Source organism: Chenopodium quinoa, unplaced genomic scaffold, assembly GCF_001683475.1.
Source record: "Chenopodium quinoa cultivar QQ74 unplaced genomic scaffold, ASM168347v1, whole genome shotgun sequence".
NCBI classification, from domain to species: domain Eukaryota; kingdom Viridiplantae; phylum Streptophyta; class Magnoliopsida; order Caryophyllales; family Amaranthaceae; genus Chenopodium; species Chenopodium quinoa.
Window position 1 is genome coordinate 10,162,409 of NW_018742738.1, and position 72,089 is coordinate 10,234,497.

At 39.1% G+C, this 72,089-nt stretch overlaps 1 protein-coding gene across 1 annotated transcript; it reads right to left on the reverse strand.

Annotated features, from left to right (window-relative positions):
• Positions 1-35,660: 35,660 nt before the first annotated feature.
• LOC110724226 (NADH dehydrogenase [ubiquinone] 1 beta subcomplex subunit 10-B-like) lies at positions 35,661-43,287 on the reverse strand. Its single transcript, XM_021903634.1, has 3 exons — positions 42,896-43,287; positions 42,739-42,799; positions 35,661-35,890 (listed from the first exon to the last, which is right to left on the reverse strand). The coding sequence occupies exons 1-2, from the start codon at positions 43,182-43,184 to the stop codon at positions 42,768-42,770; spliced, it is 321 nt and encodes a 106-aa protein (XP_021759326.1). The 5' UTR covers positions 43,185-43,287; the 3' UTR covers positions 35,661-35,890; positions 42,739-42,767.
• Between the last annotated feature and the right edge of the window lie 28,802 nt (positions 43,288-72,089).

Below are 72,089 nucleotides of genomic sequence, written 5' to 3' on the forward strand. Positions count from 1 at the left end.
TTCGCTTGAAATTAACTTCAGTTGTTTGTGACAACTCTCCACAATCTAGGGAATGCCGTCGAAGATATCCTCGCCTGAAGCTATCCTCATTTGTTGCGATAATTTTCCAAAGGAAATTACCGAAGATCTCCGCCTATCGATCTCTAAAAGCTCGCTTGAACTTTGCTTCCGCTATGCCTGTTCGTCGGCGCTTTGCTACTTTTGAACCAGTATGTCGACAATCCTCTTTTATTTGGGAATAGTTGCCAACACAACTCTTGTATGATGTGTGACAATTCGATTTAGGGAAAGTTGTCAATGCCACGTAACAATCCATCCGTGGAAATGTTGCCACGATGAAGCGACAATCCGTATCTCGGAAAATTTGCCAAAAATCCAATTTTGGCAAAATGTTGCCAATGCTTCGTAACAATCTGTCATAAGAATTTTGCTACGATTGACAATCCACATCTTGGAATATAACTCTTGAAAGCAATCCACCTTGGAAATTTGCCAACGCTATGCGACAATCCTTTTAGGAAAATATTGCCACTATTGACAATCCGCGTCTTGGAACATTTGCAAAAAAAAAGAGTCGACCGACAATCCACTTCGGGAAAATTTTCCGCTTACTGAAATGAATGACAATCCATGTTGAGGAACTTTGCCGAAATTTATGATGAGTAGAGACCTACGACAATCCTTAGGGAAATTTTGCCATAGGGAATTAGGTGTATGACAATCCAATCTCGGAAAACTTGCCAGCGATGACGATCCAAACTTGGAAAAAATTGCCAAATAGAGAAGGAGCACGACAATCCACGCTTGGAAACTTTGCCAGAGATGACAATCCAATCTTGGAAAAATTTTCGTTGAAGAAGATGCACGACAATCCATTTTTGGAAATATTGTCAGTTGGGGATGACAATCCAATTTTTGGAAAAATTGTCGTTTAAGAAGAATGCGCGACAATCCTTTTTTGGAAATATTGTCGTTTAAGTGCTTGCTTTTAAACCCATTGTAATGAGCCAGTGTTTTAGGCGCTTAAGCTAAGTGAGACGATCTTTCGTCAGGTCGATTACTTAGATTGTAATCAAACCGACTACTTAATCATGTCAAATTGCTTATAGAGGCTAACTGGTGTACCAAGGTACCCGAAATTGTTGTATGAGGTCGAAATCACCTTTCTGAGAGGCTTCGAGCTCTGTCGCTGCTGAAATATCTCTAGCGCCAAGAATTGACTCTGCCGCCAGATGCTGAGATCTAGCGCCAAGCGCTAAAAACTATTTCCATACGCTAGATGTTGTCGTCTGGCGCTGGAGTAGGGTCTTCCCTATTCTGCTGCACCTGTATTTATTTTTTACTGTAGAACTTTGCCAATTTCTTTAACTATCTTAGGGTTGACCTAAGGTTTAGCATTGCTTGACTCATTGACTTGTCGTGACTCAAGGTATAAACTTGACTCACTGTGATCGACTCGAGGTTGACTCGACTCAAGGTGTTTGACACATGTGTTAGACTCAAATCAAAGTGATATGACACGACATGACTCAATGTGTACATGACTCGTGTGTGCATTGTAATGTGATCGTGCGACTCGAAAAACCGTCATTTTTGTGGAGGGTACTCCCGAAAAAGAAAGACGCAAAAAAGAAAGAAGCGAAGTTTTTGAAGGTGCATGATGAATGAACTTAGTCAAATGTCATTTGATACTATCTCTCAAGGTGCAAGTATTAACCCATCCTAGGCTATCTCAATGGTTGAATCAATGATGAAAGTATTTAGGTAACTTAGGCACAGAGGCTAAGCACTTCATACTTCGTGATGCAATGATGGTTATGAGTGATGAGTGATGTTGATATGACAAGGCATGCTTCAACGTTGTGTTAAGATTCCATGACAAAAGGGTTCCTAAGGGAAGGTATATTTGGTCATGTATTTGTGCAGTGTGTGATAGTGACGCTAAAGTTAGGCCGGAAGGGCTAAGTGTGTGGAAAAATATTATTTGTTAAAAGAGTCGAATGATGGTGACTCTTAGGTTAGGTAAGCTAATGATTTAGGGATCAAGCCCCCAAGTCTAGCTCTACATGGATAGGGATGAGCATAGGAGATCCCTTGAAATGATCGTGGTGTAAGTGTGTGAATTTGAATATGAATGCATTTTTATTACGGCCGCACCTCAATGTGAGGTTGCCTACGTATCCATTAGGAATCAGACCGAACGTACCTCTAGCCGAACCTCACACAAGTGTGTATACCTCAAAAAGTTCTTTTAAGGGTTGTAACGTGGTTAGGCTAAAGGTTAAAGAAGAAGGGGATAAAGAGGTTCAAGACCCTAGATAAGCCCCCAAGGTGTGCAACCTTGCTATTTAATATTTGTATTTTCATGCTTGAGGTTTTCTACTCTTTTTTGCTCTTTCTTTTGCTTTAGCATTTATTTCATTTTTATAAGTGTGGGCAATCCCAATCATGCGGTCTATCACTCACTTGGCATTCATGTTTCTCAGGCACGGTATCGAGCACTCGATAAGAGACGCAATCTGAGACATATTCATATGAAAGACATGTTCATGTCAAAGACATTGGAACACTTGCCCTTTTGTACACTTTTATTATTATTTTTTGCTTATTTTTTTTTGCTATTTTAATCTTTTGAAGTCACTCAAGATTTTGAGATTGCATAATTTACAGACCATCCCATCCCAAGGTCAGGTAGATGTGGGTTGAAAAAAGAAAGATCTATCGTTAAACGAGGCTCAAAGTGGTTTATGAAGAAAGGATTGTATATTTGAAAGGTGAAAGGCAATATGATATGGCTACAAGGGGTGCCTCAAATCATTGGTATACCTTGTGCTTAATTCGACATGGATTTTTTTTTTAAATGCAATGCAATGCGATGATCATATGCAAGGAAATAAATGCTCATTTTATGAAAGGAAAATAAATAGAGAATCTACAAAAGTAATCTAAGGGAAAAGAAAGGTGCCTATGCTAGATTTATTGGGGAAAGGAAAAAAATGAAAAAAGAAATAGAAAAAGAGGTCTTGAAATCTTGTCGTTGAAGCTCGCCTCTTGTCTTGTGTCATTCGCTTCATCATCACCCAGTCTTCTCGCTAGCTAGAGGCAATGGGATCTTGTTTGCTTCTATGAGATCTTGAATGAGATTTTGAAACCTGTAGCATTCATCAGTGGTATGACCGTTTCCTCGATGGTACTTGCAATAAGAGTTCGGATTCCATCTCGAAGATCGATTTTCTGGCGTTGGATCCTCGATAGGGCCAATAGGTTTAATTAATCCTCGCTCATAGAGACGATCGAAAGCAGCATCGTAGGTCATTCCAATGGGTGTGAATTCTCTCCTGGGTTTCCTTTTAGATCCTTGATTGTCCATGGCTAAGACACCATTATGGTCAAAGGTACTAACATTATTACTAGAGTGGGCGATTTCGGAAGAAGAAGGATTTTCGTTCTTCTTTCCTTTCCAGCCACGGTGGTTGCTATTGTTAGTAGCTTTTTTTTTTGCGAGGTCATCTTCGATTTCAATTCCGATGTCATAAACGGCCTTGAAAGTATTCAGATTGTGTTGATATTTTAAATGCTTCGAATACTTCTCTTGGAGATTCTTGATAAACATCCTCACAGATTCTTTTTCAGTGGGCACCTCAATCATCTTAGCGGATGATATGTCCATTTTATATAGTGTTTTACCCCCGTCCCTTGGTCGTTATTAGTAGTGTTTTTGGCTCTTTCGGGCCACTTTTATCACTAATTTGTGTGTTTTAGTGTTTTCGTAGTTTTAGTTGTATTTTACAGGAAATTGCACTCTTGGAGCATTTTCCCGGGCTTTATGGATCAACTACGGAAGCTAGAAGGACGCGACCACTTTTGGAGCCCAGGATCGGTGAGAGCCGGTGATTAAGGGCTCGGTAATTGGGATCCCGAGGCATTTGGACCAAGTATTCGAGACCCGAGAGGAAATCCGGATTGGGCCGAGAAATCTAGCTCAATCGAAGTCCAAGCCTCAAGGAGAAGCAACCGCCCGATCGGGCTACCTCTAGCACGATCGGGCGCGCGTTTTTAGAAGACCTGATGATGTTTAGTTTTAATTCTTGTTTTAGAAAACGTTTAAATACGATTTTGTACGGAATTAGTAGATTACCTTCTTTCTTAGACTTTCTCTCTCTACTTAGTATTGTTCTCTCTCGTAAATTCTCTCTCAACTTTTGTTCTTAATTCTTCCTTTAATTCCAGATTTATTTTTGGTAACAATTTCTTCCCTTTTAATTTCAGTTATTTTATTTGTTTTCTTGATTATGCTTTTATTTATTTACTTGATTAGTTTAGTCATGATGATTTGTGAGTAGTTTAATTTATAGGGTTTATGGAGATCTAATAAATGATATGAAGGGGTAATTTTGTGATTGTCAATTATCAACGCTTGGTTGATTTCCTATTGATTGTTTTAATGTTATGCAATTAGGTTTGGCCAGATTTAATTGTATGAGTCTAGCAATATTAATTCGAGATTCGACAGATGAGAATTGATATTTAGGCTTAGTTTCAATAGGCGGATTAATTTATAAATGGTTAAGTCGAGATTCGACAAATGAGATTTAATACCGGTAAATTAACTCTGTGGTTATAATACGTAGCGAAAGCCCTTTATAATCTGATTAACCAATGCTTGATGATTGCTTATTATGATTTGCCCTGGAATATTGTTTATTAGTGAACCTATGCCCTAGGCCTTTTAATATTTGATTTTCTCCCTACTTTATTTCCTTCGACCTTATTCTCTGTAGTTTAGATTTTATTCATAAAAATATTGGTTACTTAGATAATTTAGATTATATTAATTAATTAGAAGTAAAAAGACTTGTTTCCCTGTGGAGTTCGACCCTACTTCCCTATCTACCTTAGTTAGAGGATTTAGGTAATTATTTTTGATTAGGGGATACGACTTTACCCTGTCAAAATTTGGCGCCGTTGCCGGGGAAACGGTTTTATTTTTGTTTTCTGATTATATTTTTGTAGTCTAGATTATCCCCTTTTTTCCTCATAGAACGTTAGTTATTTGAGGCAATTCTCATATTTGCTTCTAGTTTTTGTTTATGCCCAGGTGTTCCAGATCAGGTTACATCCCATTCGATCCTGAGATCGAACGTTCCTTCCATAGACAGAAAAATCTCTACAAGAAAATCCTGACGGATTCTGGTGATAATAATAATAATCACCGCGATCCTCCCTCTGATTCTAGTGACACAGATATTCCTTCATATTCAGGATTAGAGATGACGGCCCAGAAGAAACTCAGTGACTACTCGCAACCGAAGCTCACAAATTTCCTGCACCTTACTCCCACTCTGGCTCTAGATGGAGTTCAATTTGAGATCAAGCCCCAATTTATCACTATGATAGAGAGGAAGCAGTTCAGCGGAGCTAAGGGTGAAGATCCTAATCTTCACATCGCAGATTTGCCAATATTGTAACACCATTAGACAAGCCGGGGTCACGCAAGACAAAATCAGGGAGATTCTTTTTCCCTTTTCATTATGTGGCAAAGAAAAATTATGGTTTAATGGTTTGAATAGAACTGCACTTGGTATTACTGACTGGGAAACTCTTGCTTTGAATTTCTATAATAAATATTATCCTGCAGAGAGAACAGCGGTGCTAAGGAGTGCTATTCAGAACTTCGCTCAAGAGGCCGACGAAACGTTGTATGAGGCTTGGGAGAGGTTCAAGGATCTACATAGAGAGTGCCCCCACCACAATCTAGCACAATGGCAATTGATCCAAGCATTCTATAATGGACTTGGAAATTCTTCTAGATCAATGCTAGATTCGGCAGCTAGTGGGAGGTTTATGAATTTAAATGTGGATGATGCAGGACAAGTTATCGAAGACATGGAAATACACAATTCCCGATATGGGAATCCGAGAGGGTTTGAAAATAAAGGAAAACATAATGTCGATTCCGTATCCTTTTTGCAAGCTCAATTAACATCTATTTGTCAAAAATTAGATAATCTTACTGCTGCTCCTAACTCTGTAGCTAATGTTTCTGCTGTTTCTAACCATGAAGCTTTTTGTGAAAATTGTGGAATTATAGGTCATTGGGAGCAAGATTGTAGGAGCTCTATGGAACAAGTTAATGCCTTTCAAACCTATAGGCAGAATAACCCCTATTCCAATTCTTACAATGCCGGTTAAAAAAAACATCCATATCTTTCGTACCGGAGCACCAATGTACAAAATCCTCCACCTCCACAACAACCACAACAGAAAACCCCACCACAGCAAAAATATTATCATCCTTATTCCGGCCAGAAAAGCCAAGCATCACCCTCATCATCTTCCGACCCTGCCATGACAGAAACTAGAGCAATGCTTGCCAATATGCAAAAGCACGTGGAGAGTAGGGATGCGCAAATTGATTCTATCCTAGCCCATAATAAAATCATGGACAATCAAATTGCACAACTTTCATCTACCTACAATCCCGTCAGCAGGGAGCTCTACCAGCACAACCTATCCATCCTACAGATCATGCTAATGCAATCACTCTAAGGAGTAGTTCACATTATGATGGACCTCCTATGCCAAAGGAAGATAGACCAGTTCCTGATCTAGATTCCCCTGTACCAAACGGTAATCCTGCTAGCCCTGCAGGGCTACAAATAGATACTAACCCTACTAATGTTTCTGTGCAGGGTAAATCGCAGGATAAGGGAGGAGATGTGCAGAGCCCAGTTATCAAGCTTCCATTCCCTAATAGACAACTGAAGAGTAAGCTTGATAAACAATTCGGTAAGTTCTTAGAGGTGGTGAAAAACCTGCAGGTAACAGTTCCTTTTACTCACTTAATCACTCAAGTTCCTGCTTATGCTAAATTTATGAAAGACATTCTGACTAGGAAAAGGGCCTTTAATGAAGTAGAAACTGTAGCTTTCACAAAGGAGTGTAGCTCTTTATTGCAAAACAAATCCCCTCCTAAATTAAAGGACCCCGGTAGTTTTTTATCCCTTGTCACATTGGGAATGTTTTTATTGATAAAGCTTTGTGCGATTTGGGTGCTAGTGTCAGGGTCATGCCATCGTCTGTCTGCGCTAAAGTTAATATGGGAGAATTAAAAGTTACTAATATAACTTTGCAAATGGCAGATCATTCGGTAAAATACCCCTTAGGTATTTTAGAGGACGTACCTGTCAAAGTTGGTAAATTTTTTATTCCTATTGATTTTTTTGTTTTAGACATGGCAGAGGACACACAAATACCTATTATATTAGGTAGGCCTTTCCTCCATACTGCAGAAGCGATTATTGATGTTAAAAATGGTAAACTAACCCTTTCTGTAGGTGACGACAATGTTACTTTTAATTTAGGGAAGGTTTTGAAAGGGCCTATGTTAGAGGAAAATTGTTGCTACATTGATATAATTGATATAATGGATGATATTTGTGATGATAGCTTGCCACAGGTTCTTGCGAAGGATCCCTTAGAGGAAGTTTTCTGCGGGAATTTATCTAGCGACAATGCAAGCATTTGGGGTAATGAGGTACAGGATATCGAAAAGGCTCTTTCCTTAAAAGAGTTAAGCCCCAAGGAAACAATGAAGGTAGTAAATTTAGCTCAGGAATAAAAACCTGCAGAGGTCAAGAAACCTGAGCTAAAACCTCTCCCTTCTCATTTAAAATATGTTTTTCTAGATGAATAGGAACTACACCCCGTGATCATCAGTACTGCACTCACTATCCTACAATCTTCCCAACTTCTAGGGGTTCTCAAAACCCATAAGAAGGCTATAGGGTACAGTATTGATGATCTCAAGGGTATTAGCCCTGACTTTTGTATGCACAGGATACATCTAGAGGATAACTATAAGCCCTGCATTCAACCCCAAAGAAGATTAAATCCTAACATGCAGGAAGTAGTCAAGAACGAGGTTATGAAATTACTTGATGCAGGTATCATCTATCCTATTTCTGACTCCAAGTGGGTAAGTCATGTGCAGGTAGTGCCAAAGAAAGGTGGGATGACTGTGATAACAAATGAAAAAAATGAATTAATTCCCATTAGAACTGTAGCAGGGTGGCGTATGTGCATAGACTATCGTAGATTAAATATCGCTACTAAAAAGGATCACTTCTCTCTTCCCTTTATAGATCAAATGCTTGAGAGGTTAGCCAATCACAGATTCTTTTTCTATTTGGATGGGTATTCGGGATTTTTCCAAATTCCGATTCACCCTGAAGATCAGGAAAAGACTACTTTTACATGCCCTTATGGCACTTTTGCATATCGTAGAATGCCCTTTGGTTTATGTAATGCACCCGCTACCTTTCAACGTTGCATGATGAGCATTTTTTCTGATTTCATAGAGTCTATTATGGAGGTCTTTATGGATGATTTTAGCGTATATGGTTCTTCATTTGATTCATGTTTAATTAATCTCGCTAAAATTTTGAAAAGATGCGAAGAGTGCAACTTAGTCCTTAATTGGGAAAAATGTCACTTTATGGTGACAGAGGGAGTAGTCCTAGGTCATATTGTATCTGATAAGGGCATACAAGTAGACAAGGCTAAAATATCAGTGATTGAGCAATTACCTCCCCCAGTTAATGTTAAGGGAGTTAGAAGTTTCTTGGGTCATGCGGGGTTTTATCGCCTCTTTATCAAAGATTTTTCTAAAATTGCTAAACCACTGACACATCTCTTGCTCAAGGATGCCCCATTTATTTTTACTGACGAGTGTCTTGAGGCTTTTACCAGGATTAAGCAGGCTTTGATATCGGCACCCATCATATGTGCTCCCAATTGGAACCTTCCTTTCGAGATCATGTGTGATGCAAGTGACTTTTCGTTGGGAGCCGTGCTCGGACAAAGGAAGGACAAAGTTTTGCATGCTATTTATTATGCTAGCAAAACCTTGGATGAAGCCCAAGTCAAATATGCTACTACGGAAAAGGAGTTTCTTACTGTCATTTATGCTTTAGAAAAATTTATATCATATCTTGTTGGTTCTAAAGTTATTGTTTTTACTGACCATGCAGCATTGAAATATTTGATAGCTAAGGCGGAATCAAAGCCAAGGCTACTCCGGTGGGTTCTCTTGCTCCAAGATTTCAACATCAAAATAAAAGATAAAAAGGGAGCAGAGAACGTAGTGGCAGACCACTTGTCACGTATCAGGTATGATGAGGGTAAGGATTCTCTACCTATAGATGATTCTTTCCCTGATGACAATCTATATGCAGTTGTAGAGCAACACCCATGGTATGCAGACTTTGCTAATTATTTAGTGGGTGGTACTCTACCCCTTGACTTGTCCTACCAACAAAGAAAGAAATTCCTTTCTGATGTTAAGCATTATTTTTGGAATGATCCTTTTTTGTTTGGTGAGTGTGCAGATGGATTATTTCGCAGGTGTGTTCCCAAATGGGAAGTCCACGGTGTGCTTACCAGTTGCCACACTTGAACATATGGAGGATATCATGGCCCCACTAAAACGGTGGCCAAGATTAATGAGTCAGGTTTTTATTGACCTACAATGTATAAAGATGCTAACATGTTTGTGCAGGCTTGTGACTCTTGCCAGAGGACTGGCAACATCTCGCGGAGGCATGAGATGCCCCAAACAGGAATTTTAGAAGTTGAGATTTTTGACGTTTGGGGTGTTGATTACATGGGACCGTTCCCTTCTTCAAAAGGGAACCGTTATATTCTTGTCGCCGTAGATTATGTATCCAAGTGGGTTGAAGCCATCGCCACTCCTACCAATGACGCCAAGGTCGTCCACAAACTTTTTAAGAAGAGAATCTTTCCAAGATTTGGTGTACATAGAGCTATAATAACGGAGGATCTCACTTTCATGAATGGAAGTTGGACACCCTCCTCAAAAAGTATGGTGTCTACCATAGGACAGGTTTAGCCTAACACCCCCAAACTAGTGGCCAAGTCGAGGTTTCCAACCGCGAGATCAAGGCCATTCTAGAGAAGGTGGTGTCAAAATCAAGGAAAGATTGGAGTGACAAGAACTGCATTCAAGACCCCTATAGGTACTACTCCGTATAGACTCGTGTCCGGAAAAACATGTCATCTCCTGGTTAAATTGGAATATAAGGCATATTGGGCTATTAAGGAGCTCAATCTAGATGTCAAACTAGCGGGGGAAAAGAGGTTACTTCAACTTAATCAACTCGATGAGTTTAAGTTGACGGCCTATGATAGTGCTCGAATCTACAAAGAGAAGATGAAGAAGTGGCACGACAAGATGATCCTTCCGAGAGAATTCAAAGAGGGTGATAAAGTGTTACTATTCAACTCAAGACTTAAACTTTTCCCAGGAAAGATAAGGTCAAGGTGGTCGGGTACTTTTATCGTAAAAAGGGCCAACAAATTCGGTTCTGTGGAAGTTTTCGACGAACATGGTAACGAGTTCAAAGTTAATGGCCAAAGACTCAAGCAATATCATGAGGGGGCTACAATCGGTGCGGTTGATATACTTCACCTAAGTAGTTCCGATTCACTCTGAGTTTCACTGTGGTAAGAGGGTCGTGCGGGACCTAGATAAACCAGCGCTTTGCGGGAGGCAACCCGTATTTCTTGCTTTCTAAACTAGTTTTATTTTTATTTTTACTTTAGAGAGGCGAGGAGAGTGAAATTTTACCGTTTATAAGTGTTTTTGTACAGGTATAGGTTTAAGAGGTCAAAAGACTTAGAAGAATTTGAAGACAAAGAAAAGCAAAGGAAACGACTGGGCACGGGCCCGATCGGGCGAAGCTCGCCCGATCGGGCGCGCAAGGGAGGTTAAAATTCATGCCTTTTCTCGCCCGATCGGGCGTGGCTGCCCGATCGGGCACGAGAAGAGAGCTGGAATCGAGCTTTATTTCGCCCGATCGGGCGCGCAAGTTCAGTCACAAACTCGAGCAAATTTCGCCCGATCGGGCGAGGTTGCACGATCGGGCGCAAATCGAGTAAAGGAAAAGATATGTCAGGCGAAGCTCGCTCGATCGGACAAGCCATAGGGCAAATTTTTCGTTCGTGTTCGTGCCCGATCGGGCGGAGCTCGCCCGATCGGGCGCGCATCTTCAATTCTGGAATTCTAAATGATCCGCCCGATCGGGCGAGGCTTGCCTGATCGGGCGCGCCTATTTTTGGCCGTCCCCTTATATTTTTCTTCTTCTTTCTTTTCTCATTTCCTTCATACTTCATCTTCTTCTCCTTTACTTTCTCTCTCTAAAACCTCCATTTTTACACCTTCAAACTCACTTATCTTTCAAGATCTTCTCCAATCCTTCCACAAAAACTCAAATTTTTTTACATATTTCTAATCCATTCATCTTTCTCTACAATCTAGACCCAATTTCTACTATTTTCTCTCAATTTTCTCTAAACCCTAAGAGAGAGAAACCACTCAATTCCTATTCTTTCTACCATCAATGGCTTTCAAGAGGTCAAGAACAGTGAGGGGGGAAGGCTCAAGGAACCAAGAGGCAAGAATTGACCCGGATTTGCAAATTTCAGGATGGGAGAGGGTGGTCATCACCACCCAAGAGCAAAAACAGAGGATGCTTAACCTCATCACGAGGCAGGTAATTCCCACTCGTTTCATTCATCACCCTACCCTTATTAGACTAGGGATTGATAAGCATGTAGAAAAATTATTCAAAGGAGTTGGCATGAGCGGTTTCTTTAACATGCATTACGATACTTATGATTATTTAACCTTAGAATTCGTTTCTAGCTTTAATGTCGTAAAATCAAATGCTTTAATTTCTCATGTTCAATTTCGTTTATTCAATAATGATATTAGATTGACTTTGAAAGAATTCGGTAAAATTTTTGAGTTGATAGGCCTCTTGAACCACCCCAAGACAACATTGTCGTTGTCTACCAATCCCTTACGGGGGATCCTAACTTGAACCTCCAACATGCCAAAGGTACTTGGATACAACATCCCATGCCAAAGATTTGGCAACGGTTTGTTGGCCTTACCATTTTTGGAAGGCATGAACCCACCAATGTTAGGCGGGATGAGCTTAAATTACTAGGGTCATACATGATCCCTAGGAGTGAAAATCTCAATATAGTCCACAAAATGGCCAACCACTTCCAACGGGTGGCCAACACGGCCGAGGCGGGTAGGTCTAGGGTACCCATTTATTTTGGTGGCCTAGTTACACATATAGCGGTCAAACACCTTAGCTTTGTCCCTAACGATGATGGTAAGGTAGCCGGCCCAACTCTTATGGACCTACCCTATCTAGGTAGCCTTAATTGGATTAATGTCATAGGAGGGGATACTTGGTGGGTGATTCAACAGGAATCGGGTAGGAGGGATAATAATGCTTTCACTTTACCCCACCCCACCTTGACCAAATTTGAGAAGGGGAAGCCTTCTTACACTTTTGAGCTTAACGGTCAAGGTGAGGTGCAACCACCTCACCCTTCACCTCAACCCCATCACTCTCCCATTGACCACTCACCTCCTCACCATTCACCACATTATCCACCACCTCAACCCTTTACATACGATATCCCCACTTCCTCTACCAACTACAACATAGACCCCAACGCCCCTTATAACTTCTCGGCTTTTAGGAGCCAATTGGATAGGATTGAGACCGGGAAAGGGAGAGTTGAGGGTTTGGTTAGGGATTTGGATGCTAGAGTAGGGTCTCTAGATAGAAGGGTAGGTTATGTGGAGAGGAACCTAGGGAGGGGTTTATACCCCATGTATGATGACTACGCCCGTCGGGGGGCTATTCCCCCCGATTCACTTGTCCCTGATTGGTTCCAATATCCGCAGGGTGGATATACGAACCCAAGTGCCTTTGGTACCTATGTCGACTACTCATCGGTCCATGGTTATGGGACCGATGTACCTTTTGGTGGGCTTGGGGGGAATGTGGACCCTAACTACTTTGCAGGTTGTTCATGGTATGCAGGTGGTGGCTCTAGCCATGGAGGAGCCGGTTCTAGCCATGGCGGGGGCTATTCGAGGATGGATGAGGATGAGAAGTAGGCTACTCTCCCAAGTCAATGAGGGCATTGCTTGATTTGGCTTGGGGGGGTGTTCTTTCACTTGGTAATTCTCTTCCTTTTCTCTTTTTATTTGCTTTCTAGTATAGTTTTTATTGCTTTCTTAGTGTAGTGTTTATTGCTTTCTTATATATGAAAAATACAAAAAAAATCAAAAATAAAAAAAATTCAAAAATACGTTCCAATGAATTATGAATCATACTTCCCTGTGCCCCATACTTAAGAAAAAAATTGTTTTGATTCTTGGTCATGATTTTAAGTTTAATTGCTTGGATTCCTAAACATGAGTCAATCTTGCCCAACTACTTGTGAATATAGTGCTTGACTAGTTGATTTGGTTAGGAAATGTGTGATAGTTCCATAATTCCTGGTATGTCAATGAATTTGAGTACTGATTTGCAACTATGAGTAGTGTTTCGTGACTTATTATTATGCACATGAGGAGGACGAAGGCGTTCATTCTTTTAGGTGGCCTTCAGAGTATTAGATACATTTGTTCCCTTCTTGTTACCCATGTTGTTGCTTGTGCCCTTTTATTGTTTATTTAGCCACATTACACGCCTATATGAGCCCCATTGGTTACTAGTCCCAAGCTTGGCTTGGGGGAGCTATTAGTTGGTGAGGTGAGGGAGTTGTGGTGTGCACATTATTTGCACAATGAGGGAATAAAAGAAGAGTGATTGTTCTTTGATTTTTGATTGGAAAATATTGATGTTGTGATTCAAAGTTGAAATTTCCAATATGAGTTAAAGAAAAAAAAGAGCAAAAGAAAAAATTTAATGCTCAAATGTTCTATTTGAAGGTTGTTCAAGAAAAAAAAAAAAGAAAAAAAATTCAAGTTTGAAAAAAAAAGAATGAGTTCAAAGTTTGTATTTCACTCAAAGTTCTACATTATCATATTTTTATGAGTGATTATTGTAAGTGTTGGGATTGTTTATGATGATTGGAGTATATTTGGTTGATGTTAGAGTTGGTTATGTTGGAGATGTATGATCATTATTTATTTTGATCATGGGTTTTATTAGGATTTGGCTCCCTTAATGCATAGCTTTTCTCTCACATAATCCCAAATTTATCCTACCTTTACCCTAGCCTTACATTACAAGCTTAAAAGACCTTCCGACCTTGTGCATAGAAGTTATGTAAATGTGAAAGTGTTGTTTACCAATGCAAGTTATGACTTGGCATAATTCGAGTCGACTAGTAGGTTGAGCGTTCAATGTTTTTATACACACGAGAGTGTGACTAGGAGGGCATTGTTCACATTAAAGGGGTTGGGTTGGAGAGCGATCGAGGACATCCTTTACTCGCCACATAAATAAGAGTTGAGTGTGTGAGCACTAGTCTTGAATTCTATATGCTCTTGTGGTTTGCTCTACTTGAAAATTGTTGGGGAGGAAGGGTGATTAGATGAATAAGATTGATTGATGTTGAAGCATGTTAATTAGATTTGCCTTGAATCGTTGTTTTTTTATTTGATGATTGGGGTGAAGTATGTTTTATATGTTCATTGATGAGCTCTTTGCTTAGGGACAAGCAAAGGTTTGGCTTAGGGGAGTTTGATATGTCCATTTTATATAGTGTTTTACCCTCGTTCCTTGGTCGTTATTAATAGTGTTTTTGGCTCTTTCAGGCCACTCTTATTACTAATTTGTGTGTTCTAGTGTTTTCGTAGTTTTAGCTGTATTTTACAGGAAATTGCACTCTTGGAGCATTTTCCCGGGCTTTATGGATCAACTACGGAAGCTAGAAGGACGCGACCACTTTTGGAGCCCAGGATCGGTGAGAGCCGGTGATTAAGGGCTCGGTAATTGGGATCCCAAGGTATTTGGACCAAGTATTCGAGACCCGAGAGGAAATCCGGATTGGGCCGAGAAATCTAGCTCAATCGAAGTCCAAGCCTCAAGGAGAAGGAACCGTCCGATCGGGCTACCTCTAGCACGATCGGGCGCGCGTTTTTATAACACCTGATGATGTTTAGTTTTAATTCTTGTTTTAGAAAACGTTTAAATACGATTTTGTAAGGAATTAGTAGATTACCTTCTTTCTTAGACTTGCTCTCTCTACTTAGTATTTTTCTCTCTCTTAAATTCTCTCTCAACTTTTGTTCTTAATTCTTCCTTTAATTCCAGATTTATTTTTGGTAACAATTTCTTCCCTTTTAATTTCAGTTATTTTATTTGTTTTCTTGATTATGCTTTTATTTGTTTACTTGATTAGCTTAGTCATGATGATTTGTGAGTAGTTTAATTTCTAGGGTTTATGGGGATCTAATAAATGATATGAAGGGGTAATTTTGTGATTGTCAATTATCAACGCTTGGTTGATTTCCTATTGATTGTTTTAATGCTATACAATTAGGTTTGGCCAGATTTAATTGTATGATTCTAGCAATATTAATTCGAGATTCGACAGATGAGAATTGATATTTAGGCTTAGTTTCAATAGGCGGATTAATTTATAAATGGTTAAGTCGAGATTCGACAGATGAGATTTAATACCAGTAAATTAACTCTGTGGTTATAATACGTAGCGAAAGCCCTTTATAATCTGATTAACCAATGCTTGATGATTGCTTATTATGATTTGCCCTGGAATATTTTTTATTAGTGAACCTATGCCCTAGGCCTTTTAATATTTGATTTTCTCCCTACTTTATTTCCTTCGACCTTATTCTCCGTAGTTTAGATTTTATTCATAAAAATATTGGTTACTTAGATAATTTAGATTATATTAATTAATTAGAAGTAAAAAGACCTGTTTCCCTGTGGAGTTCGACCCTACTTCCCTATCTACCTTAGTTAGAGGATTTAGGTAATTATTTTTTATTAGGGGATACGACTTTACCCTGTCAGCGGACGTTTCCCTCCACTTATTGAAGAAAGAAGTAAAGCCTTCATTCTCTTTTTGTCTTAGCATCTCAAGTTGTCTATGATCGGTTTTAACTTGAATATTGCACTTGTATCTATCAACGAAAGCGTTTACTATCGATTCCCATGTAGAGGTTTTCTCTTTGTCAAGGGAGAAGTACCATTGCTGGCAAACGGCCTCAAGAGATAGTGAGAACAGAGAGGGGAACACCTTCTTATCGATACCCTTAATGTTCATTATGGTTTCGAAAGCTCTTAGATGGAAGTAAGGGTTATCTCTTGCCTTGAATTTTTGGATGTCAGTGGCGTTGAACTTATGCGGAAGACGTTCCTTGTCCAGCGAGACCCCTTGTGAACTCATGCCCTGAAATTTATAGTCACTAGACAGCTTTCTCAAACTTTCTTGCATGAGTTTCATTTTTTGTTGCTTCACAGGGTCATCGATTTTGAGGGTTAAAGCCTTTAACACCTCAGTCATGTCATTCAATTGATTCCTAAGTTCGTTAACTTCTTCTTGACTTGCCATTATCTTTTTAGCCTTCCTCTTTTGACGAATTGGTTTATTAAAAAGTGAGACTTGAATAAAGAGGTTGTCCTTGATTAATCGCCCTTCTCTCCTCGACCAAATACTGTAGAAAAGGAATTTGGGGATATTCATTGTTAATTATTTGACTCAAACTTTATTTGACATGCAATGGATGGAGGAAGTGAAGAAAGATGGGAATAGAATGTGGAAAATAAGGAATAGAATGTACCCCCAACTCAAATGACGGAAAAACCGACTCATGCATGAACCTAAGACATGGTCATGGTGACATATACTCAAAGTGTGTGCTAAGACTGATGAGTGTAGGTGATATGTTAAGACTCGTGTCATGACCATGTGGCTAGACTATGTGACTAGACTCAATTAATGACTCAACAAGGTGTTAATGACAGCGAAAATTAACCGAATTAATTAGTAAACTGGTTAATGAGACACTAGGTGATGACTCGACCAATAATCCGAACTGTCGGCGAACTGTCGGCATAGCGACAGGACTGGCGTCGCACTGTGTAGTGTAGCGCCAGATGAAAAAGTTGTCGCCGGGCGCCACACCCCACAGAGTGGCGCTACAGCTCATCTTTTGGCACCAATGTTGGAGCTTCAATCTGAGACTGTTTTTGGTGTTATTAATCAACAGGGGTATGCCTAAAGTCGTACTAGGTCAATTCAGATTAAAATATTAGATTTTATTGACTCAAATTAATTAATTAATTAATTAATTAATTAATTAATTAGGCAAAGTTCTTTAAGTCATTGATTTATTTAATCTCAACACAAGTCAAACAAATGGTTAAGAAAACATAGAATATATGCACAACAAATAATGCACAATTAGTCAAGTAGGCACAATATGATGCAATGAGTTTGCAACCTAACCATGGCTCTAGTTCTCTAAAGTTCGGGATATGGGTTAGTCAAAGAGGGTCCATGGTTAATTGTCCGGATGCACCGCGCGGAAGCCTAACCGTGAAGTGTTGGCGCGAGTTGATGGGACACCGCGAGTTTTAGAAAAAACTCGCTTCCATGGTTTGGTGAATTCAACAATCTCGGATGTACCCTTTGTTGTTCAGAGCGTTCAATCAGGTAGATAGAGCATGAATTCCCAGAGGGGTTATGTCCATATGTAGAACACATATGGGTTTCAGAAAAGTGAATAAAACTCAATCAGGAAGTAGGATCGAGCAATCAATACGAAAAACTCGTTGAAATTAGAACGCATATTTCTGGCTCGGTATTGGAAGAATTTGGCGCCAGCAAACAGAGCTTGGCGCCAAATTTTAACTGTAGCGCCTGGCGCCAGCAAACAGAGCATTGATTAATCAAATTATAAAGGGCTTTCGCTACGTATTATAATCACAGAGTTAATTTACCGGTATTAAATCTCATCTATCGAATCTCGACTCAACCATTTATAAATTAGTCCGCCTATTGAAACTAAGCCTAAACATCAATTCTCATCTGTCGAATCTCGAATTAATATTGCTAAACTCATACAATTAAATCTGGCCAAACCTAATTGCATAGCATTAAATCAATCAATAGGAAATTAACCAAGCATTGATAATTAACAATCACAAATTTACCCCTTCATAATATTTATTAGATCCCCATAAACCTTAGAAATAAAACTACTCAAGCATCATCATAACTAAACCAATCAAATAAATAAAGCAAGACATAATCAAAGAAGTAAATAAAATAACTGAAATTAAAAGAGAAGAAATTGTTACCAAAAGAAATCTGGATTAATGAAAGTAATAAAGAACAAAGTTGAGAAAGAATTTAAGAGTGAGAAAATATCCTAAGTAGAGAGAGAAAATCTAAAAGAGAAGGTAATCAGAATTTACGTACATATTTCGTACTTAAACCTTCCTAAAACAAAAACTAAAACAAAACTAATCAGTCTTCTAAGAAAAACACGCGCCCGGTCAGGCGAGGGGCCACCCGATGGGGCCCGCCTTTTTGCTCTGTCCACTGCTGTTGTGTCGCGCCCTATCGAGCTTACGCTCACCCGATCGGGCGCGCTTCTTCCTTGAGGGTGCTTATGCGCGCTTCTTCCTTGAGGGTGCTTATACTTGCAGCCGCCCGATTGGGCGTATGCTTTCCCGATAGGGCCCGGCTTCTTCTTGAGGCTTGGATTTCGATTGGGCTCGATTCCTCGGCCCAATCCGGATTTCCTCATCGGGTCTTGATTAATTGATCCAATAGCCTCGGCATCACATACCGAGCCCTTAATCACTGGCTCTCACCGATCTTAGGCTTCAAGAGTGGTCGTGTCCTTCTAGCTTCCGTAGTTGATCCATAAAAACCCGGGAAAATGCTCCAAAAGTGTAATTTCTTGTAAAACTCAACTAAAACTACGAAAACACTAGAAAACACAAATTAGTAATGAAAGTGTCCCTAAAGAGCCAAAAACACTACTAATTATGACCATGGGACAGGGGTAAAACACTATATAAATTGGACATATTAGCCGCCTGTTGGGGTTTGGTGAGTCCAACTCACCGCGGAAACAAACCCAAAAACAAGACCGCACTCGCAATAAATAAAACCATAAACATAATTAAATTAATCACAAGATTAAGATAAGCTAATTACCTTTGACGCGTGCTTCGCTCCAAAATGAGCTCTTACTTGAAAGCTTCAAGTCCCGCTCACACGGAGACCTCCAACGAAGTCCACCCGCACCAACAAAACCGACTAGGTCAAATGTCTTGGGGTTAGCAAGACCCGACCAATAAAACCCGAGTAATTATATTGAGTTCAAAGGTTTTCACTAATTGTGATGCCTTTTCCAACTCTTACTCAAGCATCATTCCCAATGCCCATACTTGGGTATTTATAGGAAATGATGGGAGTATCATTTACTCTCCCATCAATGTGGGATAGTATGATTTTTCCATTTTATTTTAAAGCTAAAATAAAATTAATAATCAAGCTAGTAATAAATCAACAAATGGCAAGCTCGTGTAAGTGGTTAGGTGAGGACCACTTGGAGAAGGGGGGGACCAAACTTGCTCCCACTCCCTCTCCCATAACCTGCCACCTCACTCCACACACACTCAAGGACCACAAGCCACATGGCACCCACCCTTGGGCACCAAGGCAGCCAAGGTGGGCTGCCATGTGCTGCTTTCCGTGGCAGCCACGCCCAGCAAGCCCAGCAGGCCCAGCACTCGCATGCGGGCTGCCAGGCGTTGCTGGCCAGCAAGCCCAGCATGCATGTGCGGGCTGCTGCTGGCCTTATGCCTTGGCCAGCGTTGCTAGGAAGCAAGCAATGGCCTAGCCATGCTGCTACTAGCTGTGGCGAGCTAGCGCGCCTAGCGTGCTAGCTGCTGCAGCTTGTTGCGGCATGGCTTGCTAGCCATTACGCGCACAAGGCTGTGCCTAGCATGCTAGCACGCACTAGGCAACGCCTAGCCTTGCGATGCTAGCATGGGTGCGCTAGCACGCACCAGCCAGCCTAGGCTCGGCTTGGTGCGCATGCTAGCCACCATGCTAGGCCATACGCCCTTAGCACTCGGTTTGCTTGGGCATTCCGATGCTAGGGGTATTTTGGTCTTTTGTTGATTTATTACTATTTCTCGTCTCGTCTTTCACTATTTTTCGACTCGACTTCCGACGCTCGGTTTCGACGCTCTAAGCTCGAATTTCCGACGTCTAAATAAATATTTCTCGGTCGACTCATTAATTCCTTCCGAATTAATTCGTCGGTTCGGTTTGTTGAATGCTTGGGTGTGACCAGAAGGGTTCAGTCAAGATTAAGCTGTAATATTAATTATTCATTAATATTACTGATCGGAAGCGGCCTCCACCCAGGCATTCCGATCACTTGACCTCACTGAATATATTAGCTTTCTAATAATTCTGAACCCACTAACGGAATAGTACACTTGTTCGAAGGACACCATTCCTTTCAATCTCCCACTTGTCCTTCCGGACAAGTGCGCATTTTGTGTACAACCTTTTTCCTATGTCGCTTAATGTCTCTTCATGAACTATAAGGTAAGATTTATTTTGTCATCCTTATTACGTCCAGAAGTGTTTCCCGATTCCGAGTCTGATTGTCAATAAACAGATGATTTCTTAAATCCATCCGAGCACGGCCATGCATTTTACAGTCTCGCTCTACGAGAGGCCTTGTATACAACAAAGACATCTTCCCTATTTTAGTAGGGGGACATTCCCAGTCTTGTAATGTAGCTCCTCTTACTGAGAGGACCTAGTCGCCCGAGTGTTTCCGTTATAATCCCCTATTACGGCAGACGTTTGACAACATCAAAGCGAACTAGTACTCAAACAAGAGAACTCACAATACTCATGGTCGAGGAAATAGGTTCCGATAGCCATAATGAGAAGTATACTTATGACAAATTTTTTAATTTCTTAAAGTATTCCCATAGGTCGATCTAGTATGGTTCTAAACCAATACCTGTGCAAATGATTTATGACAATCATGTCCTTGTAGCACATGAAACGGTGCTATAAATCAAACTACACACTAATCTCAATCGGTCATTAATCGTCCATCGTTTAAATGACCTTGATTAGGGATAATTTTCGATTATAATATTCAATGTTCACTTAATAGGTGTTTCCTTACCAAGACTGGTCTTGATACCCTATTTTGAATATTCTCAGAATCGAATGGACTCATTATTTAATCCTAAACCACAATTAAATAGCATAACGGAGTAATAAATTATTGCATGAAATTTTATATTACTCCAAAACTTGAATGGTTTTCCTTAGCGTCTTACATTAATTTTTCTCAAAATTAACTAAAATACTAAACAAGGAAATCAAAGCCAGTCTCCTACATGCTTGATTCCCATTGCCTCAACGTGCTTGTTGTGCTTCACTTGAGGCAAAGGTTTAGTAAGTGGATCGGCTACATTGTCATCCGTTCCAACTTTGCAAATTCTGATTTCACCCTCTGATTTCCATTCTCGAATCATGTGAAATCGCCGCTTGACATGTTTGACCTTCTGATGTTCCCTAGGCTCTCTGGCCTGAGCAATAGCTCCATTGTTGTCACAATAGAGGGCTATTGGACCCTTTATAGAGGGTACAACATCAAGTTTACCAACGAACTTACGAATCCAAACAGCCTCCTTAGCTGCTTCAGCAGCTGCTAAGTATTCGGCTTCAGTTGTAGAATCTGCAGTTGTACTCTGCTTTGCGCTCTTCCAACTAAACGCCCCTCCATTTAGACAGAACATATATCCAGATTGCGATTTGAAATCGTCTCTATCTGTTTGGAAGCTTGCGTCGGTATAACCTTCCACAACTAAATCCTCTACACCACCATACACCAGGAATTTATCCTTGTTCCTTTTCAGGTACTTTAGGATATTTTTGGCCGCAGTCCAATGCACCTCTCCTGGGTCTGATTGGTAACGGCTGGTAGCACTTAAGGCATACGATACATCTGGCCTAGTACATATCATGGCATACATGATCGATCCAATAAGCGAAGCATATGGAATCTGATTCATTCTTACCCGCTCATCAGGTGTCTGTGGACACTGCTTCTTGCTTAGGGTTATGCCATGTGACATTGGCAGGTGACCTCTCTTGGCCTCCTCTATGCCAAATCGAGCAAGTACCTTATCAATATAAGTACTTTGACTCAATCCAATCATCCTTTTCGATCTATCTCTATAGATCTTGATGCCTAGTATGTACTGAGCCTCTCCCAAGTCTTTCATTGAGAAGCACTTTCCAAGCCAGGCCTTTACAGACTCTAACAACGGAATGCTGTTTCCAATGAGCAATATGTCATCGACATATAAGACTAGGAAGGCGATGTCACTCCCACTGACCTTCTTGTAAACACAAGATTCATCTGGATTCTTGATAAAACCAAACTTACTGATGGCTTCATCGAATCGCAGATTCCAACTTCTGCTTCCTTGCTTTAATCCATAAATGGACTTCTTAAGCTTACAAACTTTCCTAGCATTGTTTTGGTCGACAAAAACTTCAGGCTGTGTCATATACACAGTTTCTTCCAAATAACCATTAAGGAAGGCGGTTTTGACGTCCATCTGCCATATTTCATAATTGTAATATGCAGCAATCGCTAGGAGGATCCGAACGGATTTAAGCATTGCGACTGGTGAAAAGGTTTCATCGTAATCAATACCATGAACTTTTTTGTAACCTTTTGCCACCAATCTAGCTTTGTAAATGAATACATTTCCATCTTTGTCGGTTTTCAACTTGAAAATCCACTTACATCCAATAGGTGTATAACCTTCGGGTAAGTCAACCAAGTCCCAGACTTGATTTTCAAACATGGAATCCATTTCAGATCTCATGGCCTCTTGCCATTTAGCAGAGTCGGTGCTTGCCATCGCTTGCTTGTAGGTTGCCGGTTCATCTCCATCCATAATCAGGATGTCCTGATTCTCGGTTAATACTAAACCAAGATATCTATCAGGTTGAGATCTCGGCCTCTGAGACCTACGTAGGGTAATGAATTGAGCATTTACATTGTCGGTTCGACTTTGCACATTTTGACCTGCGTCAACAGATGCTGTTTGAGCACTTTGACTGTCATTATGATTTTGTTGCTCATCCTCACGAACTTCGTTGAGTTCGATTTTCCTCCCACTTGTCATTTTGGAAAGGTGCTCCTTCTCCAAAAAGACACCATCGCGAGCAACAAACACTTTGTTCTCCGATTTTTTGTAGAAGTAATACCCTTTGGTTTATTTTGGGTAGCCCACAAAGTAAACCTTGTCAGATTTGGGATGAAGTTTGTCAGAAATCAATTTCTTGACATATGCTTCGCATCCCCTTATCTTTAGAAAAGATAACCTAGGAGGTTTCTTCGTCCATAATTCATATGGAGTCTTTTTTACAGCTTTTGATGGAGCACGGTTCAGTGTTAGTGCCGCAGTTAGAAGTGCGTGTCCCCAGAAAGAGATAGGAAGATCACTAAGACCCATTGTTGATCGTACCATGTCTAACAAGGTTCGATTTCTCCTTTTGGATACTCCGTTCCATTATGGAGTTCCTGGAGGTGTCAATTCTGAAAGTATACCCTTTTCTTTCAGATGGTCATCGAATTCTTGGCTCAAGTATTCACCACCTCGATCCGATCGAAGGGCTTTGATTTTCTTGCCAAGCTGATTTTCAACTTCACTCTGAAATTCTTTGAACTTTTCAAATGATTCAGATTTATGCGACATGAGGTAGACATAGCCATATCTACTATAGTCTTCTGTGAAAGTGATGAAATATCGATGTCCATTTCTTGTGGTTGAGCTCATTGGTCCACATACATCGGTATGTATAAGACCTAATAAGTCACTTGCCCTTTCTCCCAACTTGGAGAATGGCTGTTTAATCATCTTGCCTAATAGACATCCCTCGCAATTCTCAAATGATTCTAAATCGAAAGAGTCAAGAACACCTTCTTGTAGAAGTTTCTTGATGCGTTTGATGTTGATGTGGCCAAGACGACAATGCCACAAGTCTGATTTGACTCTATGGTCTTAGCTCTTTTGGTATCATTATTCACATTATAAACTTGTTTGTCTAAAGAAAGCACATAAAGGCCATTTTCAAAATGTGCAATACCATATAAAACATTATCGAGATAAAACGAACATTCTTTGTCCTTTACTCGAAATTCAAAACCTCGGGCGTCCAACGCCGAAATTGAAATAATGTTTTTGGTAATATTAGGAACATAATAAACATTATCGAGTTCCAAAACTAGCTCGGTGGGCAAAGACAAACTGAGAGTTCCTACGGATACGACACAATTTTGGCTCCATTGCCGACCCGGAGTTCAATCTCTCCCTTCTCTAGCCTTCTAGCGTTCCTTAGTCCCTGAGAATTGGAACAAAGGTGTGAGCCACATCCGGTATCTAATACCCATGATGTTAAGCTAGTGAAGTTAAAGTCTATAACGAATATACCTGATTCAGAAGCAACGGTTCCGTTCTTCTTATCTTCCTTGAACTTGAGGCAATCTCTCTTCCAATGTCCCTTCTTCTTACAGTAGAAACATTCGGAATCAGATTTAGAAGACGCTACCTTCTTATCCTTGGTAGCTTTAGACTTAGGCGGAAAAGTTTTTTTCTTACCTTTCCCCTTAAAGCCTTTATTCTTCTTGCCCGAAAATTTGAACGGCTTGCCCTTTTTAATCATGAGAATATCATGCTTTCCCTCATCCTTGAGCGTTTTCTCAGCTTGCTTCAACATACCATGAATCTCGGTGAGGGTTTTTCTCCATGTTGTGCATATTATAGTTCATCTTGAACTGATCATAGCCTTTGTGCAGTGAGTGGAGAATGATGTCAATTGCCATCTCGGTTGAATACCCCGCATCAAGCTTTCCCATGTTTTCAAACAATCCAATCATTTTGAGTACATGTGGGCTGACTGGATCTCCTTTCTTGAGCTTGCTCTCAAGGATCTGCCTGTGGGTTTCAAACCTTTCAGTTCGGGCCTGCTCTTGGAACATATTCTGCAATTCAGAAATGATCTCAAAAGCCGTCTCTTTTTCAAAGAAAGTCTTTTGAAGCTCAGGAGACATTGTGGCCAACATGATGCATTTGACATCTCGATTGGCACTTTGCCATCGATTTAGGGCAGCTTGAGTCACCTCCTCATTGGGAGCCTCGGGCATTTCCTCATCAAGGACATATTCCTTTTGGTCTTGCATGAGAACAATTCGCAAGTTCCTTTTCCAATCAAGAAAATTTAGCCCACTCAGCTTCTCCTTGTCGAGAATTGAGCGTAACGAGAATTGGTTGTTTGAGTTATTTGAAGACATGATTCTACAATTGAAACAATTTGAAATGAAAAACCATTCATTATACTTAAATAAGATTGAATTCATGCATTTTAATCAAACTTATTTAAAACGTCTTATTCACACATTAAAGATTGTCCCCATTTTAGGTGAGAATAAGTCGATTCCAAGATCCAAAGAAACAAAGAGTGGTTAAGCATGCTTTGGCTTGTCTTAACACTCAATCTCCTAAGGTAAGAAACCCTTTGCTAATGGATCCAAGCCACTCTTGGTTGAATAAATCGTCGCATCCAATGCTCTCTAAAAAATTTATTCACTTTTCCACGACATGTTAGGACTCCATCACTCATATCGTTGAGTATAACCAAAACCACCTTGCATACACGGTATGCCTTACGTTCCTTGGAGAATTAGTGATGCCTCGCTTTGGCGTAGCCCACCACTACCCTCGTTCGGTTGGTAAGTGTGTTTTGGAATGGCAAGTTTTACTCAATATTTTATGGACCTAGGGTTTCTATGTTGGTTGATTTAAGTGAACTTAATTAATCATCTCAACATTCGAAATCCTAAACATGCATCTAACATATAATTCATATATATATAAACATAAATATATATCGAAAACATAAATAGAGATGCATTTGGCAACTAGCATGACCCCTTAAGATCTTCAAGTCTTCAAAAGGTCTTCATTTGCAACTTCATGGCTTTGTCTTCTAAGAACCCCGTCTTCAAGACTTGACCAAAACATATTAAGGTACAATTGCTAGTATCTACGATTAGGACTAATATAAATATTAAGGTACAAAAATACTCAACGGTTCGCAGACCGTATTTAGATTTACAAAAATACATCACGGATCACAGTCCGTATTTTCTATCCTAATCGGGCCCCACTAGTTGTCATTTCATAAAACCTGTGAGAGAATTTACATTCCATTCATCCATTCACTATCTGTGAATGGCTCATGCATTTTACAACGATAAACAAGTAACAATGCATAAAATGCGCTAGAACTAGTAACAACGGGCCCCACGCCCTTCCTCGCACACACAGACGCACAGCACCACGCACCTAAGAACGAAGCGCCCAGCAGCCTCGACAGCCACATATGAGTTGCGTGAGCAGCCCAGCTGGCCGAGAGCTAGCTCGGGGCTCTTAGGCCTCGTGTTGCGTGCTAATGCTTCAAAAATTATCGATTTTTGTGTGTGACATTATAAATCAATTCTAAATTAATTTTAGAATCAATTTTGAGGAAAAATGAAAAATAACAAGTCCAACTTAAATAATTCATCCAAATGCAATTAACCAAATTTATTTCCAAGAACCATTCTTTAATAAAATTGGTTTAACTTGGTGTAATAAAATAAATTAGGGCAATTCTAACTATTAATTTAATCACTTTAAATTAATCTTGAGATTTTGACAAAATAAAAGGGAGTTGGAAAAATGAACATAAGTTCAATAAAGACTCCAACTTTAATACTTGTGACTCCATGAAAAAATTATATCTTCCAATATGAAGATCAACCAATTTCAATCACAAGTTTTAAACTTTATGATTCCAATCAACTAAAAAAATGATTAAATCAACAAAGTTTAACCAAAATTCATGGAATTTAGTAACTCAAAGTTTCAATCACTTATCATAAATAAAGATTGAATCTTTAGTACTTGGAAGCAACAAAGAACAACAATTTCACACTTGATGCAATTAATTTGCAATTATGTGAAAAAATAAAACCAAACTTTCAAGCACCAATTACTACCAAGTAATCATGCTTAAAGTGGTCTAAAATTGCATATAATTAAAGGAAAGAACCAAATTCATAACCACCATAAATATGCAATCAATTTTCAAGGTTCGAAAGACTTAAAATTTTTCGTCAAAACGAAAAATCCCTCGAAAAATGCATTTTTTGGTCGTTTTTTGGCTAAAACAAGAGACCTGAAAGGGTAAAACCATTTCCAGAACGCCTTCTCCACCTAAAATTCACTATTTTTGGGTCGAAATCTGGGTTCGGGAGCTGAAGACAGCTCTAATACGAGGTAAAAATTGGAAAAACGAGTTACTAATCTAATTAGCAACTTAAAACCATAAAAATTAAGCCATAAAAAACACCTTGAAAATATTATGATTTTAAAAATAAACAAGCAAGGCTCCGATACCGCTGTTGGGGTTTGGTGAGTCCGACTCACCGCGGAAACAAACCCAAAAACAAGACCGCACTCGTAAATAAAACCATAAACATAATTAAATTAATCACAAGATTAAGATAAGCTAATTACCTCTGACGCGTGCTTCGCTCCAAAATGAGCTCTTATGAAAGCTTCAAGTCCCGCTCACACGGAGACCTCCAACGAAGTCCACCCGCACCAAAACCGACTAGGTCCAATGTCTTGGGGTTAGCAAGACCCGACCAATAAAACCCGAGTAATTATATTGAGTTCAAAGGTTTTCACTAATAGTGATGCCTTTTCCAACTCTTACTCAAGCATCATTCCCAATGCCCATACTTGGGTATTTATAGGAAATGATGGGAGTATCATTTACTCTCCCATTAATGTGGGATAGTATGATTTTTCCATTTTATTTTAAAGCTAAAATAAAATTAATAATCAAGCTAGTAATAAATTAACAAGTGGCAAGCTCATGTGAGTGGTTAGGTGAGGACCACTTGCAGAAGGGGGGACCAAACTTGCTCCCCACTCCCTCTACCATAACCGGCCACCTCACTCCACACACACTCAAGGACCACAAGCCACATGGCACCCACCCTTGGGCACCAAGGCAGCCAAGGTGGGCTGCCATGTGCTGCTGTCCGTGGCAGCCACGCCCAGCAAGCCCACCAGGCCCAGCACTCGCATGCGGGCTGCCAGGCGCTGCTGGCCAGCAAGCCCAGCATGCTTGTGCAGGCTGCTGCTGGCCTTGTGCCTTAGCCAGCGCTGCTAGGCAGCAAGCAATGGCCTAGCCATGCTGCTGCTAGCTGCTGCAGCTTGTGGCGACATGGCTTGCTAGCCATTGCGCGCACAAGGCTGTGCCTAGCATGCTAGCACGCACTAGGCAGCGCCTAGCCTTGCGATGCTAGCATGGGTGCGCTAGCACGCACCAGCCAGCCTAGGCTCGGCTTGGTGCGCATGCTAGCCACCATGCTAGGCCATACGCCCTTAGCACTCGGTTTGCTTGGGCATTCCGATGCTAGGGGTATTTTGGTCTTTTGTTGATTTATTACTATTTCTCGTCTCGTCTTTCACTATTTTTCGACTCGACTTCCGACGCTCGGTTTCGACGCTCTAAGCTCGAATTTCCGACATCTAAATAAATATTACTCGGTCGACTCATTAATTCCTTCCGAATTAATTCGTCGGTTCGGTTTGTTGAATGCTTGGGTGTGACCCGAAGGGTTCAGTCAAGATTAAGCTGTAATATTAATTATTCATTAATATTACTGATCGGAAGCGGCCTCCACCCAGGCATTCCGATCACTTGACCTCACTGAATATATTAGCTTTCTAATAATTCTGAACCCACTAACGGAATAGTACACTTGTTCGAAGGACACCATTCCTTTCACCGCCAACAAGTTTTTAAGGAGCTTGCAAACCGTTCACGGATCATTAAAGGCAACCACGATTAAGGGACAATGAAGGCAACAACGATTGACCCGTGAAGGTTACACCCCATTCATAATCCATGAGATTACTAACTCCATATGGTTCAGAACCACGAAAGGAGGATCGGGGATGATGGTACGAAGTGAGTCATGGAATCACAATCGCCCGTATTGGCCTCTACTTGATTCTTATAGTGAAAAGTGATTCCTGCGATCTCAAAGGCATGCAAACAAAGATTCAATTTGCTCTAAACTATTATTAGGCTAAATTGGTTGAATATTAATCCAACATATAATTCTAAAATATTAGTGATCACTTAATTTAACAACAAGATTAAAAAGGATCCTAAACCGGTTGTCCAAATTATCTTATTAGGCGTGATTTTCAATTACATATTCCCTTTAAACATGTAATATGGTGATCATAGATAATAATAGAACAAACTTTAATATTGGAAGCAATTTAGCAATAATTCCAACAATATAAAAACGTTAGAAAAATAATAGAAATAAAAGGAACATAATTCTTACTTTGATTCTGTTTGCTTGCAACTATAAAATAATAAACAAGTTAGTAACTTCAAGGAAATAATAACAAAACAATAATTAAATTAAGTAGAGTTGATTTGGGGCCAAACCCTTAAACAGTTCTACCTTTCACGCCTTGGCTTAAGGACAAAACCACAAGTAAAGTATGGACTCCTTAGAGTGCTTGAAGAAGGAATTTTGAAAGAAAAAGGATAAGCTAGTGTTTAGGCTAGAGCATAGAGGAGAGAAAAATAGAGAATTAATTGATGCCCCGTACATCAGAAATGAGGGGGTATTTATAGAAAAAATGTGCTGAGGGAACACACGGAACCCTAAAAAGATAAAAAAAAAACCCTAAAAAAGTATACCGCGACACGACAAAGTGTACCGTGACACGGGAAATTCCACCGTCAGACGAGGAACATTTCCGTGACACGGTGTACAGCCGTGTGACGCGGGAAATATTTGGCGAACGGGGGAGAAAACACGTTAAGGGTTTACGCGGAAAGGACACGGAAACTCCTGTGTCACAGCAAGTGTCCCGTGTCACGGGGAATCCCACCGTCAAATGGGACAATTTCCCGTGACACGATGGACAAATGCTGTGACGCGGGAGTCCTAGTCCGTTTTTAGTCTAAATGCCGTGACGTGTGTGTTAAACTAGTGAGTGTAGGTGACATGTTAAGACTCGTGTCATGACCATGTGGCTAGACCATGTGACTAGATTCAATTAAAGACTCAATGGGACATCATAATTAATAAAAATAATCGAATTGATTAGCAAACTGTTTAATTAGACACAAAGTGATGACTCGAGCAATATGCCGAACTGTCGCCAAAACGATAGGACTGGCGTCGCACTGTGAAGTCGCCAAAAACTGTAAGGAATATTTCAAGCATTACCCCTAGATTGAACCCCACTGTGATCATACACTAAAGTACGGTGGCGTCCAAAGGGAAAGAAGATAGAGCAAAAGAGTCGCCAACAAGTTTTAGGAACTTGTAAACCGTTCAAAGGGTGAAGGTTACACCCCTTAACGATCCAAGAGATCGTTAACTCCAATAGCTCTTGAACCATGACTTGTAGTTCGGGATTGAAGGTACAAATCCAACCTAAAAGTGATTGAATCTGCCCTAATAATAGGCCTCTACTTTATTCTGATCGTATTCATGTGCGCTTTCTGACTAACATGCAATCAATAGGATTACCCTAAACCTGTTTATCTATGTTGGTTGAATATTAATGCACAAATAAATCTATTATTGGCGATCACTTGAATTATAATCATATTAACCCTAAACAAGATTATTAATTATCTTATTAAGCGTGATTACAAGTACAAATTCCCTTTAAACATGCATAAAAGGCGTGATCAAGCAATAAAAAAAATATCAAGCAACATAATAATAATCACAATAATCATAATAATAATTATCATAATAATAATTATAATCATAACAATCATAACTAAAATAATCATCATAACAATAATTATAACAATTAAAATCATAAATCATAAAAATAATCATAATAATGTTAAATCATAATAATAGCAAGATCCTAGGCATGATACTAACAAGATTAATAACAAACCCTAACATCTCACTAAGCAATAAAAATCAAAGCTTTAGCCCTAACATGATACTAAGATTTATAAATATTAGGAAGAACATAAAAGGAATCATACTTTTAATCATACTTGATATTAAAGTTACCCTAGGCATGATACTAGGAAGATCAAAACGCCCTAACATAACATTAGGAATCATAATAACAATCTAAGCATGATTTCTACAAGATAACATCAATAAAAACCATTAAAGCACTTACTTGGATGCCTCGTACCTCTTTCTAATAACAAAATACACACATTAGTAACTTCAAGGAAAATAATAATTAAAACAATTTAATTAAATAATTGTAAGAGAGATTTGGGACCAAACCCTTAGAAATTAAAACCTTTCACGTATAGGGCGAAGGCAACTTTGAATTATGCTAGGTGTGTCTAGTGCTAATATATGAGGAATTGTGTTTGTAAAAGGGTAGGCTTAGAAAGAGTGAGAGAATCAAGAATTTCTTGATGAGAGTTAGTGAAAATTGATAAATCAAAACGGAGTTTTTAGAAGGCTATTTATAGAGAAAATCAGCCAAAAAGATAGAAAATCGAAACAGAGTTCTGACGCGCAAAAACGAGGTTAGCGTCAGGCGCTAGCGCCAGGCACCAGGCTTAGCGCCAGGCGCTAATGACTAGCGTTTGGCACTAATCCCGTTTTTGACGCGTTTTCTAAAATCGGATAGAATTTAACTGTACAGGAGGATAAAATTGTATTTTCCTCAAAAACACTCTTTTATTCTGATTAAAACTCTAAAAAGTCAACAAAAGTCAATTTATCAATGCTAATTGAATTAGGAATGAAAAGAACTTTCTAGAAGAATCTAGAAGACTAAAACCATTCTTAATTGCATTATGAATGATAAATCCATATTAGGCCCTCCTCTAGATCATTGGGCCGCATATAAGGCTCAAACCGGGCCTAGTTTAGTAATTTGGCCATAACTTCCTCAATATTCATCGGAACTGGGCTTATAATATATCGTTGGAAAGCTCTTTTCAATCCCTATCCAACTACACTATTATTGGACTCATATCATGGACCAACCAAACTGGATTGACAGTTTTCTTAAAATTGGTTTTCAAAAACAGAGAGAAGAGAAAAGAAATTAAAACTATCCGCAACACTAGACTTTCCACACTTTCACTTCATTCGATTATGATTCGACGTGAAAGGTACTCATCACCGGGTTTGGTTTTGGGGAGACACAAATGGGTGTCTACAAGAGGGCTCTTTCTATTGCATCAACTTCCTTCTGCCATTTGTCTATCTCATCTGTAAAGGATGCAACACAAAATACCGCCTCCAAGGGATCTTTTACAAGAGCTTGGGGCTTGTTAGAACAATTTTGAACCACATCAACACTAAAGCACATCTCACCTGTCATGGGGCTTTTAGGGGTATTATCAAGAATAAAAATAATTTTATCGTCCCCTACTGATAGCGTCAATTTGCCACATCTCACATCTATAATTGCTCCTGCGGTGTTAAAGAATGGTCTACCCAAAATAATTGGGGTTTGCGTATCCTCATCCATATCAAGAACAACAAAATCAACAGGTATATAAAATTTACCTCCTCTAACAGGAACATCGTCTAAAACACCTAAGGGGTATTTAAAAGAACGGTCGGCCATTTGTAGAGTAAAATTAGTAGCTTTTAATTTACCCATATTTACAAAGATAATGGCATAACACTAACGCTTGCGCCCAAATCACACAATGCATTATCAATCATTAGATTGCCAATATGACAAGGGATAGAAAAACTACCCGGATCTTTTAATTTAGGTGGAGATTTATTTTGAAGTACGGCACTACACTCTATAGTGAAAACTACTGTCTCTACCTCACTAATAGACCTTTTTCTTGTCAATATTTCCTTCATAAATTTTGCATATGCAGGTATTGGTGTAATTAATTCAGTGAAGGGAACTGTTACCTGCAAATCTTTTACCATCTCCAGAAACTTACTAAACTACTTATCCAAATTTGTTTTCAGGTGACGATTGGGGAATGGAAGTTTGATAATTGGTTTTGGAGCATTACTGCTCTTTTCTGGAGCTGCTACCTTCCCTGGAGTCGTACCCTGCAACGTAAAATCAGATGTATTAGTATTACTCTTTAGCCCTCCAGGGCTATTAGCTACATTGTCAGGTTTAATAGAATCAAGATTAGCATTATTTAATAAAACAGGTTCATCATTTCGGGGCATAGGGGGGCCTTCATAGTGTGAACCACTCCTTAGAGTAATTGCATAAGCTTGATCTGTAGGCCTGGTTGGCTGTGCTGGCAGGGCTCCCTGTTGACGGGCTTATAGAGTAGCAGAAATTTGCGCAATTTGATTATCTACAATTTTGTTATGTGCTAAGATCGAATCAATTTGGGCGTCTCTACTCTCCATGTGCTTCTGCATATTAGCCAGCATCGCTTTAATTTCTACCAAAGCAGGGTCGGAAGATGAGGAGGGTTTTTGTGGTTGGTTCTTCTGGCCAGCATTGGGGTGGTAATATTTATGTTGTTGTTGTTGTGGCGCTTATGATTCTTGTGGTGGTGGATTTTGGACATTGGTGCTCCAGTAGGATAGGTACGGATAATTCCGGTATCAAGGATTGTAGGTGTTGGAGTATGGGTTATTCTGCCTATAAGCTTGAAAGGCATTGACAATAACATGAGTTTTATAAAACTTGAAGTACCGTGTGCATGGTACTCCAGGAGTATGCTAGAAATTAGGGGTGAGCAAATCGGGTACCCGGTCAAATTTTTAAGACCCGAACCCGAAATTGGTTGGTACTGGGTCCTAAAATTCGGAATTGAAATTGGAACCACTTCAACCGGGTCCTAAATTTTAAGTATTGGAATTGGAACCGCCGGGTACCGAGTCCAGTTTCGGGTACCCACTTATGTAAATAATTATTAAATTTTAATACAAATTTAATACTTATTTTGATCCATTTTCATTTTTTGCGTTTAATACTTATATTTATATGTGAATGATTGCATGAGCTATTTTATTTAGGTTATATATAAATAATATATATTTTTTTTTATTTTACTAACTAGATACATTTAACATATATATTTTTTTAAAAAAAAAGTATATTTAGTTTAATATATATTGGGTAACCGGGTACCCAACCGGTTCCGGGTCAAAAAAATTGGAAATTGCAATTAGAATCGGTTGCAACCGGTTCCTAAACTTATTACCCGGAATTGGAACCATCGGGTCCAATTCCACATCCGGACCTACTGGTTCCTAACCGGTTCCAATTCCATTTCCGGGTACCCGGAATTTTTGCTCACCCCTACTAGAAAGTGCGGACCCCAAATGGCTCCACTCGAATTGATCGACCCAATAGCAGGTTTAACTTGATACCTGAACATACAACCACCGGTTGATGAGAAAAATGACAAACGTCTATGTTTCCCAAGAAAATATTCTAACTTATCTCACGAATTTTGCTATTCAAACTTCGTACATAGCATCATGATTCAAGGCATTCATCTGAAGCACAAGCAACAAAAACATCCATAAAATGAAACAGTAGAATTGACATAAAGCTAACCCCTCAACAGTTCATCCATACTATTGAATATTGATTCCGAAGGTCAGGTCAAACTCAAAATATTTGATATTCAAATCCAAAAGAAATCAAAACAAAAAACAACAAACCTTGGAAAGGGAAAAGATTACTGAATACTCCGACAAGATTCCCAACCTGCAAACATCCTAATATCCTATGAATCTCACAGTAGATTCTGTACCTCTTAAAAAAAACACAGTTTGCTAATCACTCACTCAAATTCTTCTATATAAAGGAACCTAAATATAAAATTGGGAGATGAACTAAAAACATATCATTATCTAAAGGAGAGAAAGAGAGATAGAGGAGCTCCCTTCAAATCCAATAGAGAGGGCTGAGAAGTGGTAAAGAGCTGCCATTTCATGCATTTCTGGCCATTTACTTGCATTCTTTGCGACTACGATGATGGATAACCGGAAGAAGGTGAAGTTCGAGTAGGACTATGGGTTTTGTTTCGATTATGTGGGAGCAACTCCTTCCACTAGCTTCGTTCGCTCATTGGACTGAAGGGAGCTCCATCCATTCATTTCGTTGTCTGTCACTCTTTCATACTTTTCTAAATTTCACACATTAACATGATAAAATTTTAGTGTAGCATAAATATACGATATTCATATGTTCATGCATATTCTTATACTATCATGCTTCATAACCTATCAACTTACTCTTCTCTTTCATGTTTTTTTCAGGAAGTATCAAATACTTGGGTACTAGAAGGTCATCCTTTTTCTGCAGCAATTGTATCACATGAAGACTAGTTCGAGTAGTTCCCCATAAAACGGAATTTAAAATAGGAGCAATAGAGACTAGCAATTCTTCCTTTTGCAATCTTTTATTTTTCCCTTTTGTTTTTACCCCCTTCAAGTTGGGGTTACATGTAATCAGAAACTTGCAATGAGCAAGATAGAATAAAGTTCACAGTTAATGCCTGAATTAGCTAATTATTACAAACATCTGTTTTTTCCTACGATAGCTTTCAGTAAATTTGTGATAAAGCAACATTAACATCACTGAAACTTTAAACCAATTTGATTAGCATGCCTAATATTAAGAGATGCTGCTAATTAAAGAGAAAAACTAAGTCTGCACTCCGCAAAGAAAGCAATATAACGCATGGTAAATTGGTAACATATAGCAAGACGGATCCAATATAGCTCAAAGCCAGGTGACAACAATTTATTCCAAAAGTAAAATCCATCAAGATCTACACAAGTTTTAAAGGGTGAGAACCAGATGAAATAAACTACACAGCAAATGTCATGGCACAGTTTCAACAGGCCAGCAATATTATACCAACACATTCTTTACTCCACCAGCATTGTACCAGGTTTAGTGATCTGCAAGCAAAAGACATATCTTTTAAGAAACTAATTCCAACATGTAACAATATGTGATATCTATAGCAGATATTATGGTTCTAAGTTCTAATTACAAAATAATTGCAAGATTAAGCACACAGACCATGATTTTTCTTTTGCTGAATACAAAAGCTACACGTTAAACAGCAAACTAATTCCTAGATTATTTATAAACCTCTGCATCAAGGAATAAGTTACGCAACAATTATTTAGTGCAAAGCATTTCTGGGTTCTACATTACTAACGCAAAAGGGGTACCTGAATGAGGAAACCCCTAAGAGCATGATTGACATTAAAAAAAAAATTAAAATAATAACACAATCAGAACCTAGACAAAACAAGGTTAGCAGAACAGCAGAAGGTAAAAGTAAGCAAGCTTGAAAAAGAACACAAACTCACATACACGTCCATATGCGCTTTTTTGTAATTTTTTTTTTTATTTATCCTTTAGTCACATCAAACCTTAATGTTTCTGTAACAAAACAAAATAAAATAAAATAAAAAATTAGTTTTGTTCCTAAATGATAAGCTGTTTCACTTGGGAGTCACTCACTCATTATCAAGGATTCTAGCAAAATTACCATAATATCCTTCAATATATAAATCTTTAACATTTCACATCCCCACCTTAAATCTATAGTTTTCCTTTGGAATTTTACAGGTTATGTTACTTCGACTCTTCATTTGTCTTCCAAAAACACTCAAGACTCAACACTTTGACAAGGATATGGAATCCTTGCTCAATATGTAAAAACAAAACGAAAAGAAGAATATGTGCGATATGTTCTCAACTACTCACAAATAGACTTCAAATAACCATTTCAAATGTGTGTAAATGTATTTGTATGCAAAATGTCTTTTAAAAACTGGAATGTGTTAGCATTCATGCCCTGCTTCTGTACCATGTCTGATTTTAGGACAGTTTTCATGTGCCTTAAAATTATCAACCTTGATGTTTTAGATACTTGGATATGTACCCACACCCGCACTCATACCCATGTATGAGTAGCATAGCTTACAATGGTACCACTAAGGGTAACATGGGAATTTGACTTACTAAGCTAATAATAAGTGGATCTATTCTTTTGTAATGAATTAATAATTAAAATTATCGCCTGTTTTTATAAACAGAGGCAACACCTCCAGCGTGGACTAGGATTATAATCCAACTGGCCATTAAAATAAAAGGCAGGTGGACATTGAACAACAGAACCAAGGCAGTAAAATTGCATGTGTCTTTCTATTACTCCATCCCAAATTAGTATTACACCTTTTTTTTTTTTTTTGGTAAATAGTACACCCTACGTCCAAATCCTATTTTACTACCACTCAAACACCCCTCTTTCACTTTTACTACCTATCTAAAATTATATAGTATTTTATTTTGCTACCACCTAAAATCACATAATTTAAATTTCACTATCACTCAACGGAATCCATTATGTCTCTGTTAAGTATATTCAAATAATAATAATAATAATAATAATAATAATAATAATAATAATAATAAGTGGATCTATTCTTTTGTAATGAATTAATAATTAAAATTATCGCCTGTTTTTATGGACAGAGGCAACACCTCCAGCGTGGACTAGGATTATAATCCAACTGGCCATTAAAATAAAAGGCAGGTGGACATTGAACAACAGAACCAAGGCAGTAAAATTGCATGTGTCTTTCTATTACTCCATCCCAAATTAGTATTACACCTTTTTTTTTTTTTTTTGGTAAATAGTACACCCTACGTCCAAATCCTATTTTACTACCACTCAAACACCCCTCTTTCACTTTTACTACCTATCTAAAATTATATAGTATTTTATTTTGCTACCACCTAAAATCACATAATTTAAATTTCACTATCACTCAACGGAATCCATTATGTCTCTGTTAAGTATATTCAAATAATAATAATAATAATAATAATAATAATAATAATAATAATAAGTGGATCTATTCTTTTGTAATGAATTAATAATTAAAATTATCGCCTGTTTTTATGGACAGAGGCAACACCTCCAGCGTGAACTAGGATTATAATCCAACTGGCCATTAAAATAAAAGGCAGGTGGACATTGAACAACAGAACCAAGGCAGTAAAATTGCATGTGTCTTTCTATTACTCCATCCCAAATTAGTATTACACCTTTTTTTTTTTTTTTTGGTAAATAGTACACCCTACGTCCAAATCCTATTTTACTACCACTCAAACACCCCTCTTTCACTTTTACTACCTATCTAAAATTATATAGTATTTTATTTTGCTACCACCTAAAATCACATAATTTAAATTTCACTATCACTCAACGGAATCCATTATGTCTCTGTTAAGTATATTCAAATAATAATAATAATAATAATAATAATAATAAATAAATAAATAAAAACCAGCACTGCCTATCCCCCGTCAGCCACCTTCCCCCCTAGCGGCGTTGGCGACCCACCCCACTCCTTTTTCCCCACCATTCGCAACCCGCCACCGCCTTCTCCCACCCAATCGAACCCTAACCGACCCAGACCCACCACCTAAACGACTAAACCCACCACCCACCCAAACCCTCGCGGCCTCTCTTCTTCTCCTTCTTGAAAACCCCCGTTTCTTCTCCATACCCACACACTCAAACCTAGATCTACCAGACTGCTACCTTAACCCACCTAAAACTACCCACCGATCCAACCGAATACCCATCCAAACCTACCCACCTAAAACCAACCACCACAAACGGCCAAACTCACCATCACAACCCAAAACTTAAAATAAAAAAATAAAAAATAAAAAAAAAATCGAAAAAATCGAAAACCAAAACAAGTAAAAACTGAAATTGGCTTCAATTTCACCATGAATTTGGTTTTTTTTTTTGGTGGCTGAACGGGGAGGCAGTTAAGGTGGTTGAAGAGGGAGGGGTGGCTGGAAGGTGACATTGAGGGTGGCTGGATCTCACTAACGGAAATAATAACCGAAAGTGTTAAGTGGTAATGAAATTTAAATGATGTGATTTCAAGTGGTAGCAAAATAAAATTAAATTTTAGATGGGTAGCAAATGTGAGAGAGGGTTGTTTGAGTGGTAGCAAAAGTGAAAATTTCCTTTTCTTTTTGGGTAAACCAAAATACAATGCCTCTTTCTATGTAAAGATTGTATTTTTTGACATTATAACCCTTTTTTTATGAGTTGTCATCTTTTTTCCTTATATTTTTTGTACTTTTAACATCAATTTCCAACACATTCTCCCTTTATCTCTTCAATTATTCTCAATTACTTTTTATTTCTCTCTATCTCTCTCTAACCCCATATGCACATATGTACTTTTAATCATTAGTTTTAAAGAATTTACAACTTCCTTAATTCCACACAAAAACTATAGGGTGGGGGGGGTGGGGGGTGGATGGGCAATGAGAGGAGACTAGGGGAATGGAGAGGGTAAAGGGAATGATTAAACTGTCTTAAAAAAGAGTAACAAAGGAAAAGAGCCCTTTTGATTCCCTTAGCCTTTCTTGAAGACCCCAAAGGCCCACACCAAATGCACCCTAATTTATTTCTACTTGAGAAAGAATGAAATAATAATGAGAAGCAGAAAAAGAAGAAAAAAAAAAAAAGAAAAAAAAAAAAGAAACACACCACATGCTTGCTAAAAGTTGAACTTATGAATTCAACACATACTAATATTCGGACTTGAGGACTCCACAAAATAAATTTCCACCCATATTTATATTCAGATTATCCAACATAAGTTACATAACCACTCAAAATCATAATCCGAAGTATATCATGCCAAGTTGGTGCAACAATATTAGAAATCTAAGAAAAGCTAGCCAATGGTTCAGTGATAATAGCCTATGATGATCAGAAAAGCTAGCCGAAGGTTCAGTGATAATAACCTATTATGTTGGCCAAGGCCTGCTGTACATGTTTGATATCATTACATGAAATGACCTCTGTTTGGACACAATATACGCCTAAAACTAGGGTGAAGGGGTTGGCGAGCAATGGTCATGATTGAAAAATCAGATTAAACTTCTTCCCATTTTGCATAATAAATTTTTTTAAATTAGTCTTTTACATGCATACCTGAGGGAGAAGCACACTTGTGAGTGATATCTAAAATATCTTAAGAAAACATACAAAAGACAAAGATATTTTAAATACAGGTAAATACAAGTTAATCTTTGAGATTCACAAAATTTGTTTATCACATGGCAATTTTGTAAATAAATCAACAACTTTTTCCATAAAAGTGGGTCCTACAGTGATGATGACTGCATAAAGTTGTTGACTTATTTACCAAAATGCCATGTGATAAACAAATTTTGTTTATCACAGATATTAACTGGGGCTTCCTCTTTAAATACTTCTAACTTTCTAAGCAATCCAGCATTTCTGAAAAAATTCAAGTAACAAAGCTACTAAAAACACAGATTTTTTAGAGCTAGGACACATTTGAAAACCAAATTTGGAGCCAATAACTGACAGGAAGATTGAAATTAAGATTGGGGCAACAAATTTTTAAAAGTGAGACAATCCTAATGGAGGTATCTATAAATTAAGGCCAGGTCAAATGAATGGCCTTCAGCAGAAAAAGATAGGAAGGAGTATTTAGAAAATAATGTTATGATACTAAATTTTATAGTACTATAGAACCACAAACAAGAAGCGTAGGGGGGAAGAGAAGAAAGAAGGGTGAGGGTTATCACAGTCAAAATTACGGGTATGTGAGATAGTGAAAAGCATTGTTTTTAACAGGTATTATTCATCTCTGTTATTATTCAACTCTTTAGAACATTGATAAATTCATTTAAAAAACTATCATCTATTCTTAAATTTATATGTAACCATGTCCATGTCTTAACTTAACAATACAAATTAATATTGTCCTCGTAACTTAAAAAAAAAATTTGAAAATTTCAAGCCAATATTATGGCTCCATGCTAGTGACGGTCCAACTATCATGAGTGCTAAACGGCTAATTATTTCAATATTAAAATAAAGATGCAAAATTCCTCAAAGAAGTATACGGCTGACAATAGCAAATACGAAAGTTCACCCAATACATGATACATATCTACTCTTCATCTATGTCCTGTCCATATTAAAATTACAAGCCATATCTACTTTTCTTTTATGATCATGAATCAAAATAGATACCATTCTAAAGACAGGAAGATTCTCAAAGCAAAACCGAGACAGTTCACCTCACTTCGCACACTGCACAATAGTGTACAAAAATCACTCAATTATTTTGGTTTCTATGCAGTTTTTTATCGAATCACTAATTACCAATGCGGGATTCAGAATATGCTATGCCATACAAACTCTCTAATCATAACTTCCGAAGAAACCCGAATCTCATATGAATACCAAAATTCCATTAGGTACATCCGTACATGCCTTAAATCAAATTATAAAGTCAAATTCAACTAAATCCGTACATGCTTTAAATCAAATTATAAAGTCAAATTCAACTAATCCCCTAAATGCCCAAAAGAATTGAGCAAAAAGACGCTGCATATCACTATGTATTGTGATTCGCTATTATATAACTTTATCTTATAGTCTTCCACTAATTCTCAACACACTCCAAACATATTTCATCATACACACCTAACACACATCTGAGACCTCAAATGAATAAGAATACTTCAGTTTGATCCTTTAAAAAATATTAGAAAACCATATAAAAGCTTTGGCATTGGTGTCAAATATTTCTCACCAGCCTAACACTTAGGTTTAGACATTAAAGGAACCTGGCAAGACCTGAGCACTCAGATACAATCTTATGAGCCACCATATAAACATTCAACAAGAACTGGAGAGCTCGTGCTCCACCAAACTTCAATTAAAAACTTTTATATAAAAATTCGAGAAACATAAAACTAAGTCACCTAGGCTAAACTCACAAATTACCCTTGAAATTCAAATGGGAAAATTGCGATAGTATTTCAAACCCACGGAACTTTATCATATGAACACAACCATACCCTTCAATCAATTCATTAAGCAGCAGTGGTGCAATAGGTGTAATATTTGTTCAGGGAAAACTCAAATACAATAACTTTGACTTGGAAATAGAGGATTAAGGAGATACATAGCTTCCAGGAGCACAGTGCATTGTTCTTTATTCTCTCCACACCACCATTGAGCAACACATTTTCATATTCAACGAATTAATAATCGGAGGGCACTATTTGTCTATAGTAGTGTCCCACAAGTCACCACCCTGTTAACTTACCAGACGACAATTTCTAAAGCAAACATATCAGCCTTAGTTTCAACAGATTCAACAGTTCTTCAATCAACTAAATCGAAGGCACAAAATTTAAATGCTGTGGGCAATATGAATCTCTTCAAAAGCCTAGTCTTTACATCAAAACTCAAGGAAAAAAAAAATAAAAAACTTAATTCCATCTAAGCTATGCAAAAGCTACTCAACCTAAGTCACTTGAAAGGTATAGATTCAATAAATTAAATCACGCGCACTTGCCATGTCTACCAATTTCAGAGCCAACTACCGAGACAGCCCATAATTAGGGCATATTGAAGAAGAGAATTGCGTCAATGGTTATATCTAAATGCTCTAAACCCCTTTCCATCTCATTCCCAACAACAGACATATACAAGCAAAATCAAGTTACAGAAAAACCATCATGTAGTACATTGATCAAAATCATTCAATAAGAGAACAACTAACACAATACAAAAACAACCCATTAAATAAACAACTCAATTTGTTTTAAACAAATAAATAATTTTGCATAAATATACCCAATTCCAACATAGAATATCTAAAAGTCAATCCCATATAAGCTAAACAAAAGGGCTTAGAATAATTACCTCAAAATAATGCAAGAACCAAGTCAAAATCATTCAGCCTCAACAGATTCCACTTTAGGACCTAATTCAAAACAAACCCAATTTCAAAATAAATCTAATATATACCAAGAAAAAAAAAATCAATTGAATGAATGAAAATTAGCAGAAAAATAGAAACCATGGAGGGAGTGAGGGCGATGATCCTTGTTCCAGCCGACGCCACGGGTGGCCTCAAGGTATTGATTGACAAGGTGGCGACATTTTTGGAGGTGATTGACACCCTCAATGCGGTAACACCACCTGAGCTTATCCCTAAGAATCTTGGCAGTTTCGATGTGGATCCATTTCTCACGAACTAAATGCTCGCGCATTTCAAGCATTGCAACAGGGTCTTTGTATGGGTTTGCTGGATCGAAGTCATCTGGTGGGGATTCATCGAACTCTACCTTGAAGCTCTTCCTTCCCATTTCTCCTTTCTCTTTTTCTCTGAGTTGCTGTGATCTGTGAAGGGGTGTGAAGAACTAGAACAACTGATGAAAATGTAATGGGGATGTGTGGCCGTGTGGGAATGGAGTTGAGGTTGTTTTCGGTAAAGCCCGGCAAGGGATTTGTTTTGATGGAGGCCCAATTAGTCCTAACCCATTATCACGAGTAGAGCGGACAAAAGCTAATATTTTCTCCGTTTTTATTTTATTGTACAATTAGGACTTTTACACTATTCACTTAATCTTCTTTGACCACCATTTGTGATTTATTCATTCGGAAAAATATAGTCAAGTGGGATCTAGTTAGATTTCTCTCGAAATCTTTATAATTTTTACAAAAGTATAATCGAAGATATTAATAGCTAAAAAATTGCATTGGCAAGTGTGAAATCTCTCATGGTGCAATAAAAAAAGAACGGATGAAGTATGATACTCCCTCCGTCCCCGAAAGAATGACCTTACTAAAAGTATATTGGAAAGATAAATTTATATTGGGTTTATAAAAAAGTAGAGAAAGATAATACTAAAAGTATATGGAAAAACAAAATTTTATATTGGTAAGCTGAATTTGCACAAATATTGTTGCAAATTGGTGGGTTTTAATGCTAATGAGTCATTCTTTTTGAGACTAAAATTAGGCCAAATGGGTCGTTCTTTCGGGGACGGATGGAGTATGATAATATAATACAATAGCTCAAGTGGTTAAATCTTCCCTCCTGATTCCAAAATATACTGGATCGATTTTCATCTCCTCCCTTGTGGCTCTCTAAAAAAAAAAGTGGTTAGTGTCAAGTATTTTCAACATGTTTAATTGCTTAGCTTCACACGAAATGATACGTTTAACTAATCGAATCGGGTTATTTGTATTGAGGTTCCTTAACATGTATTTTTTGGGTTATATATATATATATATATATGGAATTGCTAGAATGAGAAATGAGAAAATCACTAATCTCTTGATGCATCATCTTAGTTTAAAATTCAAATTCCCACCTCTAATTATTCTTAACTTTCTCATATTTTGACAAACAGCGTGCCAAGAAGATGTGCTTCATTTAAAAGAAAACAAAGAAATTATATCAAATGAGTTTCAAAATCAAAAATCCAAAAAACAAAACCCCAACAATGCCTGACGGAAACTAATATTTTGGTTCGGATTTTTCGATTTCAGGTTTAGTATTGAAATTCAGGATTTATTGTACAATGACCCAAAATCGACTCGAAAATCCAATTCAGTTTTGACTTGTATAGATACAATAATATATAACATAACCTATTTATATTACTTCTAGTTAACTTTCTCCTCCTTTCTCTCTCCTAAACCTTAGCCTCCACTGCTGTTTTTTGAAGGGGCTTCCATCGATGTTAACCGATGGAAAGCCCCAATATAATCTTTGTTAATTTCTTTAAAAGTTTTTCTAGGTTTATAATAATGCTTTCTCCTTTTCGGAGAAACTTTTCTCCTTCAAAAGAAAGGATTTCTTAACTTCTTCGAAAGACAAGGATTTATTGTCCTCCATCGAAAGACAAAACTTATCTCCTCTTTTCGGGGAAGAATTTTCTTGGGTTTGAATCCATGATATTAATCTAATGATGGATTATCGTGAAACTATTTCATTGGTGAAAACCTATGCGAGATTGCAAGGGTTATCAAGTTTTCGAATACAGTCGGATAAATAAGAAGGAAAACCCCCTAAGGCTACAAAGGATTGTTAGATTGTCCCTCCAACAAGGCTATATTTTCCAGCGATATAAGTGGGAGATGCTCTACATAAGTGCAAGATCTACTCGACTATTGTAGTATTTATGAAGGAAATTTTAATATGATTTTTATGTACTACCCCCGATTCTTATTACTCGCAACAAGGACTAGTTTTCCGAAATCCTAGGCGAACAATCTTAAGAATAGTTAGTGAAAAATAAGGGTGTAGGCGTCGTTTGAAGTGCGCCTACGTTAAAAGCATGTTGTGAATATGCTTAGCACTCATAGGAAGTGGGAATCGACATAATACGATTAGGGACAAGGAAAGTAGGGAGCCGCCAACAAGTTTTTAAGGAACTTGTAAACCGTTCACGGATCATAAAAAGGCAACCACGATAAGGGACAACGATAGGCAACAATGATTGACCCGTGAAGGTTACACCCCATTCATAATCCATGAGATTACTAACTCCATATGGTTCGGAACCACGAAAGGAGGATCGGGGATGATGGTACTAAGTGAGTCATGGAGTCACATTCGCCCGTATTGGCCTCTACTCGATTCTTATATTGAAAAGCATTCATGTGATCTCAAAGGCATACAAACAAAATATTCAATTTGCTCCAATCTATTATTAAGCTAAATTGGTTGAATATTAATGCAACATATAATTCTAAAATATTTGTGATCACTTGAATTAAACAACAAGATTAAAAAGGAACCTAAACCGGTTATCCAAATCATCATATTAGGCGTGATTTTCAATTACATATTCCCTTTAACATGTAATATGGTGATAAAAAAATAATAGAATAAAAATTAATATTGGAAGCAATTCAACAATAATAGCGTTAGTCAAAATAAAGATGAAATAACCTAATCATGATACTAGCAATAAGAAAATAAAATAAGAGTAATTAAATTAATTAATTACTCACATTCCGCGCGTTCCTTTAAATCGCTACATCATGAATAAACTGTTAGTAACTTCACTAAAAATACAAAGTAAATGGAAATTAAATTAACTAAATATTAGATTTGATTTGGTCCAAACCCTCAGTTATTTGTACCTTTCACGCCTTGGTTTAAGGACAGAACCTCGGGTTAAGTATAGACTCCTTGGAGTGCTTAGGGGAATTGTTATGAAAGAATAAGGAGGCTAGAAATTAGGTTAAAGAGGGAGAAGAGAATGATTTTTGGTGTAAGGTGAGAGAGTGATTATTGTTGCCCCGTACATCAGAAATGAGGGGGTATTTATAGAGAAAATGTGCTGAGGGAGCACGCGGAACCCTAAAATGATAAAAACCCTAAAAAAGTATCCCGTGACACGGCAAACTGTACCGTGACACGGGAAGTCCCACCGTCAGACGGCAAACTTTCCCGCGACACGGTACATTTTTAGTGTGACGCGGGAAATTTTCAGAAAACGAGAAAGAAAACGCGTTAAGGGTTTACGCGGAAAAGACACGGAATGTCCCATGACACGGCACAGGTACCGTGACATGGCAGTATCCACCGTGACACGGTACAGTACACCGTGTCACAGTATGGAAGACGCGGAAATTACACGGAAACAGCTCCGTGTCACGGGGAATCCCACCGTCAGACGATGTAAATTCCCGTGACACGGTGGAAAATGCCGTGACGCGGGAGTTGTTTAGGTACGAAGAACGCAAATAGGACACGGAATAGCCCCGAGTCACAGCAAGGGCACCGTGTCACGAGGATTCCCACCATCAGACGGTGCAATTTCCCGTGACACGGTGGAATTGCACTGTGCGCGGTGATTCCAAGTTTTTATCCATTTTTAAAACCATCATAACTTTTGATCCGTAACTTGGAATAAGGCATATAATATATCATTGGAAAGCTTATCAAGTCTAATTTCCAACCAATTAGAATAAAGTCAAAATGATATGTAGATTTTAGGATATGGTCGTTTTAGAGGAAGGGTGTCAGTTTTAGGCCGAGTTTGGTATTTTGCTCATATCTTTTTCGTTATAGCTCGGAATTGGGCTTATGATATATGGTTGGAAAGCTTATTTAAAGGCCTATCCAAAAAAATAATAATTGGATCAAAATTTTATAGCCATAAAATCAGTTTCTCTCAGTTTTGCGATATGGACACGAAAAGTGGAAAATAGGTTATGGTTTAGGGAAATGAGCTAGAAATTAGATTGGTTCATGAAATATACTGGATAGAACATGAATTTAAGATTAAATACTCAAATTGACCAATAATGGCGGTGAAAGGTGTTCATCAACGGGTTTGGTTTTGGGGAGACATTTTTAGGTGTCTACAGAAGCCCCCACTTTGACTGAGTTTGTAGAAACGTCAGTTTCGAAAACGATAGTCAAAGTATCCGATAGGGACGGAGAATGATTTAAGACGTTCTGCGATCCTAAATCATTGTGTATACGCCAATACCTGCAGAAAAATGTTAGTTCTACAGATAAAAGAGTAAAGGGATAGAATGCTTATCTAACACCAGTGTATTGGTGGCAAATGAGCTTGGTAGCTTCCTATGCTTGAAGGAATCCACCGGATGACGTCTGTTGATACGCTTTCCATGTTTGAGGAAAGCCGACTGAGGAGTTTGGTAGTTTTCTAAGCCTGAAGAAACCTACCGGATAATACTTTCCATGCTTGAGGAAAGTCGACGTATAAATTTGGTGTCATTATATGCTTGAAGAAATCCACCGATGATGCTTTCCATGCTTGAGAATCCGACTTGGCGGTTTTCTATACTTGAAGAAAAATCCACCGATAACGCTTTCCAAGCTTGAGGAAAGCCGACTTGGCGGTTTTCTATACTTGAAGAAAAATCCACCGATAACGCTTTCCAAGCCTGAGGAAAGCCGACTGATGAATATGGTGTCATTCTATGATTGAAGAATTCTACCGATAATGCCTTCCATGCTTGAGGAAAGCAGATTTGGCGGTTTTCTATACTTGAAGAAAAATCCACCGGATAATACTTTCCATGCTTGAGGAAAATCGAAAGATGATGAGATTGCAAGTCTCTGTGTATCGAGAACCTTGCGTCATGAAATGATGGTGGTCCTCTTGTCCCCGGACGTGGGCTGTAGATGGTCCACTTGTCCCCGGACGTGGGCTGTAGATGGTCCGTTTGTCCCCGGACATGGGCTGTAGATAAGATCTGCAAAAATAAATTTGCCAATGGACTCGTATATACTGTGATTGACTTGACCACTGACTTGACCAAGTTTGACTTGATGTGACATGACATGTGTATGACTTGTGAGTGTGTGTGTGTGTGTGTGTGCAGACACAAGCAAACGAAGATGCAAAAGCAAAAATTTTCTGTCAATTTTTGTCATGAGTGGAGGGTACCGACTTTCTCCTGAAAAAGAAAGATGTGAAAACTGAACTTTTATTTTCGAACTTCCTTCGATGAAAACCTGGAAAAAGTTTTTGAACTTCCCCAAAATAAAAAAATGAAAAAGGAAAGAAGTTTTGAACTTCCTCCTTGAGCAAGATGAAATGAATCGTATGGATTAAATTGCTTGTCCTGAAAATAATGTATGCATGATGCATGTTCTTAGGCCAGGAGGCTAAGGACAATAACATCATGTGACACGATAGATGAATGAACTTAAGTCATGGAGCTAAGCATCATATATGTGTGAGTGAAGTGTGTGAATGTGATACTAAGGCTGGCTGCAAGGGTTATAGCGATGGAAAGAGATGTGAGAAGAGTTAAAGATGATGACTCTTCAGGCTGGGTAAGCTAATGTGATTTGGGTTCAAGCCCCCAAGTATAGCTCTAAATGGGTAGGGATAAGCATTGGATATTCTTTGACTCGATCATGCATGGATATGAATATGAATGTGGCCGCACCTTGATGTGAGGTTGCCTACGTATCCGTTAGGAATCAGGCCGAACGTAGCTCTAACCGAACTTTGCACAAGTGTATGTACACCTCAAAGAGGTCTTTCAAGGGTTGTAATGTGGTTAAGTTGATTTAAGGAAGAAAGGGGTAAAAGGCTCAAGACCCGAGAGAATCCCCAAGATGTGTAATTTTGAATTTGAAAATTTTGAATTTTGCAAGTTTATTTTCAACTTTTTTTTTTTGTTTTGAATCTCTTTTTTTCTCTTTTTTTTTATTCTTTTGAATCAATGTAGACAATCTCAAATCATGCGGTCCATCACTCACTTAGCATTCATGTTTCTCAGGCACGGTACCAAGCACTCTATGAGAGACGCAATTTGAGACGTGTTCATATCAAAGACATTGGAACACTTGCCTTTAGACATTGTTTTATTGTTGCTTTGCTGCTTTCTTTTTTTTTTTTACTTGCTTTTTGAATGTTATACAATTACACATCTTCCAATCCCAGGGTTAAGTTAATGTGGGTTGAAGAAATGAAGGCCAAACGTTAGACGAGGCTCAAAATGGTTGATGAAGAAATGGAATGTGATTGAACGGTTAACAGGGAATGACATGGTTGCAAAGGTGCCTCAAGTCATTGGTGTACCTTGGGTTTAGTTCGGTAATTGATTTTTTTTTATGAAAAATTCTATGATCGAGATGTAAAGGAAAATTGCTCATTTTATTAATGGAAAAGGTGAACGAAACACATGAAACATATAAAAAAATTGAAAGTGGAAAACCTATGCTAGACATGAATGGGGGGAATGGAGAAGAATGATAAAGAAAGAAATCATGAAATCTTGCATGAAGGATCTGTGTGCCTTGTATTCATTACTTCTTGCCGCCTGGAGGGACAGGAAGTTTGTTTACATCCATCAAGTCTTGAATGACGTCCTTTAAATTCCAACATTGCTCCGTAGTGTGGCCCCTTCCTTGATGGTACTTGCAATAGGCATTGGGATTCCATTTGGCGCTCCTTTCTTTAGGTTTTGGCTCTGGAAATGGCCCAATAGGTGTGATCAAGCCTTGAATGTAAAGGCGATCAAAGGCCGCATCATAAGTCATTCCTAAAGGAGTGTAAGTTCTTTTCTTCTTGGGCAATGGAGTATCAAGAGCTAACACTTCATTGAGATCAACTTGGATTATATTGTTGGTAGTATTTTCGTGCTTAGAAGACGAAGAAGAAGGATGGTCGTTCTTCTTGTTTTTCCAAGTGTTATTATTGTTACTACCAGCAGTCTTTATTAGCTCATCCTCGATATTGATGCTGATGTCGTATACAGCTTCGAAAGTGTTCAGTGGAAGAAATTTGAGATGTTCCCTATATTTATGAGTCAGATTTTGAATAAAGAGGCGAACCATCTCTCTTTATTTGGGGGGATCTACCAAGAGTGAGGTTGTTTCCCTCCACCTGCTCAGGTAAGCGGTGAAGCCTTCATTCTCTTTCTGTTTGAGAATGGAGAGTTCACGTTCAGAAGTTTTAGTTTGAATGTTACACTTGTAACGATTCATGAAACTGTCGGTGACATCTTTCCAAGTCGCAGTATGCTTGGCATCTAGGGAATAGAACCATTGTTGGCAAGCATGTTCTAAGGAGAGAGGGAACACCGTAGGGAAGAGTGTTACGTCCAATCCCTTAAGAGCCATGGTTGCAGAGAACGCCTTCAAATGGAATATTGGATTGTCAGTAGGCTTGAACTTTGGAATATCAGCAGTGGAGAACTTTTCAGGGAGTCTGTCTTTCACATCCAAAGGAGTGGGAGGCCGTTCCACATAAGTGAAATCCTCATAAATCGTACTCATTTGTTCCTTCAGTTTGTCAAGGGTGGAAACAGTGACCTTGTTTTGTTCCATGGTAGTGACCCTAGTGGTAAGGGTTTGCATCATGGAAGACAGTGCCTCGACAGATTTGTTGATGTTCTCAATATCTTCTTTAGTGGCCATTGTAAGGTGATGAGTAATGGAGATGGAAAAGTTCTCTTTGAACGCCTATTAGATCTGAGTGATTGTTGCGGTAATGACTTGAACCGTATTAATCTATCCCTGTTCCTTGACCAAGTACTGTGAAATAAAATAATTCACTTAATTGTTTGACTCATTTCTCAAGATAGGAAAGGAAGGAAAAAATAATAGACATTTGAAAACAGGTGAGAAAACTCCACTCATTTTTTTATTATGACGAAAAAAGGGTGCATGAACCTAATATACGATCATAAACGACCTGGTGCACGACTTGAGTCGGAACATAAAGAAAGTGTGTGGACTATACTTGATTCGTGAGTGACTAAGTGATGTTATAAGACTCGTGGTATGATCGCATGGTTAGACATGTGAACAATAACCAAAATGACTGACGCGAGGACCAAATTAACCGAAAGACTTGACTGACGCGGTTTTTTTTTTTTTTGTCACGGTGAAAATTTGCCGTGACACGGTAGAGTTTCCCGTGGCGCGGCAGACTTCTTTTTTTTTTTTTTTTTTAGAAATTCACCGTGTCATGGTGGAAAGTTGCCGTGACACGGTAGAGTTTCCCGTGGCGCGGCAGACTTTTTTTTTTTTTTTTTTCTGCAGTTCCACCGCGCCACGGTGGACTGTGCCGTGGCACGGGAATGTTTACCGCACCACGGGAAACTCCACCGTGGCACGGGGAATTTTTTTTTTTTTTTTTTTTTAAATCTACAATTTTGAAATTCTACTTGTTTATTTTTAAAGGGAGGATACCATCCGACTTACTCCGTAAAAAAACGACACAAAAAACAAGACTACCCTAAAATACGGTCAAAAAGTAGTGCACGACTAAAGAAAAAAAGTGTGTGAACACGATATGTGAGTGATTAGGTGAGGTTATGGACGCGTGTTTTGACCGTACAGCTAGACATGACACCAAACCGGACACAACATCCACATACGTACGCACAAGAATAAAAAAAAGACTGACAGGACACTTTTCTTGGGCACCGTGTCACGGTGCAGACTGTCGTGACACGGTGCAGTCTACCGTCAGACGGTAGTGAGCCCCGTGTCACGGCACTGTTCACCGTGGCGCGGCAGAACATGTCGTGACACGGTGCGCAGTTCCAGGTCAGTTTTGTGGTTTTTCCAGATTTTAACCGATTTTAGGTCCGTACTAATTACTATGTGAGAATAAAAACCCTCGGTCATGGGTTAAACAAAAGAGTAAGCACATGAAGGTTAGCACCAAACAACCACATAGCCTTTAGACACGATGATGTAAAAAAAGTTCGCAACCTAAAGTCAAGATCTATGTTCAACTATTGGTCAAGCTTTGGGTGTCAAAAGGGTACCATGGTTAAGAGTTTGGACGCGTTAGCAAGGCAGCCTCCCTTGAGGGTGTATGCCAACAGGCGGCTCCGCGAGTTCGTGATGAAATCGAACTCGACTCCATGGTTTGGGTGAATTTAATAACTCGGATGAACCCTTATTGCCATGAGCGTTTTTGGGTCGATAGAGCTTAAATTCCACGGGGCTAAGACGCATGTAGAACACATACGTTTTTTCAGAAAAATCGAAAGAAGTTGACTGTGCGAAGAGAAAATAAGCCACCAGACTGATTTTAGGACTGCCGTGACACGGCAAATATTCCCGTGCCACGGTACTGTGCACCGTCAGACGGTGCACTGTACCGTGACACGGCAGTCAGAAGATCTGACTGGTGCCCTGTTTTCCTTCGCGCGCAACCAAGTTATCCAATTTTTCCTACGGGACAGACCTGAATGTGACGTTAAAACGTCTATGCATATGCAAAAATGCCAAATTAATCACAGGAATATTTTTTCAAGAATCTTTCAAGTCTCATCCACTCATCTTAATTAAATACCGATCACTCAAATCGATAAATAACCAAGAATCCTCCCCAGTGGAGTCGCCAAATTGTAGGCGTCGTTTGAAGTGCGCCTACGTTAAAAGCATGTTGTGAATATGCTTGGCACTCATAGGAAGTGGGAATCGACATAATACGATTAGGGACAAGGAAAGTAGGGAGCCGCCAAAAAGTTTTTAAGGAACTTGTAAACCGTTCACGGATCATAAAAAGGCAACCACGATAAGGGACAACGATAGGCAACAACGATTGACCCGTGAAGGTTACACCCCATTCATAATCCATGAGATTACTAACTTCATATGGTTCGGAACCACGAAAGGAGGATCGGGGATGATGGTACGAAGTGAGTCATGGAGTCACATTCGCCCGTATTGGCCTCTACTCGATTCTTATATTGAAAAGCATTCCTATGATCTCAAAGGCATACAAACAAAATATTCAATTTGCTCCAATCTATTATTAAGCTAAATTGGTTGAATATTAATGCAACATATAATTCTAAAATATTTGTGATCACTTGAATTAAACAACAAGATTAAAAAGGAACCTAAACCGGTTGTCCAAATTATCTTATTAGGCGTGATTTTCAATTACATATTCCCTTTAACATGCAATATGGTGATAAAAAAAATAATAGAATAAACATTAATATTAGAAGCAATTCAACAATAATAGCGTTAGTCAAATTAAAGATGAAATAACCTAATCATGATACTAGAAATAAGAAAATAAAATAAGAGTAATTAAATTAATTAATTAATTACTCACATTTCGCGCGTTCCTTTAAATTGCTACATCATGAATAAACTGTTAGTAACTTCAATAAAAATATAAATTATATGGAAATTAAACTAAATAAATATTATATTTGATTTGGTCCAAACCCTCAGTTATTTGTACCTTTCACGCCTTGGTTTAAGGACGGAACCTCGGGTTAATATAGACTCCTTGGAGTGCTTAGGGGAATTGTTATGAAAGAATAAGGAGGCTAGAAATTAGGTTAAAGAGGGAGAAGAGAATGATTTTGGTGTAAGGTGAGAGAGAATGATTATTGCTGCCCCGTACATCAGAAATGAGGGGTTATTTATAGAGAAAATGTGCTGAGGGAGCACACGGAACCCTAAAATGATAAAAACCCTAAAAAAGTATCCCGTGACATGGCAAACTATACCGTGACACGGGAAGTCCCACCGTCAGACGGCAAACTTTCCCGCGACACGGTACATTTTTAGTGTGACGCGGAAAATTTTTAGAAAACGGGAAAGAAAACGCGTTAAGGGTTTACGCGGAAAAGACACGGAATGTCCCGTGACACGGCAGTATCCACCATGACATGGTACAGTACACCGTGTCACGGTATGGGAGACGCGGAAATTACACGGAAACGCAGAAATTACATGGTACAGTACACCGTGTCACGGTATGGGAGACGGTGGGATTCCCCGTGACACGGTGGAAAATGCCGTGATGCGGGAGTTGTTTAGGTACGAAGAACGCAAATAGGACACGGAATAGCCCCGCGTCAAAGCAAGGGAACCGTGTCACGGGGATTCCCACCGTCAGACGGTGCAATTTCCCGTGACACGGTGGAATTGCACTGTGCGCGGTGATTCCGGGTTTTTACCCATTTTTAAAACCATCATAACTTTTGATCCGTAACTCGGAATAAGGAATATAATATATCATTGGAAATATTATCAAGTCTACATTCCAACTCAATTAGAATAAAGTCAAAATGATATGTAGATTTTAATATATGGTCGTTTTAGTGGAAGGGTGTCGGTTTTAGGTCGAGTTTGGTGTTTTGCTCATATCTTTTTCGTTATAGCTCGTAATTGGGCTTATGATATATGGTTGGAAAGATTATTTATTGGCCTATCCAAAAAAATAATAATTGGATCAAAATTTAATAGCCATAAAATCAGTTTCTCTCAGTTTTGCGATGTGGACACGAAAAGTGGAAAATAGGTTATGGTTTAGGGAAATGAGCTAGAAATTAGATTGGTTCATGAAATATATTGGATAGAACATGAATTTAAGCACTCCAAAGATTAAATAATCAACTCGACCAATAATGGCGGTGAAAGGTGTTCATCAACGGGTTTGGTTTTGGGGAGACATTTTTAGGTGTCTACAAAGGGCATATACTTAAGTGTATATTAATCCAACCCAAAGAAAAAAGAAAAAACAATTTCAACCAAAATTATTAAATTAAATAACCCACCACCTCTAGCACCACCGAAACCACCAGGCCAACCACCACCACCTAGTAGCGCCGAAACCACCTAGCAGCACCACCACCCATTATCGCCGAAACCACCTAGCACCACCACCCAGCACCACCGAACGAAACAACCCAACACCACCGAAACCACCTAACACCACTGAACACTGTTGATATTCGTGTTTGATGTGATATTTTATCCCTCGACCCATGGTCATTTATATGCCTATTTGAGCTCTTCGGAGTTACTTTTAGAACTAATGTGTGGTTTATAGTGTTTTGTAGAGTTGGCACTTGTTTTGTAGGAATTTCCCGAATTTGTTGGTTTTTCCTATGTTTTTTTTGGCCACTACTGGATATTAAAGCTTGTAGCATATTATGACCGTTGATCGTAGCCCAAGACCGATCGTATCGGTGATTAAGGGCTTGGTTCGTGAAATTGGTCCGAGCAATGCACCAAGAAGAGGTGTTGGGCCTTGTCATTTGAAGTCCAAAAGATTTAGAAGAGAAGCTCAAGGTTTCGGAAAAAGAAAGTCGGGCCCAAACGGGCAGCCATTGGCTTGATTAGGCGGCTTCCTAGAAAGCAACATTCGAGGAAAAAGGCGGGCCTAATTGGGAGGCCCTTTGCCCGATCGGGCGCCGGTAATTTCAGGCGTTTTAAGAGTTTCGTTTTGGCTAATCTTCGAGCTTAGAATCAATACTCTTTTGTAATCTTTCTTAGGAACGATTTTTAATTATTCTCTTTCATGTACAAAACTTTAGAGAGATTTTAGTTGGTGATTATTGTTAACTCATGTTCTTCCCTTTTAGTGTAATTTCATATTTCCTTCTTTTAGTATTGCTTCTTCTCTCCTTTATTGCTTATTTTCCTATTTTAATCTTAATCATGTCTTTCTCATATACTTTGATTTTTTTAGATTTAATTATGTGTGAGTAGTTTAATTATAGGGTTCTTGGGGGATCCATAACTAATATGAAGGGATAATTTATTATTATTGATTATTGATATTGCATGATAATTTCTTATTGAATTATTTTAATTCTTTACAATTGGATTATGAATCGAGCAGATGTGATTTGATTATAAAAGTATAGCAATATTGAATTGATGAATCGAGCAGATGTTAATTTGATATTAAAGGCTATTTTCAATAGGAACTTAGATCTAATAAATTGCAAGAGCCTGTTAGATCTATATTGATTAATAAATTACGAGAGCCTCTTAATCATGTTATATGTGCAATGTCTATTATTGATTGTCACGTTTTATCCCAAAATATTAATTATTAGTGAACATGTGACCCTAGGCTTCTTTATTATTGATTTTTCCCTATTCTTAATCTCCATAGTTAATTCCCTTTTAATAACAACAATTTTGGTTACTTAATAGTCTAGATTATATTAATTAATTAGGAATAGAAAGACTTGTTTCCCTTAGGATTTGACCCTACTTCCCTATCTACATGAGATAGAGGATTTAGGTACTTTTGATTAGGTGATACGACTTTAGCCTATCAAAATTTGGCGTCGTTGCCGGGGAAACGGTTTTATTTTTATTTCTGATTGTTTTTGTAGTCTAAATTATTTTCTCCTGTCTCAGAGAACTCAAATTTCTCATATTTGTTTGTTTAGTTCTGTGTTTATGCCCAGGGGTTCTAGATCAGGTTACATTCCATTCGATCCTAAAATCAAACGATCTTTTCAGAGACAGAAGAACCTTTTTGAAGGTTATCCACGTTTGGAACCCCCGTCTGATTCTAGCGATTCAGAAGCTTCATCAAAACCTGAATCAGAGATGACGGCATGCACCACCACCTCCTCTAGCTCGCAAACTCAGCGATTATTGGCAGCCGTCCCTGACGGATTTTCCACATTGTACTCCTACTCCAACTCTTGATGGGGTGCGATTCGAGATCAAGCCCCAATTTATCACGATGATCAAAAGAAAGAAATTTAGTGGAGCTAAGGGTGAAGACCCTAATCTTCACATTGTAGATTTCTGTCAGTATTGCAATACCATTAGGCAACCTGGGGTCACATATGACCAAATCAGGGAAATTCTTTTTCCTTTTTCTTTATGTGGAAAAGCTAAATTGTGGTTTAATGGTTTGAATAGAACTGCACTTGGTATTACTAACTGGGAGACACTTGCTTTGAATTTTTATAACAAATATTACCCTGTAGAGAGGACAGCTTTGTTGAGAAGTGCAATTTAATTAAAATTTTGCCCAAGAGCCAGATGACACTCTATATGAGGCTTGGGAAAGATTCAAGGATCTGCAAAGGGAGTGTCCTCACCATAATTTAGCACAGTGGCAGTTGATTCAAGCCTTTTACAATGGGATTGGAAACACATCTACAACAATTCTAGATTCTACAGCCACTTGGGAGGTTTATGAATCTTAATGTTGATAATGCAGGTCAAGTTATCAAAGATATGGCAATTCACAATTCCCAATATAGGAATTTTAAAGGTTTTGCTAATAAAGGGAAATATAATGTTGATTCCGTGTCCTTTGTGCAAGCTTAATTAACATCTATTTGCCAAAAAATAGATAATCTTAGTACTGCTATCCCTAATTCTGTAGCTAATGTTTCTGCTGTCAGTAATATAATGAACCTTTTTTGTGAAAATTGTGGAATTATAGGACATTGGGAGCAAGATTGTAGGAGTTCTGTGGAGCAAGTTAATGCCTTCCAAACCTATAGGCAGAATAACCCATACTCCAACACTTATAATCATGGCCTCCGGAACCATCCATATCTTTCTTACCGGAGCACCAGTGTGCAAAATCCTCCACCTCCATAATAACCATAACAACCACCACCGCAACAGAAATATTACCATCCCAACTTTGGCCGAAAAACCTAATCACAAACTCCCCCACCTACTGACCCTGCCTTGTTAGAAATTAAAGGGATGTTAGCAAACATGCAAAAGCACATAAAGAGTAGATATGCTCAAATTGATTCAATTATAGCCCATAATGAAATAGTTGATAATCAGATTGTGCAACTTTCCTTTACTCTACAAAGTCGCCAGCAGGGAGTCCTACCATCGCAGCCAGTACAACCCACAGATCATGCTAATGAAATTACTCTGAGGAGTGGTTCACACTATGATAAGCCTTCTATGCCCAAAGAGGATGAACCTGTTATAACACCAATTGCTAATCTTGTTTCTCTTATACCAAATGCAGATGTTACTAACCCTGCGGGGCTCCAGGAAAAAATAACTTTTCTAATTTTTCTTCTCAGGGTAAACCTTAGGAGAAGGGTGGAGATTTTCAAGGCCCTACTGTCCAAATTTCATTTCCTAATAGAAATCTGAAGAATAAGTTGGATAAGTAATTTGGTAAGTTTCTAGATGTCGTCAAGAATTTGCAGGTAACGTTTCCTTCACTAATTTAATCACTCAAGTTCCTGCATATGCTAAATCATGAAAGACATTTTGACTAGGAAGAGAGCCTTTAATGAGGTTGAGATTGTAGCTTTCACTGAAGAATGTAGTGCTTTACTACAAAATAAATCTCCACCAAAATTAAAGGATCCCGTTAGTTTTTCTATACCTTGTCATATAGAAAATGTTTTAATTGATAATGCATTATGTGATTTAGGTGATAGTGCTAGTGTAATCAGGGCCGGATATTGGCCTGTGCAAAGAGACTCATAGCACAGGGCCCCGAAATGGAGAGGGCCCCCAATTGGAAAAACAATTGTTACTGATATAAGAAATATTAATGTCCAATGTGTTATGTAAATGAAATTTGCTGAGTTGGTAGCAAACAAATACTTAAATCATTTAGTCGTGGATTGTTGTGCCGGGTTCGAACCCCCATGTTTCTCTTATATATATATATATATATATATATATATATATATATATATATATATATTTATATTTAAAATTTCTGCCATTCTCTTTTCTTTCTTTTTTTTTTTCTAGCCTTTATTTTACTTTTTTTTTTCTTTTTCTTTTTATTATTTTTTGTTTGTTTAGTCATTAGTCTAGTGAATTAAGAGGCCATGCTAGTTTTGCTAATTTTTTTAGTGTAATAAACAGACTAATCAAACTTTACATTTTAGGTTAATTGAATGATAAACATATTTATTCAAAAAAAATTCATAAATATGTATAGTTTCTCTAAAAAAAAGGAAATATGTGGGTTAAACTAGAATTTTAAATTCTATTATCAAATTCATAAACTTAATTCTTTCAAAAAAAAAAATCATAAACTTAATAATACAAACATAAGTTTTATTTGTTTTATCATGTAAAAAAAAGAAGGCTTGTAGACACCCATTTGTGTCTCCCCAAAACCAAACCCAGTGATGAGTACCTTTCACGTCGAATCATAATCAAATGAAACGAAAGTGTGGAAAGTCTAGTGTTGCGGAAAGTTTTTATTTTCTTTTCTCTTCTTTCTGTTTTTGAAAACTTATTTTAAGAAAACAGCCAATCCAGTTTGGTTGGTCCATGATATGGGTCCAATAGTAGTGTAGTTGGATGGGGCTTGCAAAGACCTTTCCAACGATATATTATAAGCCCAATTCCGATAAATATTGAGGAAGTTATGGCCAAATTACCAAACTGGGCCCGGTTTGAGCTTTATGTACGGCCCAATGATCTCGGGGAGGGCCTAATATGATTTATCATTCCTAATGCAATTAGGAATGGTTTTAGTCTTCTAGATTCTTCTAGAAGGTTCTTTTCATTCCTAATTCAATTAGCATTGATAAATTGACTTTTGTTGACTTTTCAGAGTTTTAATCAAAATCAAATAGCATTTTCGAGGAAATTATATTATTTTATCCTCCAGTACGGTAAACTTATCGGATTTTCGAAAACGCGTTGGTATCAGGCTTGGCGCCTAACCCCAGGCCTGGCGCCTGGCGCTAGCCATTGGCGCCTGGCGCTAGTGTTGGTGCCTAGCGCCAGCTAGCCAGGGTTGGTGCCAGCTCTGTTTTCTTAGCGTCAGACTCTGTTTTGTCTAATTTATCTTTTTGGCTGATTTTCGTTATAAATATCGTATTAAAAACTCCGTTTTCATACACCGATCATCTTCATTCATTCACCAATTCTCCTCATTCACCAATTGTTTTCATTCACCAATTCTCCTCATTCACCAATTGATTTCATTCACCTATTCACTAATCATTCGCCAATTTTCATGATCTATAATCTGTTTTAATTAGCATTCATTCAATTCTTTCTTCAAACTTTGTTTTTTCATACAAAATTCCGCATTCACAAGATCTAGAAACACCTAGCCATATTCGAAGTTGCCTTCGCCCTAGACGTGAAAGGTTTTAATTTCTGAGGGTTTGGTCCCAAATCTCTCTTTCAATTATTTAATTTGATTGTTTGTTTATTATTTTCCTTGAAGTTACTAACGTGTGTATTTTGTTATTAGAAAGAGGTACGGAGCATCAAAGTAAGTACTTTAATTGATTTATTGATTTATGATGTAGACATCATGTTTACATTGTTATTATTGATTCCTAGTATCATGTCTAGGATATTTTTAATATTAAATATGATTGTTACGATGCTTCCTTGACAGGGGTTAAATCGGTCGCTACAATCTAACTCTCAATCAAACAATACTTATACGAACACCCTATAACCAAGTACAATGGCAAATAAAGGTTTGGTCCACGAGGAACGAGAGTAATTGCAAATCAATCTTAAACCTAAGCTAGTTCGAAATCAATGGAAAATGGTGTTCTAAAATACTACTAATAAGATGGAATAAATCAATAAACTAAGACACTAGGGAGAACGGGAATCCGCCTAACCATTGGTAACTAAGCAACAAGGAATCACAGAGACAAACGGGATATGCAAAGACTATAAGTCTGATCAATATCATGTGATAGGAAGACAACGGGCAATACTAAGCTTGGATTTCTCATGCACTTAACATTACTCGATACATAATAAAACCACATTCAATAATGAAATACTCAATTCACAATCTCTTGTTCAAATCAAGAATATCATGCAATCAAATTCAAGATTCTAGGTTAGCTACTCCTATTATAATGAATTAACATGCAATCGCATATAATCAATTTAATCACAATCCGTTTATCAAAATCAATCCTCAATTACATAGATTACCTAGGCCGGGTTTCATCCCGAAACCCTAGCTAGGAGACTACTCACACATATTCATAATCAAAGCAATAATGAATTCCAAAAGCATAATAGATATAAACATGAATTCTGATTAAGGAATAATAAAGCTTGATTAATAAACAAGAATGAATAATACCAATTGTATTGATGCGAATCAATGGAAAAGTTCAGAACTTTGATATCCGTCGTCAATGAATAATACAAAGAACCTTCGCAAATCTTGCTTCAAATCAATCCAAGAAAACTAAAATCTCTAGGAAATTCTCTAAGAAAACTAATGAATCTCTAATACTAAGAACGTTCTCCAATAACTCTCTACAAAAGCTCTCAAAACTATCTCTAAAACTGTCTTTTAATCCTCTTAAAGTCGGGCCTTATATACGTCTTCTAATTCGGAGAAGTCAAGCGCGCAGTTAACCCTGGATCAGCACGGCCGTGCTGTATTTGGCACGGCCGTGCTAGCTTGTCAGTAAGTAAACCGGGTTTCTTCTTCAAGTTGGCACGGTCGTGCTATATATGGCACGGCCGTGCAGCTTCCTGGCACGGCCGTGCTAAAAATGACACGGCCGTGCTGAATATGCTCTAGCACGGGGCTCATACTGAAGCTGACACGGGCACGGGCAACATCTGGCACGGCCGTGCTAATGGCCTGCACGGCCGTGCGGGTGCGTGGATACTGACACGGCCGTGCTATTGGCTTGCACGGCCGTGCTGCCTTGCCTGGGGTTGCTTGCTTATAGGCCAGCACGGGTGTGCCTATGGTAACACGGCCGTGCTGCCTGTGCTATGTAATCAATGCACGGAACTTGAACTTCCTTAACTCCTCGGACTCCGGTCAAGGCTAGCTCGGTTACGCATCAAGGGCTCGGGATCCGATTAAACTCGGTTGATATTACCTGAAAACACATCAAAAACAAACCGAAAACCCGTGAAGCACGTAATATGGGGAACGTAAGCATAACAAGGTAATAATCGGCCAAAGCGGCCCCAAATACATCCAAAATCATCCTAAAATATTCTCTAAAGCGCGCCCTAAAGTGCGCTTGTCAAAACCCCCCAAGCTACACTTTTGCTAGTCCTCGAGCAAAAACCAAGGGATACACACACACACAGGATCAAATAAACTATTGCCATTACATATAAATCCAATTTAGCACGGAATGAAGTCAATGGATCCTACTTAGAACAACCATGCACGGAATGAAAACTCACTCAAACAAGCAACGGGACACACAATCCAAGGTATCGTTGATCAAAATGCAAACAAAACCTAAACCAAGCATAGAGAACAAAGAAGTCATGCTACCCTCTAAACCCAACCAAACCGGCCACGTCCTCCCCTTTTGCTTCAAATCACCACCCTAATTGGCCCCTCGTGATTCCTCGAAGGAACCGGAAAAAGTGATATTTTGAGGAAATAACAAAGGTATCCCGACATCTTGATTACGCATAATCTTTCCATAGGGTTGAAAGGTATCTCCCTCCACTGTTTGAGAACCGAACACCTCTAAAGTCTAAGGGTCTTAAAAGGGTTGTAATGTATTGGCAATGGGTAAGGTAGGTGAAAACAATTTAAAAAAAGTGGGGTTAATTCCTAAATGAAGCGCAAGAATCACAATTCTCAAAAACAATAGTTCAAAAGATGTAATTCACTTTCCACAATCTCATTGATTCACATTCTTACACATCCCGAATTATCCATATAATACACACTCAAATGACCTCTTTCAAACTTCAAAACTTTATTTATGTGTCCTTGCCTTTTTTCACAATTCGGACGGCTTTTCTCCTTTTTTTTTATTTTGATTTTCTTTTCCTTTTTTTTTCAAAAACAAATTTTCATATTACATCTTTACAATTAAGCTCACTTTCAAACTTTCTCAAACCAACTATCGATCATTATTCTTGATTTATACACAATAAGCTCAAACAAACCTTGCGAGGTAAACGCTTCACAACTAAGGGTTGGTAAAACATCGGCCATCGGGTTTGTAACATGGGTAACCAAGAATGGAATTAAAGGCTCAACATGGTTAGCAAGTAAGATGATGTAAAAAGAAAATTAATTTGTAACAAAACAAAAGGAACAAAATAAGAAAAATGAAAAAGGTGCCCTCTTCCTCCCTTAAAAGTGTCAAGTCGGTCTCGGGAGCTACTAGTCAACACAAAGATCGAAAAATGCGTAATCAAGGATCCAAATATGCCACTCAACAAGAATGATGAAGGCTAGAACAAATAAACCTCACGGGATCTAAAAAACAAAGCAACTACCAATTAAGGGGATCAAATCCACAAATGGGAAGCGACTCCATCTTACCACAGCCCAAAGGCATAGAGTTTCACATGACAAAAGTGTTCTAACCAACTACCTTCGCCTAGACTCGTCTACATTGATCAACAATAGACTCAAACTGTGCATTCATTACTGGCTTAAGTAGAAATAGATATTCCACACACATTCATTCACGTTTCGAATCCAAATATGAGCATTATTCCAAAAGTTTATGCAATTAGACAAGTTTATCACGATCCAAAAATATAGGAAAAGACTATGAGGCAAATCATATAAACTAGACTACACATTCTCATAACAGAAGCTTTTGCTATATTGCACACATATATAAACAACTAAGTAATCTAAACAAGCTAAATGGCTCATAAAGAGGCATGAAAATCACATAATAATCCCAATCGACAAACAAGTGATCGAATGATATCAACATCAACGATCCCAGGTTACTTAGAACCGATCAAACATCCTCGAACCATTCAACTTCTTCCTAAACTAAACTATCCTAAGCACACACAAAAAAGAAAAGATCTCACCAAATTTGCTTCCCGGGAGCTTCAATTAACGGCCATAGCATCGTTCTTCAAACTCATGCCGCGTCTCGAATGTTCCCAATCTGCAAAAAGGAAAGACATACTAGCAAACAAGTTAAGGTTAGTCTAGGAAAGCAGTAAATCTTTTTGTTTTTGTTTTTGTTTTTCTATTTTTTTTTTTTTGTTTTTTTTTTTTTTTGAAAGCAAATAAAAACTAAACTACCAAAAATCCAAATCCCTAAATACAAGTAAGACCCCCCCCCCAAGCTAGAATCAAACATTGTCCTCAATGTTTACACATCAAGGACTTACAATAGTAAGGAGAGGGAGGTAACTAAAGGGAAAGGGAAAGGGATCACGAGCTAGGCCCGCCCGGGCCATAAGGGAAACGGGAGGCCATATCATCAACACTCCTCTTCAGGTCTCTGAAGGCGGAGGTCATATCCTCGTTCGACCGGCGCAAATCCGCTACCTCGAGCCTCAAATCTTCCATTCCTTGGCGGAGCCAGGCGAAGTCTTGCGCCGGGATCTGCTGGGCCGCATCCGGGCCACCCTCCTTGTCATCATCATCATCATCAGCATCGTCACCTCCTTGGCCCCCGTGGGCCTGCTCATCCCCCTGGTGAGGCTGGGGATTGCGGTCTACATACTCCGTGCCTCCGTCCTCGTTCCAGGCGAAGTCGGGGTCGAAGATCCAGTTGTCTTTGTTGTAAACCACCGTCCTCTCCGGATCGGGCAAGTAGGCGTATGGCTTGCCTGCTACGAGCCACAATAGCAATCCGGCTGGGATGTCCCTTCAAGCCACTGCATGGCTCTCAAGGTGCGCATATCAAGCCTCGTAGTGCCTGGGATAGCCTGCAATTCAGAAAAATCAATCCCATTATATTGCGCAAGAATGGTGATCATGCCACCGATAGTAATATCACCCCTACCCCGGGCTACACCGTCGAGGTGGTCTAGTAACCACGCTCCCATGTCTAGACGCCCGTCCCCACGGGTGAGGTGCCAAATAAACTGTAACTCCCTAATGGAGACTACACCCGAACTATCTCCTCTAGCAAAGATAGTAGAGAAGAAGGTCCTGTGGGACAACCGAAAGGCGGGATTGACGATGGAAGTCGCCTTATCCCTACGGGGATCTCTATCCATTTTCCCCGTGATTTGCCGCCAAAACAACCCGGAGTTGTAGTGTTTTGAGTGGCCATCCTTAGGACCATATTTCAGGTCGGATGTCCACCCAAAGGCGGCATTAACTTGGGCCACCGACATTTGAATGGTGCTCGAGTTCATTAGTTGAAAGGACAAGTACCGGGGTGAGTTATTCTCATCCCGATGCACGTACAAAGAAGACAAAAACTCGAGGGTAAGCCTCTTGTAAGTGAGAGCATGCATGGTAAGGAAAGAATCAAAATTGGTAAATGAAAATAGTTAAACCATGTCGCTTTCGATCCCTAGAGCCCTAGCGGCTAAAAGGTCGTAGAACTTGGTAGGCCGGATCGGTCGGTGGGATAATCCTACAAATTTGTCCAAAAAGGACGGGTTATTAAAAACAATACCCATGGTGTCCACCGTGGGTGGAATCATGGATGAGGATGCATCGTCCCGACCCGGTCTCCTAGTTGATGTCTTTGTTCTAGGCATGTTTGATTCAAGAAATTAAGCACAATATACCAATTAACAAGCAAGAAACTATCCTAGCATGCAATGTACTACCCTAACACTACTAGTTCACCCAAACTTGCAACAATAAAGCACAATTCAACAACAAATATTCAATAAAACGAATGAAATTGGACAAAAATTGCGGAAATCAATGAGTTTAAGAACGAATTCACCGAGGACTCCACGAAGTTGAGTTGTGGCGAGCTCAAAGAGGGCCGAATTTCGCGTCCAATCACTTGAAAAATGCTCTAATGCAAGGAGGGTGCCGAGATCTTGAAAGAAGAGTATGGGGAATTAGGGTTTGATTTGAGGAATTGAGGGAGGAGGTTGGGGGTTTGGGTTAGTTTAGAGAGAAAAAGGGTAGGAGAGTTGGAGAATAATGAGAGAGTGTGAGTGAAATCGTGTTTAAAAAAACACGAAAAACTATCCGGAACCCGCGCTGCACGGCCGTGCTATAACTGGCACGGCCGTGCTGAGGTTTGGCACGGCCGTGCCAAATTTGGCACGGCCGTGTTGGCTTGGCAGGCTTTTTGCGAAATTGAATTTCAGATGGCACGTCCGTGCTATAACTGGCACGACCGTGCTGAAGTTTGGCACGGCCGTGCCGAATTTGGCACGGCCGTGTTGGCTTGGCAGGCTTTTTGCGAAATTGAATTTCAGATGGCACGGCCGTGTTAAAATTAGCACGGCCGTGCTAGTACTTGACACGGCCGTGCTGAAAATGGCACGGCCGTGCTAGAATGTCAGTGGGCTTTTGAGGTTTGGCACGGCCGTGCTGTCTGATGGCACGGTCGTGCTGTCTGCTGCAGTCTGCAGGTTTTCTTTTCCTTCAAGGCACTCATCACTCTCTTCATTCCGACTTCTAACCAATCTTCTACCTGCACAAAAACACACAAGAGCACACAAAACTCACACAAAATAGGAGCTAAACCAACTACAAAACAAAAGAAACTACTCTAGTAAAAGCAAGAAAATCGGGTTGCCTCCCGGAAGCGCTAAGTTTAACGTCGATAGCTTGACGTGGTCACATTCAACTCTTGTGACCGCATTCGAACACATCTATCACACCAACATGGGCTCCCTCATAGTATGTCTTCAACCTTTGCCCATTAACCACGAAGGATTGCAACCCACTAGAATCATAAAGCTCAACCGCACCGGAAGGGAAAACATCTTTGACAGTGAATGGACCCCTCCATCTTGACATCAACTTACCGGGGAAGAGCTTCATCCTAGAGTTATATAAGAGGACTTTGTCACCAACATTGAACACCTTCCGCTCTATTTTCCGGTCATGGAACTCCTTAGATCGGGACTTGTATAGGTTCGCACTGTCATATGCGTCCATCCGAAGCTCCTCCAATTCATGAAGGTCCAACATCCGTTGCTCTCCCGCGCTTGCTAGATCAAAATTTATCTTCTTGATAGCCCATTGAGCGCGGTGCTCTAGTTCGACCGGAAGGTGACATGCTTTCCCGTAGATCAAACGGTATGGGGTGGTGCCTATTGGGGTCTTGAAAGCAGTCCGGTATGCCCAAAGTGCATCATCAAGCTTATCGGACCAATCTTTCCTATTCTTCGCCACTGTCTTCTCAAGGATGAACTTTATCTGTCGATTGGAGACTTCCGCTTGCCCACTAGATTGAGGGTGATAGGTTGTCCCGAACCGTTGATGTACTCCATTCTTTCGAAGCATCCTTTGAAAGGCCCCATGCACAAAGTGTGACCCGTTGTCACTTATAACCGCCCTAGGAACCCCGAACCTTGGAAATATAATCTTCTTGAAGAGTTTTACCACCACCTTGTGATCATTTGTAGGGGAGGCAATTGCTTCCACCCACTTAGACACGTAATCCACAGCCACAAGTATGTATTGGTTCCCACGGGAGGAAGGGAAGGGTCCCATAAAGTCAATGCCCCACACATCAAAGATCTCAAGTTCAAGTATGGGTTTTTGAGGCATTTCATTCTTCTTGGAAATGTTTCCACTCCGTTGGCAAGCATCGCAAGTCTTCACAAATGCCCACGCGTCCCTAAAGATATGGGGCCACCATAGCCCACATTGCAAAACCTTTTGGGCTGTCTTATTAGCCCCCATGTGACCTCCGCAAGGGTCGGAGTGGCACATTTTCAGCACACTATGAACTTCTTCCTCTGGAACGCACCTTCTTAGGAGACCATCTAAACCTCTCTTGAACAAAATTGGATCATCCCATATGTAATGCCTTGCATCTCTCCTAATCTTCTTCCGTTGGTGCTTGGAGTAATCGGGGGGAAACTCCGCACAAGCTAAGTAGTTTACCAAATCCGCAAACCATGGTAGAATCTTCTCCTTGAGGAGGTATAAAACATCATCCTTCAACTCATCACAAATGGGCAGCCCATCATCTTCTTGTTGCTCCCTCTCCATGCGCGAAAGGTGATCTGCAACCACATTCTCGGCTCCCTTCTTGTCCCGGATCTCCACATGAAATTGTTGTAAAGAGAGGACCCATCGGAGGAGGCGTGGTTTGGATTCCTTCTTCGAAATTAGGTACTTAATGGCAGCATGGTCGGTATAAACAATCGTTTTGGAACCAATGAGGTAGTCCCAAAATTTCTCAAATGCATGAACAATGGCTAGGAACTCTTTCTCTGTAGTGGTGTAGTTCCTTTGTGCTTCATTTAAGGTCTTGGACATGTAATAGATCACGTGAACCGTCTTCTCAACTCGTTGCCCAAGAACACCTCCAATAGCCGTATCACTAGCATCGCACATCAACTCAAAAGGTAGGTCCCACCGTGGTCCTTGCACAATCGGTGCCGAAATCAAAGCTTTCTTAAGTGTGTTAAAAGCTTGTAGGCACTCTTTGTCGAACTTGAAGTCGACTTCCTTTTGCAATAAGGCAGTCAAAGGCTTGGCTATAAGAGAGAAATCTTTTATGAATCGCCGGTAGAACCCCGCATGCCCTAGGAATTGTCTTACCCCTTTTGCATTGACCGGTGGTGGTAGCTTTGCTATAACTTCAACCTTTGCTTTGTCCACCTCTATGCCTGCATTTGAGATCTTGTTACCGAGAACAATACCTTCTTCAACCATGAAGTGACACTTCTCCCAGTTCAGGACTAAATTCACTCTCTCACACCGTTGTAGGCACTTCCCCAAGTTCACTAGGCAATCATCAAAGGAGGCTCCCCCAACAGAAAAATCGTCCATGAAAACCTCCATCTCGGCCTCCAACATGTCCCCAAAAATGCTCATCATACACCGTTGGAAGGTGCCCGGTGCATTGCAAAGTCCAAAAGGCATTCTCCTGTAGGCAAAAGTACCATATGGACAAGTAAAAGTCGTCTTCTCTTGGTCATCCGGGTTTATAGGTATTTGGAAAAACCCCGAATAACCGTCAAGAAAGCAATAATACTTGTGCCTAGTTAGTCTTTCGAGCATTTGATCAATAAAAGGGAGGGGAAAATGGTCCTTTTTGGTAGATGCGTTTAGACGTCTATAGTCTATGCACATCCGCCAGCCGGTCACCGTTCTAGTTGAGATGAGCTCACCATTCTCATTCTCAACTACAGTCATTCCCCCCTTCTTAGGGACAACATGCACAGGGGAAACCCATCTAGAGCTTGAAATGGGGAAGATGATACCTGCATCAAGAATTTTGGTGATCTCTTTCTTCACCACCTCCCCCATTTGAGGATTGAGTGTCCCCTGCCTCTCAATAGAAGGCCTCGCACCATCCTCGAGAGTTATGTGATGCATACATATAGCGGGGCTAATACCCTTGAGGTTATCAATGGTATAACCTATGGAACTTTGATGCTCTCTCAATACATCACACAACTTCCGAGTTTGATCCGCATCTAAAGAAGAATTCACAATGACAGGATAAGTTGAATCAGGGCCAAGAAATTCGTACCTTAGATGTAATGGTAGAGGTTTCAATTCTATTTTAGGGGCCTCGTTTACCTCTTTTGTGGTGGCCTCAGCAAGTGCATACATGGGTGTAATTTCCTTGAAACCGTTATCACCATCATCTTCCTCTAGCATTTGCTCCTCTATGTACCTGCTCTCATCGGTATCACTTGGCTCAAGATCATGGTTAGTAGAAAGCAATAGTGTATGCATACTAGAGACAATCGAATCAATAGTGTCAATCATCATGCAGTTTTCGGAAGTAGACAAAGGATATTGCATGCTTTTGTTCAGATCAAATTCAAGGACCTCCTCTCCTACCTTTAAAGAAATCTTGGCACTCTTCACATCAATGAGAGCACCAGAGGTAGCTAGGAAAGGTCGCCCAAGAATAATAGGTATATGATTATCTTCATCCATTTCCAAAACTACAAAATCCACAGGTATCACAAATTTCCCAACTCGTAGGGGAACATCTTCTACCTTACCCTTAGGAAATTTGATCGAACGATCAGCTAACTGTAGGGTAATGTTGGTAGGAAGAAGTTCTCCTACCCCTAATCTTTGATATACAGAATATGGCATAAGACTAACACTAGCCCCAAGATCACATAATGCATTATCAATTTTCATTTTATTAATAGCACAAGGGATTGAGAAATTACCTGGGTCTCCCAATTTGGGAGGATCTTGTTCATAATGATTGCACTACAATTCGCGGTGAGGTTAACAGTTTCCACCCCATCACAATTCCTCCTGCCACTCAAAATATCTTTCAAAAACCTAGCATAGTTAGGCATTTGTTTTATAGCGTCGGTGAATGGTATGGAAAGGTGAATTTGCTTCAAAGTATCTAAAAACTTACCGAATTGAACATCCAACTTATGTCTCACAAACTTATGGGGGTAAGGAAGTTTTTGCAATAGATTGGGCTCTTTGACTTGTGTTACTTCCTTTTCATTTAAGACCTCTACAGTTTTATCATTCTCTCCGGTCCTCTCCTCCTCACTCTCTATAACAGTATCAGTGGTAGGTGTAGTCACAGATTGACTCCTAGGGGGTACTACTTCATCGCTCCCCCTCAATGTCTTTCCACTCCTACTGGTGATAGCATTTACAGAGTTTTTAGGGTCAATACCTTGAGGTGGGAGTTTTGACACTCCAACCCCATCCTTTATAGCACTAGCCAACTGAGAAATCTAGGTTTCAAGCATTTTATTATGTGTCATCACTTCATTAAACTTTTTGTCACTGGTGGCCATGAAAGTGTTGAACATTTTGGTCTGTGCTTCCATCATCTCCTCTAAACTAGTCCTTTGCGATGGTCCTTGAGCATTGTAGTTGTCATTAGAGGTTCGGGAGCCACGCGCATTAGACTGTTGGGGATTTTGATTTTGGAAGTTGTTCCTGTTACCATTGTTATTCCAATTTCCCCTGTTATTGGCATTCATGCTCTGATTGTATTGCCCTTGATTACCTGCATTTTGTTGGTAATTATTCTGATTACCAAAATTACCATGTTGATTATAAGACCCTTGGGGATTTTGGTCCCTTTGGTTCCTGTTTCCCCACTGGTTTTGCTGTTGGTAGTCAGAATTATTACCCTGTTGATTATAATTGTTCCCTCTTTGATTAGGTGGTAAATATCTGTTATTGTCATTCCTAGGTCTATTATCATAAGACAAGGCATTGACTTGTTCATTATCACACTCATTACCATCATTATAGTTGGATTGAAATTGGGAGTCTACGTTACAGGCAGAGGTATCATGGTCATAAGACCCACAGTTTTCACAGAATATACATCCAGCAGGCATATTATTAGAGTTAGAGTGCATACCTGCTCCCTTAGAATAGGATGGAAGATTTTGATGCGGTGGATCGTTGAGCTTCTCTTTGATAATTGACATTTCCTTACCTAGATTTACAATTTGCGATGTCAAATTCCCGATTGCATTAAGATGGTCTACCGAATAGACCGCTCCTCCACTCTTGCTCATGGCCTCTCGCTCTCCATCTTGCCAATCCATGTGGTGTCGTACCACATCTTCTATGATATCAATGACTTCTTCTTCGGTTTTGTTCATAATGGGGCCACCTGCTCCCGCATCCAAACTGGTCTTCCCTTGAGGACTCAATCCTCCATAGAAAATTTGTAAAACTTGATATGTTGGGATTCCGTGGTGTGGGCACTCTCTTTGATACTCCTTGTACCTTTCCCAGGCTTCGTAGATTGACTCCCCACTCCTTTGCCGAAATCCCTGGATCAAAGCTCTAGCATCGGCCGTCTTCTTTTGGGAGTAAAATCTTCCCAAGAATGCTGTCGTGACATCATCCCAAGTGTGTAGCGAGTTCGGCTTCACCTCCTTTTCTAACCATTCGAGAGCTCTCCCAATAAGTGAAAAGGGGAAAAGCTTCAATCTCACGAACTCTTGATTCACCCCATTAACCTTGATGGTATTGCAGTACTTCTCAAATTCGTTCAAATGAGCCAAAGGGCTCTCATGCTTGGCACCACTAAACTGCCTTCTCTCGATGAGGGTGATCATAGCCGGCCGGATCTCGAAATCATTGGCCTCAGTAGTGGGTGGAGCAATCCCACTTGAAGCTCTATACGCCGCAGGAGTTCCCAACTCCTTAAGGGGTCGTGGTGCTGGCCGATTGGGTTGGCGCGGTATGTCTGCCATTGGAACC

Bases quoted from the DNA above. Each gene is read 5' to 3' on its own strand.
- LOC110724226 (XM_021903634.1), bottom strand. From the start codon at position 43,184: ATGGGAAGGAAGAGCTTCAAGGTAGAGTTCGATGAATCCCCACCAGAT. The intron at 42,800-42,895 runs GTTTCTATTTTT...GTTTTGAATTAG, and splicing joins TCGCCCTCACTCCCTCCATG to GTCCTAAAGTGGAATCTGTT.